At 54.6% G+C, this 69,235-nt stretch overlaps 2 protein-coding genes across 8 annotated transcripts; one reads left to right on the forward strand and one right to left on the reverse strand.

Moving 5' to 3' along the window:
* The first annotated feature begins 7,860 nt into the window (after window positions 1-7,860).
* Window positions 7,861-19,410, forward strand: Engase (endo-beta-N-acetylglucosaminidase). 5 transcript variants are annotated; one of them, XM_027425502.2, is made up of 15 exons: window positions 7,861-8,099; window positions 9,988-10,058; window positions 10,171-10,372; window positions 11,752-11,900; window positions 12,307-12,464; window positions 13,021-13,169; window positions 13,390-13,555; window positions 14,865-14,968; window positions 15,274-15,382; window positions 15,560-15,750; window positions 16,122-16,270; window positions 16,422-16,490; window positions 16,707-16,812; window positions 17,092-17,209; window positions 17,344-19,410. In XM_027425502.2, exons 1-15 carry the CDS (start codon window positions 7,981-7,983, stop codon window positions 17,758-17,760), a joined length of 2,277 nt encoding a protein of 758 aa, XP_027281303.1. In that variant the 5' UTR covers window positions 7,861-7,980; the 3' UTR covers window positions 17,761-19,410. The 5 variants fall into 5 exon arrangements, with proteins under 5 accessions (XP_027281303.1, XP_027281304.1, XP_027281305.1 ...); XM_027425506.2 differs by having other exon boundaries at window positions 8,029-8,099; window positions 10,175-10,372; XM_027425505.2 differs by having other exon boundaries at window positions 8,075-8,187.
* Window positions 19,411-22,848: 3,438 nt separating this feature from the next.
* Rbfox3 (RNA binding fox-1 homolog 3) lies at window positions 22,849-43,284 on the reverse strand. Of its 3 annotated transcripts, none has more exons than XM_035447744.1 (11): window positions 43,039-43,284; window positions 36,086-36,220; window positions 34,179-34,232; window positions 33,349-33,441; window positions 32,039-32,099; window positions 27,550-27,603; window positions 27,308-27,440; window positions 26,691-26,730; window positions 25,570-25,637; window positions 24,410-24,488; window positions 22,849-22,893 (listed from the first exon to the last, which is right to left on the reverse strand). In XM_035447744.1, exons 1-11 carry the CDS (start codon window positions 43,258-43,260, stop codon window positions 22,849-22,851), a joined length of 984 nt encoding a protein of 327 aa, XP_035303635.1. In that variant the 5' UTR covers window positions 43,261-43,284. The 3 variants fall into 3 exon arrangements, with proteins under 3 accessions (XP_035303635.1, XP_035303634.1, XP_035303633.1); XM_035447743.1 differs by having other exon boundaries at window positions 36,086-36,223; XM_035447742.1 differs by having other exon boundaries at window positions 26,691-26,871; window positions 36,086-36,223.
* Between the last annotated feature and the right edge of the window lie 25,951 nt (window positions 43,285-69,235).

Raw genomic sequence — 69,235 nt, forward strand, 5'->3', positions numbered from 1 at the left:
CAAGCAGGGGGGAAACCAGCACCCACACTGTGCAGCAGGTACTTCCCACCAGAGAGAGAGACAGAAGTTCTCGGAATTGCCATAGATGAGCTGCTGTGTCCAGGTGCCTGGGCGATCCTACAGATTATACAATGTGATGTCAAACCAACATCTGTACCTGGCATCCAGCTATTAGGGGAGTAGGAAGCAAGTCTAGCACCAATGTCTAAGAGGCTGTGGGGAAATTGGATGCATAGTGATCCCAAGATGAGGGGGAGTCTGCGGCCGAGCCCTTTGGATGACACTTCGGTAGTGAATAGGCTGGGCATGGTGATGCATATCTTTGATTCCAGCACTTGGTGCAGAAGCAGACAGATCTCTATGAGTTTGAGGAGAGTCTGGTCAACATAGCAAGTTCTGGGACATCGAGAGTTATGTAGTGAGACACTGTCTTGAAAAAAAATCAAACAACAGCAAAGGGAAACTGTGGGGCTAGGGAGAATGCTTAGTAGGGAAAAATGTTTGCTGAGTGTTCTGGTTTCATTTCTGCTGCTGGGCTAAAACACCCTAACGAAAAGCAGCTTGGGGAGAAAGGGCCTACAGGTCCAGGTTACTGCCATGCCTGTGGGGAAGTCGAGGCAGGGTCTTGCCACATGGCATCCACAGTCGAGAGCAGAGAAGAATGAGCTCATACACGCTCACTTCTGTCCTTAACTCTGTGTCTCCACTCTATGCAGTTCAGGAGCCCCTGCCTAGGGAATGGGGCTGCCCACAGTGGACTGGGTCTTCCCATGTCAATTAACTTAGGACAATCCCCTCCAGACAAGCACGCCCACCAACCCAGTGTAGACAACCCCTCAATAAGAATGTCTTCCCAGGTAATTCTAGGTTGTATCAAGTTGGCAATTAGAGAAGAGCATAGTGCCACACAAGCTTGACAGCTTGAGTTTGGATCCCTAGAACTCACTTAAAAGCCAGATGCCATGGCTCACATCTGTAATCCCAGGATTTCTACAGTTAGGATGGGAGGCGGAGACAGAATAGGCTGAAACAACACTGTTTCAACATGGTGGATGGAAAGAACTGTTGCTTAAAAATTGTCCTCTGCATCTCTACAGTGTGCTGCGGCCTCTGTGTGTGTGTGTAGTGTGTGGTGTGTGTGTGTAGTGTAGTGTGTGTGTGTGTGTGTGTGTGTGTGTGTGTGTAGTGTGTGTGGTGTGTGTGGTGTGTGGTGTGTGTGTGGTGTGTATGGTGTGTGTGTGTGCGTGCGTGTGTGCGTGTGTGCATGTGTGTGTGGGTGTGTGTGTGTGATGTGTATGTGCGCGTGTGCGTGTGCGTGTGCATGTGTGTGTGTGTGTGTGGTGTGTGGTGTGTGTGTGGTGTGTGGGTGTGTGTGGTGTGTGTGGTGTGTGGTGTGTGTGTGGTGTGTGGTGTGTGTGTGTGGTGTGTGTGTGTGTGTGGTGTGTGTGTGTGTGTGTGTGGTGTGTGTGTGTGTGTGTGTGTGTGTGTGTGTGGTGTGGTGTGTGTGTGTGTGTGTGGTGTGTGTGTGGGTGTGGTGTGTGGTGTGTGTGTGGGTGTGTGTGTGTGGGGGTGTGTTTTAAATATTTTAAAACATCTGGAGGGATGCATGTTCTATCAGCAACTTTTCTATGTTTTCACCATGAAAAGAAAAAACGATGTGCGTCTAGGAAGCTATTTTATGGAGGTATTCATTTTAACATTTTAAAAGTGACAAAGCTGGGTGGTGGTGGCGCATGCATTTAATCCCAGCACTCGAGAGGCAGAGGCAGGCAGATCTCTGTGAGTTCGAAGCCAGCCTGGTCTACAGAGTGAGTTCCAGGCCAGGCCAGGTCTACATAGAGAGACCTTGTCTCAAAAATTAAAAGACAAAAAATATCAGAGAAAAGGGATAAATTAGAGCTACATAAATCAGTGGGCTCCATTTATCTTATGTGTATGACTGTGTTGCCTGTGTGTCTGTATGTGCACTGTGTGCATGCCTGGTACCCCTGGAGACCATAACTGGAGTTAAAGATGGTTGTGAGCCATTATGTAGGGGCTGGAACAAACACCCAAGACCTCTGCAAGAGCAGAAAATACTCTTAAGTGTTGAGACATCTCTCTAGCCCCCCAAAAGCTCAATTTTAAAAATGTACTGCTGATTAAAAAAAAAAAACCAAAACAGGATAACTTTTAGAGCATGGCACCATTTTTATAAATCACAATATCAAACAAGCGCACACACATGTTTTAAATATGTATGACTGTCTGGAAGTGTATTCTAAGATGTCTGCAGGATACAGGCTAGCCTGGTAACATGGTGGAGTGTCCAGGAGTCTCTAGAGGACAGAGGTGAGGGAGGAGACCCAGCAGGGTCAGGGAGGGGACTTCAATCTTGTTTCCATGCTAAGGGAACTGAGTCCAACAAATGGATCCACCGAGGTGACATGGCTCTTTTGTGAAGCTGCGGATAAGCCCAAGGCCACGCCCCTAGGTGACTTTCCTTCATAATCATGAACAGGGTCTGTAAGATGGGGAAGCAGGTGACAGAAGAGTGAGAGAAAAGGCTGGTGCAAATGCCAGGAGGGTGGCATCTGTGAGGGTCAAGACAGAGGGACTTCCTTATTCCCTTGGCACTGGTGGACTGTCGTCAGATTTGCGGAACTTTGCCCCTTCAAGACATAGCTGTTTCTTTAACGCTGTGGTGTGATGACAAGGCTCCATTCTTCACCGGCCCCAGGCCTCCACGATGCTTGTTTTATAACTGTCCGTGCGACTACAATAGAATAAGGGGCAGGGGATGCAAAGAATTCCATGTGGTGTCCTTTCACTGTGGAAGACGGAGCAGGTGACTTCGATGAGGGCGTGTATGCTGGAGTGTGCCAGGAGCCATCAACCCCTGACTGGGCAAGCTGCTGAGCAGGTGTCTAGACACAGCTTCCAGTGGGCAGGAAGCTGGGCCAGGCAGCAGGAGCCCCAGGTCAGCCCCAGCTTCTCTCATTCTGTAGGAGGTGCTGATTGCCTGAGGAAACTGCAGGCAGATGCAACAGCCGGAAAGGGTTCGCTTGCGCCTCAGCTGTTCTGCAGCAGCCCCCTGAATGGAGGGACAATGGGGTTTATTCCAGAAGGGACAAAATGAGAGAGAAGGAGATAAAACATTTTGAGAAACAAAAACAAAATCACCTCCACAACCCAGCGCAAACCAGGGAGAAGATAGGCAGCCTTGTGAGGCAGGCTGACATTCCAAGATTTCTCCAGTCTCCACACACAGGTCCCCATCTAATCGAATTAGTGGCTTTCTGACCTTAGGAGGGAGCGAAGTGCACACATGGCCGTTCCACTTTTCACTGTTTGCTGTTCCACAGGTTTCAGGAGATCTCGGCTCCTTATCATCAAGTAGGCTTTGTGCTAGAGCAGCTGTGTGGGCTGGGGCTGGGTTGTGGTGCTTGGCTGACCAGTGCAAAGTTAGGGAGGGAGGGAGGGAGGGAGAGAGAGAGAGAGAGAGAGAGAGAGAGAGAGAGAGAGAGAGAGGGGAAAGTGAGAGAAAAGGGAGAATGTGTGTGTGAGACGGAGCGCTTGTGTGTGAGGGGAGAGTGCGTGTGATATGCTTATGTGTGAGTGCTCTGGAGGCTGGAAGTTGACATTAGGTGTCTTCTATTACACGTTATTTTATTTTTTCAACATCCAAAGCTTTTTTTTTTTTTTAAATAACAGTAATAAGAGGGGGCTGGAGAGAGATGGCTTAGAGGTTAAGAGCACTGGCTGCTCTTCCAGAGGTCCTAAGTTCAATTCCCAGCAACCACATGGTGGCTCACAACCATCTGTAATAAGATCTGGTGCCCTCTTCTGGTGTGCAGGCATACATGCAGGCAAAAGGCTATATACATAATAAATAAATCTTTAAAAAGATTAACAGTAATAAGATGCAGGGTTAGTTTTTGGTAGCCAGCCCTGGCCCTTGGTTGAAGGTAAGGATCTTACCTTAGCTTTCAGGCTCAGCTGGTCACCCAGAACACATACTTTCAGCTTGGACACTTCCAGAACCTGCATGTCATCTGTGACCATCCCCACAACCACAGCTGTTTTCTTCTTTCAGTCAGGACGTGTCATGTTTTGGATCATCCAGGACAGGGACAAAGTTAGGGCAACTCACTAACTGGCTGGTTAGTGCAATTCCTAAGTCATGCTTTCAGCACAACCTGATTGAAAATGGAGTTGGTTCATCTAGCTGGCTTGGCCGGCAGCCTCAGAAGACGTCCTGGCTCTTGGGCTCCTGTGCCAAACCTTTCAGGGCCAGGGCCAGAAAGTTTATCTGTGTGTGTGTGTGTGTGTGTGTGTGTGTGTGTGTGTGTGCCACATGTGTGTAGGTACCCTGGAAACCTAAAGAGGGTGTTGAGTCCACTGGAGCTAGAATTATAAGCAATTTTGAGCTGCCCTGATGTGGGTGCTGGGAACCTAACTCGGGTCCTCTAGATGGGGCAGCAAGCACTCTTAAACTGTCGAGCCATCCCTTCAGCCCCCCCCACTTCTGCTTTGAGACCTTGATGGTATAGATTGGCTGGCCAGTGAGCCCCAGGAACTCTCCTGCCTCTGCCTCCTGCACTGTGATTACAACTACTCGCCAACACAATCACCCTTTCATATCGGTGCCTGTGATCCAAACTTGGGTTACCCTACTTTCCCTACAGCAAGCCTTGTACCCACCAAACCCACCTCAGCCCCCTGGACGTAACAATATTTTCAATTGACTGTGTGTTTGTCAAACAGCCCTCACCTCAGTGGGGGAGGGTGGTAGAAGAGAGCTATTTCTGTACCCAAATATCATGGACTGGGAACAAATTCAGGTCACCCCAAATTCCACATCTCGGTGTGGTAACATGGAGATACATGGAGATACATTCCATACAAAAACATGGAATTTTTGTAGTAACAGAACAGAGAAAGTCACAGATCCAGGCACTTTCAAGTATATTGTTGGGAACATCTGGTGGGAGGTTGTAGCCCAGCAGGAACCTCAGCTACAGGCTGCATTCAGGTGCTGTCTGGTGACATTCTTAGCTCTGGGGCTGGTGGAACCTAGGGGCCCTGTTTGTACATCGCAAATGATCTGCCTAATAGTCACAGGACATTAGATGACAGAGAGGCAGACAGTGGCTACTTCAGGGGCCGAGATAGCTCAGATAATTTGTGACTAGACCCTGACTTGCAACATTCTAAACTCCCCACAATCAAGGAAGTTTTAATCAGTCAGTCAGTTTCTTCCCAGGAACCATTGTTCATGCATCATCTTAGATTCAGCTGTTGTCGCAGACACAGAGGATGCTCTGGTTTGCATCACACAGCCTGTCTCCTGGGAGAGCCTGCAAGAAGTGGTCCAGGGTGATACATCTATTCTATCAAAGATCCAGGCTGCTTCCGTCTGACTGCTCTGTACCTGCTCACAGAGTCAGGTGGCTGCCAGTTCCAACCATCAGATCCTCGTACTGGCTGGCGGGTACTCACTTCCTGCAGCCAGCAGGAAGTGGCGGGAGAGCAGGGGACCTCTGGCCTCCCACGCCACACCAGCATCCGCTCTCACTGCTTTTTCTTCTTGCTTCTGATCTCTGCAGCATTACGGGGTGCTGAGAGGGAGGGGACAAGAAAGAGGCCATTGCCATCTAATTCCTACCAGCTGATCCCCCTCACTCAGGTGACCTTCACAGGACTGACCTATTATCATGCCCTTGTAGGAGGAGCAGGGGATGGGTTGGAGTGGGGTGGGGGTGTCACTAGACCCTAACCTGACCACCACTTCTACGCTCCCCTTTGTAACTCTGTCCCAGATGCACAGGTCTCAGGGGGGGCTGGAGTGCAGAGGTGGGGGGCTGGTGGAGGCCAGGGAGGGGTGGGGATAGGGGTGGAGGTGGGGACGGGACCACTCCCATCCATACAGCTTTCAAGCTAGCTTTTCTCTTTTCTGGAGGCTTCATGTTAGATGACTGTGTTTGGGGTCCAAGACTGTGTGGCCCACGCTGGGTGACCTGCTGCCTTCTCACTGTCTCAGCCCCACACAGAGCCCCACTCCCCACCCTGGGTCAGAGAGAAGAGGCGTCCTGCCAACTCTGTCCCATAGATCACTATTTCCTGCTTCCCAGTGCCTCTTCCCTGTGCGACTGGCTAGCAGGCAACAGAGCCAGGGGCCACTTGAGTCACTGTCCCCATCCTTGGCGTTTATGGTCGCTTGGGGCCTCATAAAGCTCAAAGGCTTCAAACAGTAATAAAGAGGCCCAGTCAACTTGGCTTGGGCAAGCTGCAGAGGGGTGCTGGGCTCGGGCGGGAGAAGCCATCTCCTCATCTCTGGCACTTCTCATCTCTCGGAACATGGAGTGTCGAGTTCACTGTGGATCTCCCCTCTGACAGATGCAGCTTCCTGGGTCTTGCATACTTGATGGGGATAGAGATATATATTTCTGCAGAACACAGGCTTGGGAGTGGGAAAATGTGCTCAGGAGGAAACTAACCATGCTCACCGTGATCACTGTCCTGTGGGGTCCATTCCAGCTGTTTCCAAGTTGTACAGTATAGATAGATGCAAACAGTCCCTCCGGGAGAGCGTCACTGTCCTCCATGCCCCACCCCTCCCAGCTGCCTTTTGCTTCTTAGATTTCCCATTGTAGCTGAGACTTTTTCAAGCCCCCCTTAAGCTTGCTATAACCATCTCTTTTCTTCTTTTGTTGATGAATGAGGAAAGACAATAAAAACCACAGTTTTATCTTTTATGTTGCTCTGATTATTACCATCGTGGTTAGCAGAATTGAACTAAAATCTCACCACTGGAGCTCTTAGAGTCTTAGAGTTGGCTCAGTTGGCTTAGCTGTGTGTGTCAGCTCTTCAAGCCTGAGGACCACATTTTTAATCTCCAGAACCTGGGTTAAAAGCCAGAATTGTGCTGCCTTCATGAAGTGTCAATTTTCCATTCTTCTTTATGGTCTGTGACGATGCTAGCCCACATGGCTGGTTAGTTTTTTCCAGCACCAGACATGATTTCCCTTTTACTGAACAGACCAAAAGTGTAGTTGTGTCTCCTAGAAATGGCAGAGAAGCTACATCATGAAGTCCCATCAACATGGTTTCTTAAACAAGGTCTGAACAACGGAGACACCAGTAGGCTAATATGGCCCCAATCTAGACAAGTTACTATAGGTGATTACAGAAAGCTGGGGCGAGGAGGGGGGGAGTCTTCCCCAGGAAGAGCCTCTCCCCAGTTGGTTAGTCAACACCAAATGGCCAGTTCTGAAAACACATACATGCATGTAACATTTATAGGGACTGAACAGGTTGTGTTTATATATTTAGGGATATATACATGCATACGCATATGTAGCAACGATTAAAGAAATAAAAATCATGAATTTGAGAGATCAAGTGAGGGTGGTTCACGGGAAAGATTGGAGGGAGGAAAGGAAGGGAAAATGATGTAATTATATTTTAATTAAAAATAAATAAAAAGCTGAGTATGGTGGCATTTGCCTGTAATCCCAGCATTTGGAGATGGTATGTGGAGATGGCAGACCCAGGGAAGCGCCAGGGTCTGCTACCCTGGTGTGTGGCCAACTAAGTTGCAGGGCTCATCGCTACCGCGTACTGACTTGGTGGTCTCGGTCAGATTGCTTCACCTGTCTGGGCTGCACCTCAGTTTACTGGGAGGAGAACTTTGCTGCCAATGCTAGATCACACAGATAGGAGCTTTTGGGGGATCACTAAGAACCCTGGGCTCTCTGGATCCACGCGGCGCCCCTTCTTCCAGACCACGCCCATTAGGGCCCGCCCCCTCGGGTTATTTAACCGGAGCTCCACGAGTCCGGCTTGCAGAACGCGTTCAGACCCCAGCCGGAAGGAGCCAACCGCGGCCTCTGCGCACTCTCCATTGGCCGAGAGCGGCGGCGGGGCAGGCCCAGGCCTGCGATTGGCTGTTGGAGCGAGGTGTCCGGAGGCCCTAGCGGCCAGCAGGCGCTGGCGGTCATGGAGACCCCTTCCGTGCTGACCCAGGGGGCTGCGCAGCAGAGGGGCCCCATGGCCGGGGAGAAGCCGGCGCAGGACCCATCGGAACCGAAGCCGGGGCGGCAGAGGCCGGGGCGGAGGTGCGCACGGCCGGGCTGAGCTCCGCGTCTGGGCCGGGGTGGCCATGCTGCCTGTTCCTGCACAGTGTGACACTGTCCACTGCTCGCGGTGGGCTCTCTCCGTCCCTGCATCCCCTATCCTTCCATCCCCGGCCGCAGACGGGCCACCCGAGCAAGCTAGCAGTGTCCTTGTCCTTGAGCCATGACAGATCCTATCCCAGCCCACCGGGTCCGGTCCTGGAAGACTGGCTCCATGGCTACCTTTCTCTGAACCTACCCACCAGGCAATCCCAAACATGGGAGGCTTTTTGTTAGGGTGGTGTTTGAACTGAGTCTTTAGGGATGAGAAGGAGGACCGCGGTTGGTGGCTATCCACGTGGCAGGATCAGAGTGGGCAAAGGCACAGTCAGGAGTGGACAGACATGCCCCTCGGCTCCAAAGAGTTGTTCCTTTTAGGGTGGTAACTCCCTGGTCCGTAGGATCCTGGGAAAGGTATCAGTGCAGCCTTGGCTTGTCCTGTTTTGTTTTTAAACCCACAGCAGTGAGACAGATGCGCCATTCATGCTATAGGGTGGTTGCTGGCTGATGGGAAAGGTATTTCTGAGTAGAAGGGATCCCAATATGGTCCCTTCTTACCTGAGGAATTATAAGGTGACAAGGACAGGCAGGATTGTTCTGAGTTCCTTTGGGTGTAGTGGAGGATAAATCAGCCAGGGAGAGGCATATGGAAGAGAAGGGTCTGGGAATGAACTTTGAAAGGGGGTGTTTTGCGTGGCCTAATGACTCAGGCCTGTAATTGCAACTACTTGAGAGGGTGAGGCAGGAGATTCACAAGTTTTGAGTTCAACCTGGTTTAGTGTCTTAAAATAAAAATGTAAGGTCTTGGGTAGATTCATGGTAGAGCACTTGCCTAGGACGTGGGAAGTCCCAGCCCCAGCACCACAGGAAAAAAAGAAGGCATCTCCATTTTAATCTGCTGCTGTCTGGCCATCTCTGTAGTTCCAAGGGTTTCCCAGTTTAATTGCAGAGGCCCTGGGTCAGCGAATGATGGGTGATCCTTTGGAGGGAGCTGAAGTCACAGTGGATGGCCCTGGGAGAGTTAGGGGATTCCAGTTTAGATGCCTGCTGATCCTTAAAAGGCTACTGTAGTGTTTTCTCACTACTCATAAAGTGATACTGTAAAACAGAATATTTTAAATGATACTTTAAAACATAATAACAAATGAATGCTTCCCGATTCTGGTAAACTCAGACTTTGCAACTTTATGAAGCCAAGATACTTTTCCTTGTTATTATGCATTGGTGAACAGTGGGACCCAGTGAGTGTTCCCTGCCCCTGAGTGTGGACAGGAGACAAAGCTTGGTCCTAGCCTCTCAGGGCCTTCAATTTTGCTAGTTCTTGAAGACCCTATGTATCCATTGGCTGCAGAAGGCCTGTGGCCCTAGGAAGTGCCTGTCTTGGAGTTCTCAGTGTGGGATTTGCCTGTTGGATGGGGAAGATGTTTACTCAGATACGGGCTGCCATTTGTGTTAGTCCAAGCAGAGGCAGGTCCTGGCGGCTCCTAACAAGATGAACCCCAGCTCCTCAGTCTCTGGTTCCGTGCATGCCTCTGGTGTATGCTTTATTAGCCATGTCCAGAGATATCTAGCAATTGGCTTCTGTTATTTACTCTTTTGGGGGGCTGAGGATGTAGCTCAGTTGATAGCTCAAAGCCTAATTCAGTCACAACATAAATGGGACATGGTGGAGCACCCCTGTAACCCCAACACTTGGCAGGCGGTAGGAGAAAGATTAGAAGTTCCGTGTCATCCTTGACTATGTAGTCAGTTCCAGACTGGCCTAGGCTATACAAGACTGTGTATTGAAAACAGAACAAATTAATCTTTTAAAAATCCACCCTTTGCCTAGGACCAAAGAGGACCAAGGAGAGGAAACAGCTTTTAGAGATGTGGTCAGTTTCACCCCAGACCCTTTACCAGGTGAGTTGACTGAGGCTTCCAGTGCAGCCCCCACTCTTCTGTCTGTCAGGTCAAAGTGACTGTGTGAATTCCCTGATTCCCATTATTCCTTTCTGTTTCCCTCATGGACCAGTTAGATATTATGACAAGGACACCACCAGACCTGTCAGCTTTTACTTATCATCCCTGGAGGAGCTCCTGGCCTGGACCCCTGTCATGGAGGATGGCTTCAATGTAGCCCTGGAGCCCCGGGAGCGCCGACAGCCCCCACTGAGCAGCCCTAGGCCCCGGACCCTGCTATGCCATGACATGATGGGCGGGTACCTGGAGGACAGGTGAGGTTCCTGACAGCACTGGTCTCGTTGCTGGCCATCCCAGGATGGGAAGAGGGTGGCAGTTGGAGTTGGGAAAGCAGGTTCTAATAGACCTCTGACGCCTCAGGGAGAGGAACTCAGTTCTATAGGTTAAGCTTCACATGGCAGAAGCAACTTGGAATCGGGTGAGCGCGTGCCTATCTTAGCTACATAGACGGCTAGTTCCTCAGGCTGCCCCAGTAGGGAATGCCTCCCATGTCTCCAGATCTCCTGGCGCAGCAGCCATGTTCTCATCTGATACGTCTGTTGTGCTTCCCCTAAGCTCTCTCCTCGTTCCATCTCTTGCCTCTGGCTTCCTGTGTTCTCTCTCTCTCCCAGCTATCTAGCTAGATGGCATTTTAAACTTCCCATCCAGGATGATGGGAAGCTGAGTCAGAGCCAACTGCCCAGTCTGGGGCATGGCCAAGCTGCAGACATGGGGAGACACAGGCACTGCTGACCCCACGCACAGGGCGGAAGCCAGGGACGGGGCCTGTGGCCAGCCTTCCTGCTTCCTTCTCCTTCGCCTGCTCACAGAAGCCAAAATGCTGTCTGTGCAGATCCAGCCGCCTGAGCCAGTTCCCTGGCTGCTGAGTGAGCCCTCCCCAAACACACTGGGATTTGGAGATTAGGTGTTGCTCTGTAGTTTAGTCTGGTAGAGAACTCATTACTTAGTCCAGCTGGCTTCCACGTCCAGTCCCTCTGCCCCAGGTGCCTCCATGCCAGGCACCCTCCTCACTGCTCCTTGTGTGTCTGTGTGCATGTGGAGGCTGTGGGGGGCGGGGTGGGGGGCAACCTGGGCTATTGTTCCTCAGATGCGTCCACCTTGTTTTTGAGGCATGCTTCCTCACTGACCTGGAACTTACCAAGTAGACAAGGCTAGCCCATCTGGGACTCTCCACTATCTCATCCCTGAGTGTACAAGCACCCTCTTACCATACCTGGATTTTTTTTTTCCCCCTTTGGTTTTTCCAGGGTTTACTTTGTAGTTCCAGGCTGACCTCCAACTCACAGAGATCCACCTGCCTCGGCCTCCTGAGTGCTGGGATTAAAGGCGGGCGCCATCACTGCCCTGCTCATACCTGGATTTATTTATTTATTTTTATTTTATTTTTAAGTCAGTTCTGGGGCTGGGACTCATGCAGGGCAAAGCGCTTTGCTGATTGGCTGTCACCCCAGCTCCTGCTTCTTCCTGTTGTTGACAGAAGAGCCTCAGGTGGTTCCTGCTGTCGCTCCTCCCACACAGGGTCTCACACAGACAGAGCCAACCACGAGAACCGAAGTGGGACACCCCACCCAAGGCTGCTCCCCCCACCGGCGGGGGGTCGCTGTGTGGGACCTGACTCTTGCGTGTCTTCCAGGTTCATTCAGGGTTCGCAGGCGCAGGACCCCTACTCCTTCTATCACTGGCAGTACATAGACGTGTTTGTGTACTTCAGCCACCACACGGTCACCATCCCCCCAGTGTGCTGGACCAACGCGGCACACAGGCATGGGGTCTGCGTGCTGGGTAAGAGCCAAGTGGCTGGTGTGCCTGTTGGGCAATCCTGTGATGGCTACGTCCATGGGTTAGGACGGTATCTGCACCTTTCCCCATGGTTCTTATTTTTAGCACGTGGCCCATCAGTCAGTGTGGTGGTGATCAGCGTGAGGGCCTCTGTAGATGATAGGTAAGGCAGAGGGGCCATGTCCAGGACAGCATGACTTACACGAGCAGTGACTGGGTCTGGCCCCAGGCCATAGTTTGCCAACCACTGGTTCAGACTGGTGTCTCTCCAGCTTTGTCCTGCGTCCCCCGTGACCACATCCCAGAGCAGCCCTGATTGAATGTCTGCATTTTCCTGTAGTCCTGATGTCCAAGCCCTGGGTCAGAGGAGAGCCACCCGTTGCAGCTGTTTCTCTCTCTCTCCTCACAGGGACCTTTATCACAGAGTGGCAGGAGGGAGGCAGGCTCTGTGAGTCCTTCCTGGCTGGGGATGCACGCTCCTACCAGGCAGTGGCTGATCGGCTGGTCCAGATGGCTCAGTTTTTTCGTTTTGATGGATGGCTCATCAACATCGAGAACTCTCTGAGTGTAAGCACTGCAGCTGCGTGCTGGCGCCTGCCCCCTGTGTATACTCCTTGCTTTGCAAATCCTTTTTGCTTGCGTCCACTACTCTGACTCCTTGTGTTGCCCTCACACCTTTTCCTGACCTGCTCTTGCTCCAGAACCAGGCCTCAGCCCATGGCAGCAAGACCCACTTCTCGAATCCCAGCTAGGGCCATCGGTGCCATCTCTGACTGCAGGGAGAGGGGAGCCCAGCTATTCCATGAGCTTCTCTGGCTTCGTTCTTCTTGCCTCCTCCCTTGGTGTGGCCACACGCTTTCTCCCCATCCCTGCTTTGGGCCTGTGTGGATTTTCTGTGGCCATGGACCCCATCCGTTGCTTTTTATCTTTTACTGAGTTCTGGTCTATTTTCTTTTCTGTCCAGCAAGGATGGCCAGGTCCTTCCTCCCTTGCAGCTGTGGGACAAGGGACATTTTTGGTGGGGTTGGCTCTTGTGGCTTCCCTTCTCTACTATATTGGGTTATTTCTCCTGACAGACATGCCCAGCCACGCAAAGGGTCTGATCTCCCTTCCTCTCTTGCAGCCGGCTGCTGTGAGGAACACACCTCCGTTTCTCCAGTACCTGACCACACAGCTCCATCAGCAGGTTCCTGGAGGTCTGGTGCTCTGGTATGACAGCGTGGTGCAGAGTGGGCAGCTCAAGTGGCAGGATGAACTCAATGAACAGAACAGGTGAGTGCCAGGGGTGGCCATGCAGGAAGAGGAGAGGGACAGATTACAGGACGGCCTGTGTGGGCAGCTTTGGGTAGGAGAGAGCAGGTGGGATCGGCACCCACCAGGCTGGAAGCTGCAGACTCCAGTCGCTGGCAGCCCCAGCCCATGGGTGATGTGTAGCCCTGAGCATCTAGGAGGCTAGCTGCAATGGTCTTAGCTGGTCCTTGCCACCTCTCAGGATCTTCTTTGACTCCTGCGATGGCTTCTTCACCAACTACAACTGGCAGGAGGACCACCTGCAGAGGATGGTAGCACAGGCTGGTGAGCGCCTGGCTGACGTGTATGTGGGCGTGGATGTGTTTGCAAGGAGCAATGTGGTCGGAGGCCGTTTTGACACTGACAAGGTAGGTGGTGGCCTTGGCACTGCACCAGGGCTGCTGGCCCTCGGTGGCCTTTCCTTGGGGACCTTCCACTCTCATTAGCATCTTAAGGGAAAGAAAGGGCAAGCGTTCCCTGAGAAGGGAAACCAAGGCATCCTGGAACTCACGTGTTCCTTCCAGCCGAGGCTCCAGTCAGACGGGCTGAAGCACTGTTTCCACTTCTGAGTCAGCCCACAGATGCTCACTTCCCTCCTGGGCCACATACGTTGGAGGGCTTGAGAGACCTTTTGTGCCACTCAGTAGATACAGGGAGTGTTCAGGGGGCTGTAGGGGACAGAGGTGAAGCACTTGTGTTTGGGACCAGTGAGATTTTTTTCTGGTCGGTCATCTGAGCAGCGAGGAAAGGTGAGCAGCAGGTCCAGTGCCTGTCTGTCAGTCATGCGGGAAGCTGGGCCCTGGTTTCACTTCTGTTGTTGTAATAAAGTCCTCTGACAAAATGCAACAGGAGACACAGGGGTTTAATCCCAGGCTACACTTCCAGGCTTCAGTCCACCCGTGTAGGGAAGTCTAGGCAGCTGTCACATCCATGTCAGGATCAGGGGGAAGTGAAATGAGTGCCTGCTCACTCTCAGCCAGCTGTCTTCTCCTTCCCCTACCTCTCATTATTTGAGACAGGCTCTTCCTATGTAGCCCTGGCTGTCCTGGAACTTGCTGAATAGATCAGGCTGGCCTTGATCTCCCTGTCTCTGCCTCTTGGGATTAAAGGTCACCACGTCTAGCTTTCTCCTCTTTCATATTGCTTGGGACCTCCTTGCCTAGGGAATGGCACTGCTTACAATGGGCTAGGCCTTCCCTACGTCAATCAGCAAGACAGTAAACACTCAGACACGCCCACAGGCTGACCCAATGTAGAGCATCCCTCACTGAGGCTCTTCCCAGGTGATTCTGGTTGTGTAAGGTGTCAGTTAAAACCAAGCAGCACAGTCACACAGCCCAGTGGCTGCAGATTGCCTACCTGCTGTGACTCTAGCAGGATGAGAGGTGTCTCAGAAGAGAGAGAGGATGGGGGAGTCACAATGAGCCCAGCTGCTCTGTCCACCAAAACGGCACCTTCTTGGTTGAGTCCACCATGTTTTCAGCTGCTTCTCTAACACCCTCCTTTAGCTGGCTGGTGGGAAAACAGGGATGAAGCCCAAGACCTTCTGTTTGGAGTTGTGAGGGAGAGTTTTTCCTAGCTGGCCCGGAGAGATCCGTGGCTGTGAGCCGGCATCCAGGAAGCCTGTCTGGACTCTCGTCCCAATGTTCAGCATCTCCCTGGTTTCTGTTTTCCCAGTCACTGGAGCTGATCCGAAAGTACGGCTTCTCGGCGGCACTATTTGCTCCTGGCTGGGTGTATGAGTGTCTGGAGAAGAGTGACTTCTTTCAGAACCAGGACAAGTGAGTCCCCAAGCGCGGCCTGGCAGGAGAGAGGGCATCTCCGCCTCCATGGCGGTAGCTCAGGTCTGGCTGTTTCATAATCCTCTCCAATGGGGTGGTGACTGGAGGATGAGGAGGATCGAATGAGAACAAAATGGCCACCCTGGCAGCTCCCTGGCAGGAGGGAACAGAGTGAGAGAACTACTTGCTGCCAGTGTCATCTGGCCTGCCCCTATCTCCCCAGTTCCCCACAGGGCTGCAGGGATGGGAGCAGCACCCTCACCCTGACTCCCTTACACGTCCGTGTCTCCCCCCCACCCCGTCAGGTTCTGGAGACTGCTGGAGCGTTTCCTACCCACACACAGCATCTGCTCCCTGCCTTTTGTCACCTCTTTCTGCCTGGGCCTGGGGACTCGGAGAGTCTGCTATGGCAAGGTGCGTGGGTCACAGTGCTGAGGACAGGATGGGGAAGTGAGCTTCTCTGTGTCCAGCTTCTGGCTGGGATGGGCAGGAGGGAGTCAAAAGGTGTGTATGGTCTTCCTGCCTCTACCTACCTCTGCAGAGGAGGTCCCTGCCCCTGTCCCCATTTCTCACCTTCCCCTCTTTCTTCAGGAGCAGGCAGTGGGGCCCTGGTACCACCCTAGTGCCCAGGAGACCCAGCCCCTCTTTGGTGAACACAAACTGGCTGGAGACGGTGCGGGTTGGGTGAAGACACAGTGCTGCCTGGCCGACGCTTGGCATGGGGGTGGCTCTCTGCTGCTCCGGGGCCTGATCCCACCCGAGGTTGACAACGTGGCCGTGAGGTGGGTGAGTGATGGGTGGGGCGTGTGGGCCTCTGCCTTCTGCCCTCTGTCTGCAGCTAAATTAGGCAGAGGGGTCTGCAGGAGCCAAGTGGGGACAGAGGTTTTGTGGTCACACACATTGTACGGTGCCTCTCCGGCCTTCTAAAGTGTTGCACAGCTGTGTCAGCAGGAGTCTGAAACAACCCACTGCGTGGCTGCCTTAGATGGTGCACGGGGGGAAATTAGAACCAGCTGAGTGTGGCCATGGGGAAGGCCAGGCCCTAGCCACAGCAGGGCCAGGTGTCTCCCCACCCGACTCCCGAGCCAGGCAGTGAGGGGCTGATGGAGGATCTACAGTCTGTTCCAGCTCTCATGAGGTTTCTCTCCCCTAGGTTGTTCTCCTTGCATGTCCCAGTGCCACCCAAGCTTTTCCTGTCAATGGTGTACAAGTTTGAAGGCTCGATGGATGTCCAGGTGGCTTTGGAGCTCACAACAGGGGAGGCCGGCAGCTGCCATGTGGGTAGCGTGTCAGTGTTGAACGGTGAGAGGCTGGGTGACTTCATGGAAAGGAGGTGGAGCTGCTGTAGGTGGGGCTTCTGTGGGCGGGGCTTCTGTGGGCGGGGCAGCTCCCACCTTGGGTGGAATCTGTGGCTTGTGGTCATTACCTGCACATAGCATGGTCTTTTGGGCAGGTTGGATTCAGGTCCTCCTCTGGGCAGGACATGGAGATGTTCACACTGGCTGGCTGTGGAGGTGGCAAGGTGACAGGAGCCAGTCCTAGACTCACTTCCCACTTGTCCTCTGAAGTCTTCCCAAGGGTCTGCCCCACGAGGGGCCTCTTAGATCCCTCTCCCCGCCACTGCCCCTCCAGGGGCCTCCTAGACCCTCCTCCCTGCACTGCCCTGCCAAGTGGACATCCTGCCCCTCTTAGGTTTTCCTGTGGGATTCTCCTTTCTGAAGCCCATGTCTTCTAGCAGAAACTGGCTCAAGGCACAGTCCCCGACCCCTCCAGGTGCCTCCCACCAAGCTGGCCAGATGGGTTGGCCGTTGTGGCCAGCAGCTCAGTGGGGGCTGGATTCAACGGTGAGTCCCCTCCTATCAAGTCCCCATAAGGGGATGGGCACACATGGGGGAACTTAAGGAATGAGCCCCCCACTGAAAAACCCCAGGACAAGAGAGAAAGAGAGGCCTTGGTTTGACTTTTGAGGCAACAGTGAGACAGACCAGGACTCTATTCATGAACCAGCTATAGTCCTGGGCAGCCCTGGGGTACCGCCTGGGATCCTTTCCCCTTCATACTGTGGCTAGGGCCCTCCCCATAGCTGGCTTGCGAGCAGCTGGTGTTTTTTTTTGTTTTTTTAGCTGCTATGAGGTGAGCCTGCATGGGTGTCTGCTTCAGGACCTCTTGGTGAGCTTCTCACGGCTACCCGGCAGTAGCCGGGAGGAGAAGAGCTTTGTTTGTCGTCTTGGAGAGATCCAGGTGTGTCTGGGCTCCTGGGGAGGAGGAATGGGTGGATGGAGGCACTGAGGAATAGGTATATGGTAGGTGTCTGTCCTCCCTGGGCATCCTGCCGGCAACCTTCTCTCTCCTCTCTCTTCTCTCCTCTCTACCAGGTGGTTGATGCCAACAGCCTGCTGGCCCCTCTGCCTCGGGTGCAGAATGTCACCATTTCCCAGATCCGCTGGGTTCCCTTGATCTCTGGGTCTGAGGGCCTCCCTGCCCGGCTCCTTCTCAGCTGCACCCTGCACTGGTCCTTCCCTCTGCTCCAAGCCCGTTGCTTCCGGATTCACTGCTGGGAACGAACAGGAAGCAGCTCTGCAACTGAGGAGCCCTCTGGGACTGAGAAGCCCGTGTTCCTGGGCCTGGCTTTTGCCAACCTGTACCGTGTGGTGGACTTGGCCGTGGAGGCTGCTAGATTTGGGCAGGATGGTCGTGTGGAGTTCCTGGTGGAGCCTGTCCCCAGGGAGGGATTCCTGGTGCCTCAGGCCGAGTGGGGCAGGGCAGCCCTGCTCTACTCAGCCCCTCAGTGAGCCCACCACAGAGCACAGTGCCTTCTTACCTCAAGACCTGGGATTTCTTCTTGGCCAGCTGCCCAGGACGGAGGGGATTGCTGAGTGCAGCTGAGGTCCGCAGGAAGCCAGGTCTCTAGGCCCTGGCTATGCTCTCAGGAAACTGCCCTGTAGGTGCTCTGGGTGAGTCACCTAGCATCCACATCCTTCTGTGTAATGCTCTCCATGGAATGCAGGTCTCAAGAAAGAGGGAGAATGTTTGAGGTTTCTTCCAGAAAGTTCCATAAAGGCTGTTGCTCATAGTCTGGAAAGATGCCTCTGTTGAGAATGGTGGCCATCCATCCCTGTGGCTTTGACAATTGGAGACAACCTGACTGGTGGAGTAGGGACCCTGAGGGGCCAGGATTTGTGATGCTCCCTGAAGGCCGAGGCAACACCCCTCAGGGCAGGAGTGGGGTGTCAGGGGTGCTCACAGGGCAGCTCCCTCAGGAGGGCATTGGCACCACACCCCCACCACCAACTCCCTCGCCTCTGCATAGGCTGTCTGCTCGTGGTGAAGGTGCTGAGGCAGCAGGGTGCCACCAGGCTTCTTCCCCTGTGTCTCCCTAGAGGCAGGTGAGCCTCGACTCCCTCCAGGCAGGTACATCCTTAGCGGTACAGCCCTGTTGACCCTGGGCTGTGTGGAAACTCTGTGCTGTGTATCTGGGCCTTGGGAAATGCCACCAGCAGTTTTTCCTACTTCTGCCAGTGTTTCACACTCAGGTCACAATATAGAGCTCTCTCAGCCCTTCTGTGTTCAGACATGTGACCCTCTTTGACAGAGCTCTGGGGTCTGATCTGTGGAACTCATGTTGTAGTATGGGGGAGGCCACCGGATGCTAGGGCAGCCTGTCACCATCCCGCAGAGGTGAAGGGGTTGGATGGGTGGGGCTTCCTCAGAGTCCTGAGCACCAGGCAAGGAAGGCACTCTATCGGTTGACGGTGCCACCACCCATTTTCCCTGATTTTGTGGGTACTCTGTCCCTCTTGAGTGAAGTATAAGGGTGAGGACCTGGAACCCGAGATCGGGAACATTTTGCCCGGCTTCTTGTGTGGTTCTACCAGCTCTCACAGGGACAGGGGCTCTGGTAAAGCCCAGGCTACTACTTTACCCTGGCATAGCTCCACCAGCCTTGCAAGGTGGGAGAGAAGCACCAGGGCTGTGCTGGCCTTACTTCCTGTGGATCGTTTCTGGCACCTGCCCCAGAGTCCTGGCTCTCCCACTCCCTGCCAGGGTACTATGCCTGGAGTGGAGAGACCGCAGGCGTCAGGTAGGGTAGGTGGATGGTTTGGGGGCAGTGCAGCATTCCTGAATGCCCTGCTTCCCTTGTGGTTCTGGAATCCGAGTTTTTAAAAGTGCTGGTTCCTTCACATATTTTATGCAGAGAAGGAGGAAAAATTTATGGTGGCTATTATTTTCTTACAGTCTGGTGAGCAAGCAATTAGAAGGAAGGGGCTTAGCAGAGCAAGGCTCGAGGCAGAGCTGCACAACCCCGCTCCCCAGGAGCACGGTCCCCAGCCCCAGCAACACTGGCTCCTGTGCAAGAAAATTAATCTGCCGGCATTTAAGCCTCGGCCCCTCTGGTGGATGTAATCGCTTGGAAATAAATTATCCAATGTGAAAAACGAGAAGACGAGTCTTGGTGCGATCTGACGCCTGGCCCCAGCCCTGAAGCTTTTTTGTTTGGATTCTGCGCCTCTCCTGGCTCTCCCCTTGTAGCCACCCTCCCCAATGGCTCTGCCGCCTTGCCTCTTTCAGAAGTCGGGGCTGAAGGCTGGAGCAGCACATTCACCTTGGATGGAGGGCCACAGTCCAGGGCATCCACACCATAATGGTCTCACTGTCCATCCTGGGCTCTGTAACCTCTTACATCCAGCTGAACACCAGCATGCTTCTTTAGGTGTAACTTGTCGCACAAGCCTTGGGGGCTGTCCTGCTCTACCAGCCTGTCTTAATGTGGGGTGCAGCAGGACAACCCGAAGAAGGGGTTGGCACTTCCCACTTATTGGCCCAGAGGGTCCCCAGCTTCCCCATTACCACCTGCCTCTCCCAGGGCTGGGCCCCAAACCCCCGTCCTTGAGTGCTTTCCCCCAACCCTGCCCTGCCACCTCTGTGCCGGGAACTGCTAAATCAGAAAAAGCCATCCTGGTTTGAAGAAAGAAATCTTTATTAATCTTAATAATAATACTGCTAATTTGAATGGTCACACCGTGGAAGCATACCGAATGGTAAGAAAGGAAGCCTGGGGCTCGGCTGCAGTCCTGGGGGAGGGGCTGGGACGAGGGGTTCTGAGCTGCTGTGGGAAAAGGGTCCGAAACAGCAGAAGGCGAGGGGCCCTGTACCGAGGACAGAGCCGACAGAGCCGGAGGCAGGCGCGGGGCTATGTACAACAGGAATAGAAAAGGAGGGGCCGTTTCCATAGCTTCGGTGGCTGATGCTGGATAGAAAGTGAGGTGATTTATTTTGAGGTGTCATGAGACAGTGGTGCCACGTCGGGAGCCATGGTTTCTGTTATTATTATTATTATTATTTTTTGCTGTTAATCCTACTCCACCTATCCCTATCCCTGCCTTGCCAGGGGCTTCTTGCTACCTGTCTGACCCCAGTACCATCCACTGAGCCTGCTGCTTCCCTGTGACTCCCACCACACATGCCCAGGGAGCAAAGGGGTCGCAGCTCTGCTGGCCTTTCCTGTGGCCGGGCCAGCCCAGACCTTCCCCATGGGTCCTGCTCCGACTGTGGCCCTCCAGACCCATGGCACCTTGACTCCCAACCTCGAGGTGCAGCCCAGGGCTGGCCCATCCTCTATCCCTGCTCCCTAGCGCAACTGAGCCTACAGAAGGGAGCGGAAAGGAGGGCTAGCAGGCAGCCATCGAGCCCTTCTTCAGGGAGGAGGCCTCTACCAAGGAGTCCTGTGCTCCAGGGCCCACCTGTCGACGATCTCAGCATGAGGACTGGGTCCCCGCTGGCTGGGCGTCCTTTGTTCTCTGTAGGGGAAGCTTTCTCATGTAGGGGAGCGGAGCATGGGGTGCCCCAGAGTTCTGGAGCCATGTCAGCCCTTTGCATTGGGAACTGGACCCCAAGGCGGCTGGCTGGGCAGCTGACGGCACTGGCAGCACATTCTATGACGCCAGCCTGGAGACCTGGGATAAGTGGCAAGCCACTGGCCCCTAACTGCCCCCAGCCCCTCCAGGGCTCAGCAGGCGATAGCCCAAGTCAGCTGGCTGCTCCTTCTCAGGGGCCTGCTCCACCCCAGGAAGCCCCTGCCTGGGGAGCAGGGTGGGAAAGGAAGACCGGAGAGATACCCGAGCCCCCCCCCGCCCCACACCCACGGGCCACATTTCCCCCCCAGGTCTTCACCAGCGCCTGGCGGCATCCCTACTGCTCCGCCAGCCAGGCAAGGCCACTCTCCGGCGCCCCCTGGGGGACGAGCTCCCTCGGTGCGGGCATACGCCAGACGTGGACTTGAACTTGGTTGGATGCCTCTTGGTTTGGTTGGAATTTGTTGTTGTTGTTGTTGTTGTTGTTGTTGTTGCTGCTTGGATCTTAACATCTTTTTTTGTTTTGTTTTTTGTTTTGTGATTTTTTTTGTTTTTTTGTTTTTGCCCTTCATGGTCCGAGAAGGAGACGGTGGAAGGTTTCACTACAACAGAAACAGAAAGGGAAGGCTTGCAGTTTCTGAGGGGTGGCTGCAGCACCTGGGGTCCCTGTGCCTGTGGTCTCGGGTGCAACCTGAAGCCACAGTACCCCGAAAACTGTCCCCCCACAGCATCTGGAACCCCACCACAAGCTAAAGTAACCATCTTGTGAGGACGGGCAGGGCTGTGAGTGGAAGATAATCAGACCAGGTAGAGGGTGGGGTGCGGTGGAGAAGGAGCAGGGCTAACAACTTTGGTCACCTTGTGGTCCTGAACCCCCGCCTCCCCCCAGGGGAGGGGCCAACACCTGCTAGCCTGACCTCAGGTACCAACTGACATCCTTTTAGGGACTCTAGGCAGTAGAACTGGGTGGGTCCCCACAGGCCACAGAGGGACATGCATGCTAACAGAGGCTCGGGTGGCTGCAGGAAGGCTAAGAAGGATGCAGACCCGCGTCCCTGGCCTGACTACTGGAACCCTCCCCTCTTCTGCAGGGGTCCTGACAAAAGTATGTTGAGTCTCAGGTTGGGTGGCTCTGTAGGTCAAAGGTCAAGGACAAATACCCAGAGCTATCGGTCAGCTTCAGATGCCTGAGGAGGTGGGTCAGGCTCAGGGAGGGTCTCCAGGTCCATCAACACGGGGTGGCCCAGGGGCAGGGGCAGGGGCAGGGGCATTTCCATTTCCATAAGGAATCCCAGAGCTGGGGTGACCACAGCAGTATGTGCACAGAACAGTGTGCTTGTGACTACTTTGACAGGAGAATAGTTAGTAAAATTTAATAGAAACATTAACTTCAGCGGAGTGGAAGTCTAGAGGGCCGCAGCTACTCCAGAGGGCCATAGCTACTCCAGAGGGCCACAGCTACTCCAGAGGGCCGCAGCTACTCCAGAGGGCCGCAGCTACTCCTGACATTCCTAGAGAAAGGTGGATGGAGGCCCCCCTCCCACTGAGAAACCCATTGACTAGGCCTAGAGCTAGTCACCAAGCATGGGGGTGGCCAGGCCTGCAGGGGTTAGCTGAGGTGGCTCTGAGGGAGGCTTGGTGGCACTTCTGGAGCTCTGAGGGCCTGTGTTGCCCTGAGTCATAGGCGTGGCCCTGGTAGGACAACTTGCCGTCCCCCCGGCCTGGCTCCCGCTGTAGGCATACTGTACCTGAAGTGGCTTGTATAACATCAACAACGTCAAGATAGGGAACCAGGCTCAGACATACAGGAAAACCAGGGTCAGAGACACACACACCAGCATGGGTGGGGTGGGGAGACCAGCTGGCTGGAGGTAAAAATCTATGGACTTTAGAGTCGCAGAGGGTCAGTGGCGCTTGTCGCTGACCGGGAGGGGTGCACTGTCCTCCTGGTGGCTGTATCTGGTGTTGGGACTGAAGGGTTTGGTTTGGAATAAGCTGTGGTGTGAATGCTGTGAGGGGGGTCTCTTGCTAGTAGGGGGTGAAGCGGCTGTACCCTCCTCGGCAGAGGCTAGCCTGCAACATCAAAGATGAAAAACAGCCAATCAGTACCATCTTTTGGTATTGGGAGGAAAAAAATCAAAAAGAAAAAAATAAGGAAAATCAAAAAAAAAAAAAAAGAAAGAAAGAAAGAAAGAAAAAGAAAGAAATAGCTAATCCCACTTTCTTTCCCCCAATGGCATTTCTTTGGGAAGAATGGGTTTCTGGTTGTCATAACAACCAGGGGCCTGGTTCCTCCGTGGTCTTGGGGCTGGGAGGGATAATCGTCCCTTGCAGACTTCTATACTGTCTCTGGGGTCACTTATGGTGGCTTCAGCTGGGCTCACTATGCCCTCTGGTGGAGCTATCTCCTCCTGCCCACAGGGCTAGTCAGTTTTCTCCATCATGGCTCCTGGTCAGTGAGTGTCTCACAGCTCCTACCCTGTATCTGGGTCTACTAGGGCCTGCTAGGCTCGGCTCTGTGTCCTGCCGGAGAGGCTTCTGTGGAATCTTGTTCCCACCCCCAAGTTTTGCAGGAAATGGAAGGAAGTAGCAAACACAGGAGGAAAAAGTCGGAGAATGCCTCCCAAGCCTCGAAAATAAGCCGTAACCAAGAGGGGCCTGTGAGTCAATCACAGCTTTTAGCTAGCGCCTTGAGGCTGAGCTGTGCAGGCAGCCTGGGCCTTCAGGCTGCAGTCCTGGGTCTAGATCTCTTCCTGTGTGGTTGTGGCACCCTCTTAGCTAGAGTCCCCACAGGCCTGCTCAGGATGTCTGAGGCTTGTTAAAAATCAACAAAGACAAAAATCTCAAGGGAATAGTCAAAACCAAGGGAGGTAGAAAAAAATTCATGTTTTCCCTCAGCTTTCTCTCTTTACTGCCCCCCAAGTGTTTTCATCTTTGATGCTGGATGCAAGCTAGAAACATATGTCAACATCCCTGGGGGGGGGGGGAACGCTAAGGCACAGGAAGTAGGTGTACACCGGACACAGACTGGGTTACAGAGGGTCTGGGCTATGTTGACATCCGGGCACACACACACACACACACACACACACACACACACACACACACACGTACACATGCACACAGACACACCAGTCCGCCCATTCTCCCACCCTGAAACCGTGGATGAGGCTGCTGGAAGCCACATCCCTGGAGCCCTGGGTAGTCTGGGAAGAGTGTTTGGTGAGAAAGAGTTGCTGTCTTCTAGTCCCTCTGAGAACTGGAGGGTGGGGGTTAACCTCGGACACTTCCCAGGAAAGAATGGGTTATATCTGCCCAAACGGCCAGGCCTCTGCAGCCACCGCAGGGAGGAAAGGCCATGGTACTGGGAATGGAGGGATCGAGACAGGATTGTGGTCACTGGGCTCCGGACACTTCCAGTCATTGTGGAGGGTTGAACCTGCCTTGCAGGCAGGTCCGTCCTTCTCAATAGTTTTTCCCAACTCTTAGAGCTAGGCACTGGCTGGAGGCCTCAGCCTCTTCCTGCAGCCCTGTCCCACCCATCCCCTGGCAGGATGGACCTCCTTGTGTTACTGGCAGCTGTTCTTACCATGGTTCCGATGCTGTAGGTTGCTGTGGGGCCAATGGTGTGATGATAGGGATCGGTAGCTGCATAGACTCTGCCATAGCTAGGGAAGAACAGGGAGGGGGAGGGTGTGGGGGGGCAGCTGAAGCAGGGAACAACTGCCCAGACTGCCCAGACCAGCACCCTTCCCATGAGGGCCCCCCACCTGCCCACCAGGCCCCCCTTCCCCATGAGACCCTCTCAGCTGCTTGTCCTTCCTTTCTGTTGGGAAGGAAGTTTCTGGAACTTAGCAGTGTATCCCCTTTGGTACGCGCCCAGTGTGCTCTGCTTGGTGACACAGGGAGGGGGTGGAGTTCTTAGCAAGTTCCTTTGACTCTGCCTCCAGCAAGAACTAAGGAGGGCTAAGAGCTGGGGAAAGGGCTGGACTAAAGAGAGATGGGGTGGGGACCAGGAGCATCACGGCCCAAGAGGTGGCACTCTGTCCCAGATGACCTTCTGCTCACCTAATTTGTGATGTGACAAATTCTGAGGACAAGGCCGGGTCACAGAACCCTGTATGCCTTGCACATAAAGGTGGGGCAACAGATTGTAAGGAGGGCAAGGATTGGAGGGCCCCTGCTGGCTATGGTGGTGTGGGTGCAGGTGGCTTCCAGGCCACAGGGGACATATGGACATGAGTGCTGGCTTTCTGTAGATCTACTATATAGCCTAAACAGGAACTCTGAAGCCACCAGGCCAAGAGTCTGAGGGAAAAGGCATTAGGCTCAGCCTCCAATGAGGACTTGCCGCTGAACAAGCATAGCTTTCTTCCTGGGCAAGCTCACAGCTGGGCGGAGGGAGGGCTGGGTGCTCCAAGCTACAAACAGGACCACAGTTGTTTCCAGGGACCAAATGGAGGCTCCAAGTCACCCTCTTTGTAAGGGGTCTGGAGAGCTGTGAGACCCCTGGGTTGAGACTTGGGTATCCTAACTGCCCCATGAAATATATGGAAGGCAGTAACCAGTCAGGGGTCCCCTGGTTCATGGATCACTGAGCTCAGTCTGGATTTGCTTCCTTCCAGCCCTGCATTCACCAGATACAAGTGCCCACAGGTCCTGAGTGGTGGGTGGGGCTTCCTGTCTGTCTGAACCCACCCTCCAAAGAGCCCACCAGTGCCCTGTATGGCCTGCTGCTCCCAGCCTCACCTGTCACTGTAGGCGGCTGCTGCTGCGGCGGCTGCGGGCTGAGCGTATCTGTAAGCTGCATAGCCTCCCTGCAGGGGAGGTGGGAAGGAGAGATGGCAGGTGGACTCAGTAGGGCTCTCTCAGGTTGAGGCAGAGCCAGAGAAACTGAGGCGGACACAGACCCAGCAGAGCCAGGCCCCCAGGAGGGGCTACAGACCTTCTCTGGCCTCCCGTGCCCAACTTTCCACTCATACCTTAGCCTGGTGTGGTTTAGGTGGTCCAGGACTGGGGACCTGGTCTATGGACTAATGGAGGTCTGAGGACTGTAGTGTTCAGGGTGAAGCAGGGTTGCCTGTTCATTTGTCCTTCCCTCCCTCCCTCCCTCCCTCCCTCCCTCCCTTCCTTCCTTCCTTCCTGTTCTCACAATCATTTGTAATTTCAGTGCACACTAATGTGCACCAGTGGTATCTCTGGCTGCATGCTGGTCCCAGAACACACTACATGCCCGCAGACCCATCAACAGACCAGCCACTGCTTGAATGCTGACAGTCATAGGAAGCCTGTTGGTGACTCTGGGACCCAGTCCTGGATACCAGGAAGGATGGATGGGGCCTTGAAGGGATTGGTTCAGATACACCTTAGACAGTGGGTAGTTAGCTATAGGTAGCTGCCCAGGGGCAAAGCACAGTCAGCGTCAGTGTGTGTGTGTGTGTGTGTGTGTGTGTGTGTGTGTGTGTGTGTGTGATGCTCATTGAGGGTTCTGGGCCACAGAACGTGATGGGCATAGTTTCAAAGGGAGAGGGAGGTGCGGGGCTTTGCCCAGAGAGAATGGGCACCCAGCGATTGCCTTTGGTCTCTCTCAGAACCTCCATCTCGGTCAAGGATGCTGATCCCAGCATGGTTAGGAACGGGAGAGGGCCACCCAGTGCCCCTCATGTAACCCCCTGCCACACGGGGCAAGATGCCTCAGGCTTCTAGGGCTACTGAGATAACCATTAGCAGTGGCCATGGTCTGTGCGCCCTGATGCTGGAGCACTGAGTCCAAAGGGCAGTAGGAGTGAGGCCATGACGGCAGACAGACTTCCCACAGGCACAGACAGAATGTTGGACTTGCACCCCTCCCTCCCCAGGGCTACACTTACATAAATCTCAGCACCATAAAATCCATCCTGATACACGACCCTGGAAGCAAACGGACAAGAGAGTGGTGGGAACGCTGGAGAGGTGGGGTAGGCCGGCTCCGGTGTCTGCTGAGGAGGGAGGGGGCACGGTGCCAGCCCCGCCCACGGGACTGGCATTTTAACAAGCGTTTGCTCCAGTGCCCTGTTTGGTATAACAATAGAGTAACACCCTTGCTGGTCAGCTCCTTTCTCCCAAAACCCAGGGGCCCATCAGCCCCCTCCCCCCTCCCCCAGGCAGCTGTCCCCCTTCAGCAGTGGAGGGCAGAACCCCAGGGAAGGGACCAGCGAGGGCTCTCAGAAGGCCCTTGCTGGACCCAATGGCTAACACAGGCCCTATTTAGCATTCAGATGACATGTTGGTGCTAAATGACCCCTCAGAGGCCAGCGAGCCCTGAAGGCGTCTCCTGTGGTGGGGGCATTGATGATGCAGGCAGAGGCAGTTGCAGTGCTAGGTTCTGGGGTCCCCACCATTCTGTCCTGCCCCACAGTTCTGGAAGGGCTGCTGAGCCCCCTTAACTTGTCAGGGCTGCCTCCCATGTCCCCTGGCTTTCTTTCAGCCTCCCCTTCCAGGTACTCACGCTCCATAAGTCGGAATGGGGGGCGGAGGTGGTGCAGCTCGGAAGGTATTATACACAGCCCGGCCCCGGCCCCGCAGGTGCGCACCCCGGTAGGCGACAGTGGTGCCCGTGGTGGGGTAGGGGAAACTGGTCACTGCAGGAAAGGGGCACGAGAGAGTGGGAGAGGGCAAGTGAAGAGAGGCCAGGGCTTAGCCCCACTTGCCCCTCCTCAGCCCACCCCACCTGCCCGTCCCTGTCTTTACCTGCATAGAATTCAGGCCCATAGACTGCCCCTACTACAGGGTTCAGCTTCCAGCCTAGAAAAGAAAGAACAGAGTCACTGGCTTTCCAAACCTAGTGTCATCTCTCCTTACGCCTGGGACCTCCAAAGGCAGTAAACAGCCAGACCTATGGGGCTGTTTTGCCACTTGGCCTCTGCAAAGGGCAGGACCCTGTTCAGGAATGGGCATCAACCCAGGTCTGTCTCCCCACACGATAACCACCTGCTACAGGAGGAATAGCAGGCATGCCCATCCCACTTTAACTCATGACCTGGGTTCTTGGGTTCCCCCTGCAGGGTGCCCTCCCCCAGCTTGCTCCTGGGCTCTCTTACCCTGGGGCATCAGAAGCTTGGGGTGAAATGGAAAGGGGAGACACAGCTTGAAAATATCTGTATCCACAACTGGGACTAATAAGTCATATCCTGCCTGAAAGTGTCCCTGCTGCTCTGAGGTTCCTGGGGCTCCCTTTCCTGAGTGATGGGTTTCCCACCCTCTGCCCTCTTATCTCAAGTCCTTCTGTAGGGTGCCGGGAAAGAGGCAGGGAAGGCCATTACACTGAAGAGAAGAATAGAGACAGAGTCAGCAAAATGGCTCAGCGGGTAAAGGTGCTTGCCACTAAACCTGGTGACCAGAGTTCAAGCCCTTGGACCTACAGGGTGGAAGGAAAGAACCAACTCTTGCAAGTTGTTCTCTGATTTCCACACATGCTACAACATGCTTGCACACACACACATACACACCCTAAATAAAATGTTAAAATAATAATAATGATGTTTAATAGGTGTGCTTGGAGTGTGCCAAAAATACTGCTCTTAACTACTGAGGTTCTCGTCATACATGGGGCAGGTGTTATAACCTCCCCATTTTACACTCAGACAGAGATTGGTAATATGGGCATGTATGTGTGTATGTATGTGAGCGAGTGTGCGTGTGCATGCACACATAAGAGCAGGTTTCAAACCTGTACTCTCAAGCCAGATGGGCTTCCTGACTTCTCTCCTGGACTCCAGGAACCCCCCACCTCTCCCTTCTTCTAGGTGGGCAGTCCTTTTCCCACTGGGATTCAGGAGCCAACTGTCCAGCGGCTACAGGCCAGACGGTAGGTGGAGAAGGATTAGGCCGCTCCTCAGTTACTCAGGTCTCATCTGTACACTCCTCAATGGCATGTATGATGAGGAGGGGAAGAGAGGACCTGAGCCACTGGTCAGCTGGTGGCAATGGACGGCAGCAGACTGCACATGGAAACTCTCAACCCCAGTTCTAACAGCTCCACGGGAGGGCAGGTGACAAGCGGCACTCGAGTGGAACATTCAGACATTCTATCCACCGACACTAGACTAAGCATTTCCCACCCTCAGGCCTAGTACCCCACCTTGTGTCTAAATGGACCAGGGTTCTGGGATCTTCTATACAGCTAAGGTCAGCAGGGGAGAAATATGGGGAGATATATCCCAAGATCTCATCTTCCAGGTGGAGCATAATGGAGCAGAACCCTGGGGCTGGTCTGGGTTCCACCTTCCCTGGGCTTATTTCTTGGTTCTTCTGGGTCCATCCTGGAAGAGGAGAGTCAGCGGCTGCATCCTGTCCCAGGGGCCCTGGACACTTGGACCTGAGAATGTCTACTTGCCTGCTGGCTCTGCTTGAGTGGAACCCCACAGGCTAACAGAGACAGCCCGAGGACCCACCTGGATGACTATTGTGACCACTGTAAGTAGTGCACCTGGTAACACCTGGAGGGCTTGTTTCCCGTGGTGGGGACCTCAACAGTCCCAATGATGAACTTGAAAGTACTTTGCGGTGTTAAGGCTCTCATGAGCCAATGCCCCTTCTGGCCATGCCACAGTGAACCCAGGGCCGCTGCTCTGAAGCCCGTGTAGCTCTCCCACAGCACCGTAAGCAGAGCTTTCTGCTCCTCTTACTCCCTGACACCAGCCAGCATCAGTACTGGGAGGAGCCAGCAAAGAACTGATCTGGCTGGGGCTGGGTTTATTCTTTGCATCATACTCCTCAACTCTGCCGGTCTTCCCATACAGTGGTGCGACTCAAGGCCCTTAAGTGAAGGGTGAAAGGAGCTCAACTGTGTCACAGCTGCTGTGGACTACCCAGGCCCTGTGGATTCACAGAAGCCAGCAGGTCCCTTCACTTGCCACTTGCAGTGGCTGACTTTGGAGACAGACTTTCAGTGGATGTCATTACTCTGCCCTAGGACCTAGTCCAGGGTCCAGAGAGTTGTTTGAGGTGCCTATGGCTCACACAGTGGCAGGTGTTTACAATGGCTAGATCACTGTGCCCACTTACCCCAAAATGCAGAATCAGGAGCTCACAACTGAGGACCAAGCTCAGTCCTGCATTGGACCAAGCTCAAGTTCCTGAGTCATTAGAATATCCAGATATTAAAGAAGAGGGCTGCCGTGAGGTGGTGGCATGCTCCTTTAATCCCAGCACTCGGGAGGCAGAGGCAGGCAGATCTGAGTTCGAGGCCAGCCTGGTCTACAGAGCGAGTTCCAGGACAGCTAGGGCTGTTACACAGAGAAACCCTGTCTGGAAAGCCAGAAAAACAAAAACAACAACAAAAGGGCTTTATCCGTTTAATAGGGTGAAGATGCTGTTGCTGACTGGGGTTGAGTGTGTCTGAGTTACGGACCTCAGGACAAGCTCCACCCTCAGGAGGGCTGCCCCCATGATGGCCACAGCTACATCATAGCACCCACAAACCCATCTTGTCCCCTTAAAAAAAGCCTACCCTTTTACCACCTGTGCTAAGTGCCAGCTAACACAAGTTGGCCAGGATTCACTAGGGACTTGGGTAAATCCAGGACACTTTCAAGTTCTCAGAATTTTGAGAACCAAACCCTTGCAAAAGCAGGGAGAATTCTTGGATACTCAGTCCTAAGCTGGAACTGGCTAGAGTCCCCATCTGTGCTCGTTAGGGCTTTTGTTTGTTTGTTTGTTTTCCAACTTGGCACAAGCTGGAGTCACTTGGGATGAGGGAGCCTCGTTAGAAAATGACCTTATCACATTGACTGTAGGCAAGCTGGGTGGGGCATTTTCTTGACCAATGATTGATGTGGGAGGGCCCAGCACACTGTGGGTAGTGCCGCCCCATGCAGGTGGGCCTGATGGTCTGAGACAGCAGGTGGAGTAAGTTGGGCTAGCAAGCCAATAAGCAGCGCTCCTCCGTGGTCTCTGCTTCGGTTCCTGCTTTGGCTTCCCTCAGTGAGACTGTTATTTGGGACATGCCAGCCAAATAAACCCTTTCTTCCTCAAGTTGCTTTTGGTTCTGGTGTTTATCCAGCTATAGGAAACCTAACAAGGACACATTCTCCTCTGAACTCCGACACCTGGATGCTGTCTGACCACGTGCCTGCTCTACCTTCAGCTCTGCTGCAGGTTTCTGCACTAGTAGGGTCACCCAACTCTGCGTATGATCCAATGTGGTCCATTCTACCTCATGCAGAGGTGGGTGTTGTGCTATCTGTGAGTGGTACCACACCTCCAACTACAGACATTGCTCACCAGTAGCCCTTGAAGCTAGAAAAGGCTCTGCCACACAGCCAGCTACCCTCAGGGAAGACCTCTCCCTCTCACTGGCAATCTTCTAAAAGTCTTGGTGGAGCCAGCCACCAGCACCTCAGACTGGAGGAAAAGGGCACATGCAGACTAACAGGTGTGCACACACACAACCATACAGTTCACTCACAGAGCAGCCAGCTGGGAGCTGTAGCTGACACCTTCAGAGTCCCATGGACACACTCCTTTTGTTGCCAGCATCTCACTTACTCGACACTGACACCTGTGTCCCCAGCCCTGGGTGGCCCTTGGAGACGCCATTTGTCTTTCCCCCAGCTCTAGGCAGTGGATGTAGGGTCTCATGTGACCCGAGCTGGCCTTGAACTTCTGACCCTTCTGCCCTTACTTTGCAAGTGCTGGGATTACAGCTGTGTACCATCAACTCTGGTTCGTGGGATGTGGAGGGATGGGGTTCAGGGCTGGCTCTGTCTGTGCACACCAGGCAAACACTCTACTAACTGAGCCGTGTCCCCAACCTTCCATATTGCTGTTTTTCAGATGAAAAGATTGGGATTCAGGGATGTCTAGAAACCCCCTCTTCTTTGTCCTGTGAATGAGGACAGTGCACTAGACCACAGAGCCCCCTAGACTCAACTCTAGTCTTCCAGGAAGTCACCACTGTTTGTCTGTACCTGCTGCCTTTCTATACAGCCTCTGGGAGCTGTGCACACTTGGAAAAGCTCAGGGGTGCTGACTGGAGACACCAGCTCTGTGGGTGGGGTGGGTGACCCAGCTGTCTGCCTCAGCTGACCACTCCTCTCTGACAGGACGAAAGTGGGAAAGCTCGGACACCAGATGAGGGCGATGGTTAAGAACCAGGAAGGCTGGCCTTTTGGCTGCCTCAGTTTCCCCAGGCTTCTGCTCCAGAGCCTGAAGCATGCTGGGAGTCTTGGGTTCTCACCATTGGCATATGGGTTCCCAGGCTTCTTATTGGTCATGACCCGGGCTGTGGCATTATTAACCTGTCCAGAGACAGAGAGAGAGTAAGTGAGTGAGTCAGCTTCATTGTGGGCCCTCAGCTGCCCTGGTTTTACCCTTGGGGTGTGGCCTCTGTGGAGGAAGGCCACTGAGGCTCCTAAGCTGATATCTAGCTGGGTTCCAGGACCTGGGCCCACACTGGTGCTTTTCATGAAGCAGTTCCAGAAAACGGAGTCCAACACTGCTGGTAAGCAGGGGCTCCTGGAGATAGTCCCAGGCCTGCTGGCAGCCAGGCTCCTTGCTATTCTCTTCCAGGGAGTTGCCAAGAACCTTCTAGGGTATGTGTGAACAGGATGGCTACTCCTACCACCACGGGCAAGCAACTCTTCTCCTGGGGCAGAGTCTTTGACCTCTCTCTGCAGCATGGAACTGTCTGATGGGGCCATTGGGGGGCAAGGTAGGTAAGGGAAACATTAGAAAGACAGAACCCAGGGGCTAGAGCCTGTTTTCCAGATATGTGAGGCCTAGCCAGATTGCCTGGGGGAGAGGCAATGACACAGAGGACAGAGGTGGCCCAAATGGGAGTGAGGGAGGCAGGAATGAATTAGGCAATGCCCAAGGGAGAAGTCTGGGCCACACACATCCTCTGCACTTCTATGTGTGAGCCTAGCAGCCCGGGCAGAGGTCTCAGAGCCACTGGGCACTTCGACTGGGTCGGGTGTCAGAGTCCTGCTTCTACAGTTCTGGGCCCCTCTTTTCTCGTAGTCCCTTCTGCTCCAGGCCTGCTGAGGGGACAGCTCTGGACCCTGAAGCCACACTGAGGAACCAACAAGGAAGAAAGGGGCAGAAATGGGGTGCCTGGGTGGCCCCACCCAACTCTGCTCACTGCTAGCCTTTGGCCAGAACCCCAGCCACTTCTGCTTCTACTCAACAAGGGTGGCAGCTGAGGCTGCCTGATGGGCCGACCCTCTGTCAGGGACAGGCTGGGCTGTCCATAGCTCTTGAGTCCACCTGGCCTCCCATGTTTTCTGGAGCCTCCATGAGTGGATGGGGGGCGGGCCTCTTCCAGGAAGAGGTCTGGAGGCGGAGCCTCAGAGTGAGCCTCAAGCCTCCACCGGCCTGAGCGACAGGTGGGAGGTGGAGTCAGGGCGGCTCCTCTTGCAGTCAGAGGCCCCAGTTGGGCTTTTGTGGGGTGGGCGGCAGCCGCCAGGCTGGTGGGGGCCCAGGGGTGGGGCATGCTGTCCGGGACCTCCCTGCCCTGCTGAGCCGCCCGCCGCACACTTATCTCAGCACCTCAATTTTCCGTCCCTCTACGATCGTCCCATTCAGCTTCTCCCGAGCTCGGTCAGCGTCTGAGCTAGTTTCAAAAGTTACAAACCCAAAGCCCTGTGAGCAGAGGAGCACAGACAGGGGAAGACGGGGTGAGAAAAGGGAAGGGGAGGGGGGAGGGGAGGGAGAGAGGGGCAAGTCAGGCGAGTGAAGGAAAGTCCCCAGTGTCGGAAGTCTGTCTTGGTGCCAGCACTAGGAGATTGCCCCAGGCAAGGGCAGGGCCTGAGCCCACCACGTCTGACATCTCCCAGGAGGACAGGCCAAAGAGACGCTAACCTGGCCCGGGGCCATGCCTGCCGCTGTAACCCCTTGGGATGAGGGGCTGAGACCAGGCTTCATGGGGAGCAGCACCCCACCTTTGCTCTGGGAGCCCAGGGTGTGTGTGTGTGTGTGGGTCTTTCTGGGGAGGGGAGCAGAGCTTTTCTTTGCTGGGTGCCCTCCCGATCTACAGACTCCATAGCCCCTCCCACAAGCCTCCAGGGTTGTGAGTGGTTGGATGGGCTTGGGGACCCAGGCCCAGGGCTGGGGGCAGTGGGGCTCTGGGGTGAAAGCAGGAAGTCCTGGCAGCCCGAAAGAAGAGAAGCAGCCTGGCAACAACAGACAGCTGGGGGCAGGGGGCAGAAGAGCAGGGAGTGCAAGCACCCGTGTGGCTCAGGGGTCCTCGGGCGGGCGGGCAGGCGAGCGGGCGAGCGGGCGCGAAGCTCTCCAGGAACGAAACGCACATTTCACACGTTAGCCTGGCGGGACCTACAGCCGGCGCGCTGTAATGGTGGCGGCCTCTGTGCGGCACCCACCTTGGAGCCCCGCTCGTTAAAAATGATCTCCACGTCTAAAATTTTCCCGAATTGCTGCAGAGACAGAGAGAGGAGGGGTGGAAGACAGGAGAAGGGGGTTACGACAGCAGCAGCCTTATCCCTTCCACTCCCAAGATGCCACCAGGATCAGGGAAAGAAGACCCCAGGGATGCCCTCCCCTTCTTCCTGTGGAGAAGGCCTTTGTCTTCCTTAAGTAGCCTGTGTCACACAGCACCAGGGTCCCCTTGGGCTGTGGCCACAGCAGAGGTGGAATGCCCAAGGTATTAGTGCCATCCTTAATCAGCCGAGAGGCCTTTGCTTGAATGGGCTTGTGGAGAAGGGGAGGGTCCAGTGCTGGGGCCAGGAAATGGCAGTTGAGATGACCAATCAGGACCCTTGATTGGGCCAAGGGAGGGACCTTCAGGCCCTTCTGGAGGTGGCAGTTGGCAAGTAGAAGATGTTAAGAGTGAAGGACTAGGGACCAGGGAGAGGACTGGGTGTGGGGAGCACAAATCTTTATACTGGTGACTCCTGTTTGCCCCTGTGCTGTGTGTTGGAACCCAGGCCTCCTCCTGGTACAGGATACCCTGCCAGCTGGGATATATTGCTCTGGCTCTCTCTGATGCCTTACAGTCTTATAGCTAGCCTGGAGTCTCCATGGTCAGCCTTGTATGTGAGACCATAAACACATGACCCACAGCTCCACACAACACCAAGGTCCTTAGGCCATAGCCTCCTGGGCCAGCAACTGATGGGGGCTCCCCTCACCTTGTACATTCCTGACACAGGGTAAGAGGGCCAGGAGGGCCAAGGGGGGCAGGTAGGTATAGGGCCCTGTCTTCAGGTTTGAGAAAAGGGGAACCCTTTACCTCATTCTTTATGGACCCAAAAAGTGACTTGTCTGTTAGGGCCCTGTGATGAGGTTCAGGGCGAGGGCCCCAGTCCATTACTGTCTACAATAGCAGCTGGTTAATGCAAGGGGCCCAGGCTCAGAGAAGCTCACAGTCCCCAGAAACCCCAGATTCATCTGACGGTTTTCACTGATCCAGCGAGACCCACCCCAAAGATTGGGAGTGCAATTCTAGGGTCACACTAGGGCTGCTCCGAGGCAGAGTGCCTATGCATCCTAGCTGAGTGAGGGTGGAGGCTCAGGCCTGAGTTGCTAGTTGTATGGTAAAAAGAGAACAGGTGCTGGACAGAGAGAGGGGAGTTGAGGCAAAGGCAGAGACAGAGAGAAGGAACACAGGCTAGTCACACGGTCCTTTGCAGCCAAGACAGGCTGAGGAGCTCAGGGAGCTGTCCCATATTCCCGAGTCTTCTCCATGGCAGCCCCACTACCCACAGACACCAGCACTTGCCTTGGAGCCCAGATCAAAGGCAAGCCTCCGGGGTAGCCTGGCATGGGGTTGTAAAGGTACTGCCCTCTCTGGAGCCCAGCAGTGCAAAATCTAGGGCCACACTTGACCTGGGAAGGGCACTGCTGCCTGCTTGGTTCCAATCAATTGTATTTGCAAGTTGCCCCTGCCCCGGGGAGCCAGGACACAGCCTGGAAGAGGGGAACCTTGTCATCCCTAGACACACAGGAGAGGCTGAAGCTGTGTAAGGCCGGGAGGCCAGGCTGTCCCTCGAAATCTGCCTCGAGGTAGGCTGTTGGGGCCCTGGGGACTCTATGGCCCCTGGAAACTGGTGGCATGCAAGTAAGAACCAGGTGACCATGAGATGCTTAAGAGGCAGCCCTCACCGAACCCTACCCTAACCCTGGCTACCCCCTCTTGTGCTCTGTGAACAGATTGAGGGGAGAGCTGACTGGACTCAGGTGAGAAGAACCCCAGGACCCCACCTCCTCCTCCTGGCACAGACTCTGCAAAGATGGGGTGGGTCAGAGAAGCAGGGCTGTGCACACTCACCCCGAACATTTGCCGCAGGTCGGGGTCCCTGAACCGGAAGGGGATGTTGGAGACATGCAGTCGTTTGGGCTGCTGCTTCTCCGTGGGGTCGGAAGGGTGGAGCTGCTGGCTGTCCGTCTGGGCTGCCTCGTCTGCCTGCTGCGGAGGAAAAGAAGACTCGGTTGTGAGGTGGGCCTGTAGGCTGTGTGGGCCCACCCTCTCTCTCCATCCCAACCTTTCCCTCCCCTGGGCCAGCTGTCCCCAAGAGAACTCTGGCAGGGCAATTCTCAAAGGTTCAAATGGCTACCCGATGGATGCCCCACCTTTTCTGTTATAGTTAGCCTGTGAGACCACCTCTCCTGTCAGAACAGGCTCAGGCCTCCTTGGCCAGGTCTGCTACGAGCTCTCTCAACATGACCCTCTCTAATGAGTGCCATCCTCAGTGCCTCTCAGCCCAGTACTACTGCTGCTCTCCAAGAAGTTTGGAGAGTGGGGGCCCTTCTGGTGTCAGAATCGGATTGGTTTTATGACTGGTTTCCTGGGTACGGTTATCTGCAAGGTGCTGCTATGTCATGCCATGTGCTCCCAAGGGTCCTTCTGACCCTGGTCATTGCTGCTTCACTCACCCCCCAGGGGCCACTCCAGTTGTTAGGGCCAGTCTTACACAGTCTGCCCTCATTCAGACTAAACACCGGCTTGGTGGGAATTTGAAAGGACTCGGGTTTCAAGCCCACCACCCTGTAGTTCACGTAGGAGGACTGGGAACATGCCTGAGGCCCAGCCTGCCTGTGGCTCAGCCTGTGTAGACATCTTCAGTGAGGTGGGCCTTCAGTCCAACTCATTCTCAGATTCAGCAGCAGCAGCAAAGACAGACTGGCCAGTGCTTCCTCAGTGCCGGCTGAGTGGGCATCTGGACCAAGATGGTGGACTTCATCTCCTGGATGCTCAGGCCTGAGGTCTTCATGTCACAGCCAGGTAGGTCACACACTTGTCAGTCTACCTAGTTTTCCACTCATCCCCAAAGCCTTAGTGTCCAGGATAGGAGCTCTGAGGTGGCACACACAGGGGGTAGGTGCCCCAGTCCCCATCCTGGGGTTCCTATATGCTATTGTCCCTGTTCTCCAAGTGGGGCTGAGCTCAGCTACATGGCAACACCAGGCTAAGAACACATCTTCTGATGGCTTTCTTCCAATCCCAATGTCCTCTTGCCCCTATGGTTTTGAGGGATCACCTCCAAAATACATCCAGTGAATTCTGAGTCTTTCTGGGGCATAGATGGAGGTACGGCATGGTACAGAGGTTAGTGTTAGTCACTCTTGTTCCCACTGTGGCCCAAGGAGCAGAGACAGCTGCTGGGCGATTGATGGGAGAGACTCAGTGTTCCTTTCCTGTGGGCTTCCAGGAAGTGCTGGGTGTTCTCAGGCTATTTCAGGGTAGACTGTATTCCAGGAATGCTGATAGTATGGGTCTCATGGAGGCAGGATAGTCAGGAAAGCTGTGCCCAAGGTTACACTGCCTGGGCCTGTGCTGTAGCTGAAGAAGATGGAGCCCAAATGGACAGTCTCCCCAAGACCTGTCATGCCTAAGTGGCCAGGGATGGGCCTCTGGGCTCCAGCTCTAGCCTTCCTGTCTCCTTTGGAGAGGCAGACTATTCCCTTATGTTCCTGTGTTCAGCCAAGAGGCTCTGACTAGGCTTCAGGCAGCAAGTGCTCTAGATGGCCAGAGGAGAAGGCCCAGGTGACAGCTTCCAGAGGCCAGGTACCAGCTGGGGTGGCTTGGGAGGCCTGTGGGGCTGGAGAGTTTACATGCAAATTTCCTGTAGATGCAACTCTGCCTTGCTGGGACACTGGGGATACATGGCACAGCTATGGGCATGCGAGCCCCCTTCCCTCTCCCCTACTCATGTGGACAGCCCTACGTCTATCTCAGCAAACCAGCCACCTGTGTCTGGACAATTTTGGTTAGTGCTTGTCTTCTGAGCCCCATGTTGGAACTGTAGGTACAGCAGCCCGACCCCAGTGCCTCTGGGTGGTCAGAAGTCTCAGGCTTGGCAAGCCGGGAAGTTGGGACTTGCTAACACTACCCAGAAGCCCAGTGAAGGGAACTGGGCTTGGGCAGAAGAAGACACAGGTAGTAGGAACAGCCACAGCGGGCAGAAGAGTGCATGTTTGGTTTGTTAGACACCAGATCCATCTCTGTGGGGCAACGCAGGGCAGCAGGCTGACTCTGGAGGAGCTGACTGACTCTCCAGGGGTGCTCTGGGGCTTCTGGAGGAAGCTGTGCTCCTTGCTGTCAGTGGGCTAGACTCCCAAGGGACAGCTGTACCCCTGGACAAAGGCAAAACTGCCCAGGCAGCCTGTGATTTTCTTGGGGGGGGTATGAGCTCCATACTCTGTTCGTGGCAGGTGTGGTTTCCTCCTTTCCCCGTGGAAGCCACACAGCAGGCAGCTGCAGGTGTTCCTACTAATTAAGTCATCTTCATCTTGGATTGGAGGAATCCAGCCTTGTTAGCGGCCTGCAATGCTGGCTTCTGACCAGCAGAGGGCAGAAATGAGCACTACCAGGTGGCTACTATAGCTCAGGAATCCCTGTCAAAGCAAGCTGGGGAAACCACAACACTGCACTGCTGAAGTTGGGGTGTCGGGGCTCCTTTGTTTCCCCCATCCTACTCAGCAGTGTACAGAGGCAAGTAAATGGGCTCAGTGCCTATAAAATTGTAAGGTGCGTTGAGAAACCCCTTAGTGGGATTGCATACTGCTGGTCCTGAGCAGGGGCGAGGCCTTCCTGCCAATTATCACAGTGGTGTAGGTGGGCTGGCTCTCCCTCCTCCTCCTCCCCCTCCCAGTCCTTGCTTGCAGTCCTCAGATGCAGAGCTTTCCCACTGCTACTCATTTGAGGCCGGGTGCCAGCTCTTGGGGCTAAGGCAAAGTGGAGAAGGCTAATTCCCCTTGCTTGGGTCTGTCAAGCTCTACACAGAGGAGTGAGAAGTCACCTGGGAAGGGTGAGCAGAGGGAGGGGTTCTGGGAGGGCCTTGGGCAGCCGAAGGGCCTGGTGACCCTGTTACTGGTCCGGAGCCAAGCTTGGCTGATGTGGCATAAACCAAGCTGGCTGTTGGAATTCCACTCTGCAGCCTCGCTCTATTTCTCCCGCACCCTCGGGGTATCTGAGTGACGATCCAGCCACTCCGGTGGACAGCCAGTGGGCTTGGGAGGAGGGGCTGTCTGCATGTGGCCCTGAGGTGTCTTTCTTCTTTGAGTGTCTTTTCAGAACCCCAGAGTCTGTGCTTCGGTTTGGATGCTGAATGACAGACACACTGTGCCTCTGCTGACTGGCCAAACATCTGCAGCATTCGCAGCTGACTAGCCACACTGACTTGTCCCCCATTAGGCTAGTGAGCTGTCCCACCATCGGTGGCCTGGTTCAGGGGCTCATGCCTTCTTTCTTTCCTCCTCATCCCATTTGCCCACTTTGTTCTGTCGTTCGTTGGGCAACCAAGGAGCCAGGGACCCCAGGCTTCACCTCCTGATGGGAGAAGCCCCATTATGTTCCTGCACCCAGCAACACCTTCTGTCGGCTCTGCCCTGGTGTTTTCCAGGTGTACACCAGTCTTTCCAAGATTTCTGTCTAGTGTAAGGACAGGGTGTGAGCCCTCTGGGCTTCCATCCCTGGCACTCATTTGACCCCAAGTGAATAAATGAGTGCAGAAGGACGGGTTTCCTCTACCCTCGGGCTGGACCCTCTGTATGCGGTAGAGCTCCCTGTAGCCCTACTGATGACACACAACACTTTGTGTTGCCTTCAGTAGGTGGCCCTGCATGGTAAGAGACATGGGGCTCTGAATCCATGCATAGGAGCTCTGGGATCTCTGGCCTTCCTGCTGGGATCACAGGTGGGGATGGCCCTTTCAGAAGGGACTTCCAGATGACGGGACAGAATAGAGGTCTCCTATGTGGCAATGAGCAGCTGTCTCAGGAATGACCAGGGGTAAGAGTCACTCGGGTTAAGGACAAAATTGTTGAAATGGGCCTAAGGATTTCTGAGGTCCCTTGTAGCCAAGGCTGTTGAGAGTAACAAATGGTTGATGGGCTGGGTCCCTTGGGGTCAGCCATCCCTCTGTTATTCAGGGTCTTTGGGCATCTTGTCTGGGAAGTGGCTTGTCAGGGAGAGTCCTGAGCTGATAGGGACAAGGCTCCCCGATTCTGAGCTGGGGATGCTCCAAGGTGGGGAAACCTGCTGTTTACCACAGGTTCAGGCCACATAGAGGCCCTGTCCCAAAACCAAGACAGCTTTTCTGAGCCCAGGCCCAGGATACATGTCTCTGAGGGAATGGGGGACAAGACAGGTATACCAGTTGTTGGGTACCTGCTCCCTCATGTACCACCCTTGGCTTGGGGGCAGGATGGGCCTTTTAGAGCTGACTTAGTGGGGTATGAACGCGGAGCAATGCTGCTCACAGCAGAAGGGATCTCTCTGGGGGAGAAGGGCACCATGGTGTGTGTGTCCATGCGATAAGCTGGATGATGGTGCACACACACATGTCCTGGGAACGGGGCAGGGTGCCTGGCGGGGGGGTGGGGGAGAAGGTACCAGGCTATTTGGTGGCCTTGGTGGCCATGTCCTGGAAACTCAAGGAAGTCCTGAGCCAGGTAGGAGAAGCCAGGTGTAGACTGGATCCCTGAATGCAATTTGCCTGCCGTCCTGGTGACACCTCCATACCAGCTTCAGGCCAGAGACAGCCACAGTGAGTGGAAAGAGTCCTCCCAATGTGCACGTGATAGATTGGTGACATCGGACCTGGTCATCACATGCTGGCTTTGCCTCCAGTCAGGCAGCTCCTCTGAAGGAGGGGCCAACAGCTCCTGGATTCTCAGAACAGAGCACGCCTATTCTCCACTGAGCTCCCCCAAGGTGGGTAGCTCTGCTTGCTTAAGTGCCCCAAGGTCAGAGAGCAAGGCCTCCAGGCACCTGCAGCTTTTTGGAGGGGGGTGTCCCTTAGTGTCCTCAATGTCCTCCTGCTAGTCTAGTAGCTTCTACCTTCCCAGGTCAGAGTGGCAGATTTGCCCTCATGGTGAAATAGACATATTAGAAGATCTGATACTGTGACCCTGACACCCTGACAGAACCTGAACACTCCAGCCAGAGAGCAGGACGGTTCAGGGTGTGTGTTCCTCAGGGTTCTGACATTCTCTGGTACAGGCTTTTCCCATGGGAAACATTTGGGTACCAAACCTCAAAACTAAGCTTGCTCCAAGGCAGCCAGCCCTCACCCCAGCCCCCAGCTCCCTGACATCTCTGCCTTTGACTAGTGGAACCCAAAGGACAGGGCTGGTCACACCCTCTCTGCACCGCAGAAGTGCCTCGGAGCCTGGCACTCAGCCTGTGTTATGCAGGGCAGAGAGGTTGACTCAGATTCTGTAGTTGCGTCTGACTGTAGCTGCAAGTTGTCCAGAGGCCTCTGTGCTGGTTTCTGCTGTTGAATTTCAAAGCTATCTGTCCCCTCGTTGTGCCCTCTGCGACGCTGACCTGCTTTCGACCAGGTGAAGAAGCCCCATGTCTTACGAGAGGCTCCCCCACCCCCCGCTCACTGCCATTTGTTCATAAGCAGTTTGGTAGAGGGGTCTGTCTGCTAAAGTCTATCAGAGAAGACCTGGGCCACACGGCTGTGACTTAGCTCTGGCAAACCTCTTTAATTCTGGGGTCACCTGTCTATCCTGAGCATGCAGAGGCTATGTGTGAACTTGGTAACTTGGGGCCAGAACTCCAATTCTGTAACCCAGGGGTTTGGCTTTTCCAGTCTGTGACCCACAGCTGGAGGAATCCCAGGGGCTGGGAAGTGGGGGAGGGTCAGGTGTCCCACACTGGAGTGGGACTTCTGCTGGCTTCACAGCAAACTCGGGCAGGTAATGCTGGCACAGGAAGGAAGAACATTGTCTGGGCATGGGGTAAGGTCAGGTGCAGTCCAGGTACAGTGGGCAGACTCTCCTCCGAGGGTTTGGGGGGGGTAGAGGAAGCCCCTGCCCATGCACAGAGGGCAGCATTTGGGTCCATACAGCGTCTGTGGAGCCGGCTGGGTAAGACTAACGGAGCACAGCTGGAGGCCCCCTGGGGAGACGCCAGGGTGGTGCCATTCTGCCTGGGGAGAGCAGAGCGAGCTGGCCTCCTGCCCAGGCCCTGCCAGCCGGCAGCCGGCTGCTGGGATGGAGCCAGCAGGGATGGGTGGATGAACCCAAAGCCCCCGAGCAAGGAGGGGAAGGCCCACAGGGAGTGTAATGGCAAGAGCCAGAGAAGCCTGAGTGGCGGCAGCATCAGCCAAGGCCTGGGAGGGGGCTTCAGGACAGAGCCTGGGAGAGGGCCGTGGGACACAGCCCACCCAGGCGGCTCTGTTTTCCCACTCCTTTCTCCATGAGGAAATCTGAGAAGTGCAGTGCTCAGCACTTTCGCCTCCGAGCTGCATTACAACCGCGTAATTGAAGCTATCTGATTGGAGGGCAGCCAAGCAGGTAGATTACAAGTGATTAGAAATGATAGGGGGGCCTGCAACCCGAGACAGCTCCACAACCGCCCACCATTCACCGCCCACCCGGGCTTTCTTCTGAGACCCTAGGCAGATCAAGCCTCTGTCCCTTACTTCCCCTTAACAGGACATCTGCAGCCACCACCACACTTCCCACCTCCCAGATGAGGTGAGGGTCATTGGCCTGAAGCCCGAGACAGCTTGGGGTGAGTGAGGTCACAACCTCACTCGGTGGTCCCTTGGTGGCAAGTGCTCACTGCAGGGAACCTTGCTGTACCTGAAATCTGGGGCTGGAAGTAGGCTCACTGGGGTGAGGATTTCTGGGGAAGATGCCCAACAATGAAATCTGGCCCTCCTTACATATCTAGAGGCCCTTTCTAGAAAGTTCTACCCAGACAGCATGTACCAGGGGACACTGTGCCACAGTCCTGGGCTGGCCCGTGTGGGAAGGGTCTCTTACCGGCACTGTCTGAGTCCCAGTGATGGGCTGTGTGCTGGCCTCGGTGCCTGGCTGCTCGGGGTGCGTCTGTGCTGGTGTGTAGAGGGTCATGCCGTGCTCTGGGGGGACTGGGGTCTGGCCGGAGTAGTCCTGTGTGGGGTGTGGCGGAGGCGGGGCATATTCGGCTGGGATTCCATTCTGAGGCGGAGGTGGGTACTGGGCAGGGGGGTAGGGCTGGGCCATTGCTTCAGGTGGAGCCGTGGCGTCCTGATTGCCCTGTAGGTGGAGAGCAAAGCCCCGGTTAGAACCTTTTGAATCCTACCAGAGATGTTGCTTTTGTGTCAGGCTCTGTGATTTCCATACACTACTTGCATGGCATCTCCCGGGTCCTTGGGATGGGGCTCCCCTAGCAGAGCCGAGGGAGGTGCCAGGCTAGGCTGTGACCACTTACCCTTGTGACCACACAACATCAGAGTTCTGTTTTCCCACCTAGATTTTAAAACCAACCGGCTATTGCAACCATTGCAGACTCATGTGTTGCTACAGGAACCAACATGGATTTAAATTTACTCCCTCACCCTAACAATAATGACCATGGGAAACATTCCCTGGATCCGGACACCCATGTATTCAAGAAGCACCCCGTTCCTTTGCCACCAAGCCTCTTCCCCCACGGGACTCCAAGCCTTGGTTTCCCATAAAAGGGGTGGCTTCATAGTTCACCTTGATTGACAGGAGAGAATGCATCGTGACAAGATGATCGCATAGCCAGGTCTCTGAGCTCTCACTAAGATTCCTTCCTGCCTCCTTGAAAGCCTGCAGCCCAGAGACGTGATGAGCACCCCCTTGATGCTGACCCCCAACCCCAGCATGGGGCCTCCACAGTGACTCTCAAAGCTGGTGCCTGGGCCCTCAGTGCCAGCATCACCAGGGAGCCTGGAAGCTGAGGATGCTGGTCTGGGCCCCACCCCATGCTTCTTGGGCACTTGTGAGGAAAACTCATTACAGGCAGACAAGCAGCTCAACTCAAGTCCTTCCTTCAACCCAAGGCTTCTGTCCTGCAGAGCCAGGTGCAGGGGAGGCTGAAGGGGGAGGAGACTGCTTTACTCTAGTCCCTGCATCGTCCCTTCTGGGAAGGTAATGCCTTCACTCTTGTTTGTGTGGCCAGAGAGGTCTGTCACCTGAGAGGACAGGGTGTCTCGCACTGGAGCAGACCCCCCCCCCCAAGGGGACATCAGGAAGAACTCATGTCCTTGCTGAGTGGGTCTGTTGAGGTGAGGAAGTGGGAAGGACAGGGGCAGTCTCCTCCCACCCATGCCCATCCAACGACGACTCTCCTGTGGCCCATAGTATGAGACATTTCATTTAGTGAGAACCTACTTAAGCACGGGTACGAGGTAGCGGGGAGGTGGGGGTAGGCTCGCACGACTCTCCCGTTTCCTTCTGTGTCTGCCCGATTGATCCCTTTGCCATTTGCATGTTTCACCTCTCAGCCTGGCTGTGACTACCTCAGCCTTGGGGTGGCCAGCAAAGTGTCAGCCTGTAGGTCCCTCTCCAGATCCTCTGTTCCCCACAGCCGACCCCATGCCCCTTAACGTCCCATTCTCACTGACGAGAGAGCTCTCCCACAGCACACACTCGGCCTCGCTCTTGTCCATATACATCACCGGGTTCCCATTCACCCTCACAGGAGCTGCTTTCTTTGCATCTGGAGTGCACCAGGCCCAGGCTGGGGCTGGCTTACTTGGGAAGCACGAACAGGCCTGCTCCACCAGGCTTGGCGAAGGCCACAACTGTCCAGATGCTGGATCCACCGTGATGGTGCTCAAGGGGCCTGGCCACCATGTGGACACAGCAAAGGTGAAGAGTCTACTGGCCTGGCACCAACTCTGTCTGGTGGCTAGCCATGAGTGTTAGCCTTGCCCTGCTCCCTTCCAGCCACCCTGGAACAGATTTACCAAGCAGACAGTCTCCGGCACCCAAGTCCTCTTTCTTCTCTGTCCTCACCCCCCCCCCACCGCTCTCCTCCCCCCACAAAAGCTGCTTGGTCCCTTGCCTGTCTATGCAAAAGCTCAACACTGGGACAAGAGTGTAAGCTCTGAATCACCTCTGTATGCCTCGAATCACCCCCTCTTCTCTTCTCCCCACCCTCCTCTCGTTCTCACACCTGGACACAGCAAATCCCCGAGCTGGAGATACCCAACCCATTGCTGCCTAGTATCTAGGTCTGGAAGTGACGTTACACGGTTACCAGACATGCTGGCATTTAAAACAGGCAAGTGGCTCCTGGCTGGGGGGATTGGAGGGCTGGGGAGAGATGGAACTCCATGCAGGGGTGGAGAACATCTAGCACCCGGGATGGCCAAGGGTGAATGGCAGGATGGAACAGGAGGCCTAAGGGTGTAGAAGGTGAGGGGGAGGGAGGGAGGGGCCGCCAGCGGCCTGGCGGACGCCAGGGAGCTCAATTCCGCTGTAAATATTTGATGAGAACCTTCACTAACTGATACGGCTTCACAGATCCTCTCCCCACTCCTCCTGGCTGGCTTTGGCTTGAGTCACTTCAGCTGCCTGGGGTGGGGCCCTGACTCGGACATCTTTTTAAAGCCCTCGAGTGATGAGTTTGTAGCTGGGTCTGAGGGCCACTTGGGACCACAGCTGTCCTCAGCACAGGAAGGTGGAGATGTACGACAGGGAGGTATCTTCCAGTTACACCCATTTATTCTGCATTCCCTGGTCCAGGGCACCACAGTGACCAGCTGCAGATGGTGAGACCTTATGCTCAGAGGTGACCAGAGCCACCTGGCGGCTTAGGGGTTCAAGCAGTCACCACTGCACCTCCCAGGATCTGAACTCTGTCATTGCTCTCTCCTCAAGCGTCCTCCTGGGACAGGGTGCAGTTTTCCATGGAGGGCAGTGGCCTGTCGTATCTCCCTCCATCTGCTCGGCTGTGAAGAGCAAACAACCATCTACCACATGTGTGGATTAGGTGAGGCCACGCGTATACGTCCACATTCTTACCAGAATTCCAATCGCCTCACACGGCTGTACAATTTGGTTTCCTTGCAATGCCCCACTGGATCTGCTGCTCCAAAAGGCTTTCCCCTCTGGGACACACATCCCTCTCCCTTCACGTGAGAATTCAGCATTCAGCCTGAACCCTAGAGTTCAGGTCACAGTGACAGCTCTACTGGTCTACACTCCACAGTCCCCCGGCTGCTCCAACTCTGCCTTCATGAACCCAGAATCCAACTACTTAGGCCAAGTCAGGGCTTCCACTCTACCTCATCCCTCCAGACTTTCTGCTTCTGTTCCAGCCACTATGGTCTGTTCCCTGTGGAGTGAAACCCCATGTCCTCATAGCACCCCCATTCTTTGCCTCCCGTATCTCTCCTCTGTTTTGTTTTGCTTCACACCCTTCTAGCTCGTGGCTTGGGTCACTCGCTCCAGCTTTTCCTTCTGTGGGGGCATTCTTCTCTTAGACCCCTGGGGTGCTCTCATGTTCTCAGTACTGCATTCTCAGGGGGCCCTTTGTAAACTGGGGTCCCCAGCTCGACACTCACCATTCCTTGATCTGGAGGCTGCACCCAGATAAAGATCATGCAGGGGCACTGTCTCTTACCCTGGAGGATATGACATGGTCTCAGGGGAACAGACGCACAGAGGGCCGGAGCTGGCTGCGGTGTGGGAAGAAGGCAGAGGGTTGGCCTACAAGTTGCTCCTTGTATCTGCCTCACCAGACCCTGCCCAATCTTTTCTGCCTTGAGCTCTAGAGGCAGGTACAGCTGGGACACCTTGTCCTCTGGCTTCCAGGTGGCTGGGGTGGTGGGGCAGTCAGTCTGGGTGGGACCCTTTCTCCCCTGGCTTCTTCTCATAGAAGCCCCACCCTGAGTCTCCCCCTGTGTTGCTTCTTTCTCTTGTCATCCCTGGTGGTCTCTACTTGTCCCCCAAGACTCACCAGGAGTGGGTGGGCTGCCTGCACCACTTGGGTCCTGGTGACACAGTGCTCTGGGATGGGGAGACCTTGTAGCTAACTGCCAATCCCAGCAGCTTGGCCTGGGTGCTTGCATTTGGATGGCTGTGTCTTTGAATCTGGACCCTAAGTACTGGCCCATCACATCCATAGCCGGATGGGCCTGGATGTGGCCTTAACATATTTTGGTCCCTAGCTGTGGAATAGGGCAATGACTTGTCCCCCATAAGTCTGCATCTGCAGGGTTTGTGGCTAAGGAGGCCTGAGGTCTCCGTTTGCTGGCCCAGCTTCCCCAACCTGTGTCTTGAAGTGTGCTCGTAGGGTGCCAGGCAAGAGAAGGTGCTCAGGGTGTGTGCTGATGGAGCGGACAGAAAGTTGGAGGCCTGACAGCAGCTGGAGCCGCTCCCCGGACAGCTGGCCACTTGCCCTCTGCAGTCTTGCTGGCTCTCTCTGCTCTTAGGCCCTCCAGGACAATTAAGATAATTGCTCTCAGACTCCTCACCCCTGGAGAGAGGGTGCCGCCTGCCCAAGGTCCACTGGCCATGCTGTGGGGGGGGAGTGGGCACTGGGCCATTTATCCCCACTCCTGGGCAAAGCCTGCTCTAGGCAATAGTAAGGAAGGCAGCACCGAGGAGCCACAGCCTCATCACCACAACGAGGGTCACTGTCCTGTGCTACCTATGTCCCCTGAGATAGATTCCCACTGCATGTCTGTGCCTATATAAGCAGGGACCCTCATGGCCACCCACTACTCATTTAATCCTCGAGGTGGCTTGAAGGAATGGATTCTGGGGCCAGAGGCCATGTGGTCAGGGAGCAAGAGAGCCCCCTCCCATTCCCATATCTCCCGCCCCCTGCCACATTGGCCGTGGGAATGGGGTCCTGCAGATGTAGAGGGCTGATAAGAAGAGAGGCTTGGAGCTGGGTCCTGGGCTCCCCACAAGAGAAACCAGCCTGGGATGGTGAGGTGTCAACTTTCGAAACCCCTGGAAGAGGCTGGGGTAGAGCAGCCCCACTCAGGGAGGAGCTGCCCCTGTGTGATGTCAGTAGTCAAGGGCAGAGCTGGAGGTGCCCGCTCCGAACTTCCCCAACCTACCCAAACCTTTGAGGAATTCAGGGTCTGCGAGACAGGCTGGCTGCCCTGGGGACTAACCTCCAGCGAGTGGGTGGCCTGGAATCTAGTCCCCAGTTCCTGGGACTCATTCTGGTGTTACGTTGGTTAACTCTCGCCATCAGTGTGGCTGGTTTGGAATGATCTAGGAGACACCCTGGGCATGTCTGTGAGGTGTTTCCAGGGATATTTAACTAAGGAAGACCCACGCTGAATGTGGGCAACACCATCCTTAGGCTGGTGTCCTGAACTGAATAAAAAAGGAGAAAGCAGGCTGGGCACCAACATCCATCCTTGTCCACTTCCTGAAGGTGGAGGCAATGTGACCAAACTGTCTCACACTCCTGCTGCCGCCATGCCTTCCCCTGATGAACTATGCCTTCAAACTGTGCCCCAAACGAGCCTTTCCATCCAAAGGTGGATTGTTTTGGTCAGACATTTTGACACAGTAACAGGAAAATCAGCTAATACCAGTGACCTCAGTTTTCTGATCTCCCCAGCATGGAAATAGGGATGATTCTGTCCCCAGCCCCACCCAAAGGGACACTCGTGTGGGGCTGGGCCCCACCAGGCATTTCTGCACCATTGTCTCTGGCTATCACTGAGCAAATTACATACTCCTTCAGTTTCCAAACCTTCAGACAGAAGAGATCCAGCCCAGCCTGTCACCACCAGGGACACACCACTCATACAGATGAAATCTTTTCCCTAGGACCTTCGGCCAGACATCTGGGCCTGCCCATAGGTCACAGATTTGTTCTCTGCAGGCAGAAGAATCTAGCACAGCATTGCTGGGCTTAGCTGTTCCTTGCACAGACCCAGGCGTTGAAAATCGCCTCCTAGCGCCCAGGTGAAGAATTGCAGGTGAATGGAACCAGACAGGTCCAGAACTCTGTGGTGGTAGTGCCTACACTGGGCACACTGTTTCTTGCTCTGTGATGAGAGTCTCTTCTTGATGCCCACTTGTAGAAGGGGACACTCACAGGTGCAGTCCATGTGTGCTCAGAGGTCCTGGTTAAGAGCAGATGTAGGCTTTTGGAGACAATGTGACAAAGAACGAGAAGACAACAGATGCCTAGAAAAGCCAGGGAGCAGAGGGAGGTGGTAAAGCAGGAGCGGGAAAGTCTTAGGGGTGTCATTCCTACTTTCTTCTCTCCTTCGAGTGTGCACACTGTGGGACATTTCCATTTTAGGGACAAAGGAAGGGTTATCTAGGAGGAATGGCTATGCCACTGTCCAGGGAAGACACCTGGCAGCCACTGGGCGTCATCCCCCGTGAGCCCGCGTCTGAGACCTGCTTGTGTTCCTGCTACCTCACTGCCAGGCTGCCATGGCTCTGGAGAAGGCGTCGTATCGTGATCACAGGGCTCTAGGCAGGATCAGCAAGATGGATCTGAATACACACATGGACGGTAGAGTCAGCCTGCTGCCAGGGAACCTGCGTCCCCAGATCCAGGGTCTTTGAGCAGAAAAGGGGCTGAGCTCATCTGACTACGTTTCCTCATGAGTGCTGCAGCGCTGCAGGTGGTGACAGGAGTCTTGGTTGGTACCAACCAGATGGTGAGTGGTGGTGCAACACTGCTCACCAAATACGTTCCATGACTGATGCCAGGTCCCTGGTACCTGAATGACAGCTGTAAGCTGAGGTTTGTCCTCAGGCAGCAGTCACCTGGGCATATGCCCAACGAACATGAAGTAACTGGAGCTGCACCACCCCACTGGGGCGGAGGGTGGTGGCGGCGGCTTCCTTTAACACTGGGGCTTCCTGTGCTCCATGGGCCTAGGTGTACTGCATGCTGTGTGGACTGCATGTGGCTATGAGTCCCACGGGCTGTGTGTGCACTGTGTGTTCCGCAGGGTCAGTATGCACTGGATTTCATGTGTACCTCATTTTCTCTAGGACGGATGTGCATTGCGCATAACATGGGCTCTGTGTACACTGCGTGCATCATGGGCTTCATGTGTCCTGTATGCATTGCCTATCCCATGGGCTGCATGTACACCGCGTGTTCCAGGGGCACTCTTGGGTGCAGAACTCAGGAGGTCTGCACTCTGGGAAATGCCCTGTTTCCATTGTTAGCAGCTGCATCTCCATGCATGTGTATGACCACAAGCACCGGGGTGGGGTGGGGGGGCGTATTACCCAAGACTCGTCTTCAGCAGAGATCTCGGGGCCTCCCCAGCACCCACAGTCACCCCAGCACCTACTGGTCTTCACAGTCACTGCACTGTAAACCCAGAGTGACCCTTGACCAGCCTGGCATCTCCCAGGCTCACCCCAGTGTCCCACAGACCTGCTTTCTCTCTTCTAACTGTATTTCACTCTGTTTCTCTTCCTAAACTCAACAGATTTTACTCTGTGACTTAAGGCCATTTTCAGAGAGGCCTGATGTGCCTTATCAGGTGCTCAGGGAGTTCCGGGAACAAGACACAGTAGGAACCACTGGCCCTGTTGGAGCCTTTTGTCCAGCTACTGACAGATGCCCAGGATGGAGGCTAGCCCCAGAAGAATCCTACCCTGATACCGGCAGCCTCTCGGCCCAGCCCCTTTCTGTTCGGGGCTGGCATAGATCTCAGCTGAAAAGCCCTAGGCCAAGGGAAGGATTTTTGCACGATTAGGCGGTAATCCCTCCCAAGCTCATGCACGCCAATCACATGGAGCGAAGCGCTGCCATAAATCCCCTCTCCCTCAGCCTAACTGTCTTGCCTAGGGAAATGAGCCAGGAGACAGAGCCATCTGATGGCAGTGGCTAGGGCACATGAAGACAGGCTTTACTCTTGACTGCCAACCAAGCCGATGGGGATGAACTGCACCCCCCTCTGGGGTTGGGTTGAGTATTGAGCCCGGGTGGGATCTCAGTGGGGCAGATGGTAGGTGAACAAGTGATGTGTTTGGTGTCAGCAAGGGAACCTGGTGAACTGGGCTAGTGCCTACTCTGATGAGTAGACATCCATAATCCTTTCCTGCAGGTCTCTCAGCAGTGCTGTCGTCTGACCTACAGCTCTCTCTGTGGGCATTCCTACCACGGCAAGGAATGGGTGCCAGACACCGGGCAGCTTCTCCCTGGGGACGGGCAAGGCCATGGTCAGCAGATAATGGTATCTGTGGCTGGATTGATAGACAAAACTACTAGCGATGCCAGAACGAGTGGACACAGAATCAGGAGTGGGGGTTAGGGTTAGGGCCTCGATTCCTGTCCCCCAGGAGAACACTGGGAATAGGTGGCTGCCCACTCATCTCCAGGAGTTACCAGATTTAATCACAGCCCCATTGGCTTTCCATCTTGTAGTTAAAAGACTCTCAAGGGGGTGACAAAGGAGGAGGAGGAAGAGGAGGTGTGAGGCACACAAGGAAGGCCACAGAGCTGGTCACAGAGCACTTCTGACTCCAAAGGCAAGAGAGGTCCTGGAGACACACCCTCTCCCCAGCCACCGCCCCCCCACTATGTATACCACAGTGCTGGTGCCACTAACTTCCCCAACACTGCTCAAGATGGGGCATGGGGCTTGGCCCAAGTCACAAGGAGGTTCAGTGATGCTGGGAGGGGGGTGCGTGTTCCACACCTGGTCTGAGTCACATGGCCACATAGTAAAATGGCCAAGGATAGTGCCTGGGACCCAAAGGCTGTGCCATGAATCTGGATGACCTACAAATGGGTTACGGCGTGACAGAAGCCAAGGGAAGCTGAGTCCCTGCCCACGCCCAGAGTGGACGAGGGCCAAGGTTCTGAGATGCCCGTGGACTGCCAAGACCTGGGGCTGGTGACGGGAGCCACAGGAATGTGCAGATATGTTGGAAGTGGAAAGATGTAGAACCAGAGGGGAGGCACCCCCAAGGAGGCCCCAGCCTGGCCCAGCAGTTCCCTGTCCACACATGGCGGGCGGCTCCCACAGCTCATTCTGTCACACAACTGCACTTCAGCTCACTCAACCAAGAATGGTTTGCTGAAGCCACCCTGTGACTACACTGAAGAGAGCCATTCAGTGTCGTGTCCACCCCGTCACAGTGAAGAGAGCCATCCAGTGTCGTGTCCGCCCCGTCACAGTGAAGAGAGCCACCCAGTGTCGTGTCCGCCCCGTCACAGTGAAGAGAGCCACCCAGTGTCGTGTCCGCCCCGTCACAGTGAAGAGAGCCACCCAGTGTCATGTCCTCCCCGTCACAGTGAAGAGAGCCACCCAGTGTCGTGTCCACCCAGTCACAGTGAAGAGAACCACCCAGTGTCATGTCCTCCCCGTCACAGTGAAGAGAGCCACCCAGTGTCGTGTCCACCCAGTCACAGTGAAGAGAGCCACCCAGTGTCATGTCCTCCCCGTCACAGTGAAGAGAGCCACCCAGTGTCATGTCCTCCCCGTCACAGTGAAGAGAGCCACCCAGTGTCGTGTCCACCCAGTCACAGTGAAGAGAGCCACCCAGTGTCATGTCCTCCCCGTCACAGTGAAGAGAGCCACCCAGTGTCGTGTCCGCCCCGTCACAGTGAAGAGAGCCACCCAGTGTCGTGTCCACCCAGTCACAGTGAAGAGAGCCACCCAGTGTCGTGTCCACCCCGTCACAGTGAAGAGAGCCACCCAGTGTCATGTCCTCCCCGTCACAGTGAAGAGAGCCACCCAGTGTCGTGTCCGCCCCGTCACAGTGAAGAGAGCCATCCAGCGTTGTGTCCTAGGCAGCCTGCACAGAGACTCTCTGCTGAAGCCCCAGGCCTCCTCTAATCCCCCCTTCATTCTGGAGGCCATCCAGCACCTCCTCTAGGAAGCCCTCCAAGTGCTTCCTCCCCACTGCTGTCTCCACTTTGCTTATTTTCCTCCTTGCTCCAGGTTTGCCAGGAAGGTGCAAACCAATGAGAATGCTGGCAGACTGACCAGGGAATGCTAAGCCTAACTCAGGTTGGGGGTGACAAGAGCCAGAGCTCCCTTCCTGGAAAGACAAATTAGAGGACAAAGTGGAGAGGGTCAGGTGAGAGGGCACAGAGAGGACCAGTCCCTGGGTTATGTGCTCCCAGGGGCCCTGCCAGCTTGCTCTACACCCTGCCAGCTTGCTCTACACCCTGGGATGAGTACTCTTCAAGCACAGAGGAACTTACAGTTGCTCCCAGCACATCCATTAGGGAATATTAGCATTATTAATTACCCATGGTCTTCATTTAGCAAATGGAACAGGATATTAAGCACGGTGCCCAGAACATGATGTTGGCCAGTGGGACGGAGGTGGTGGGGGTACTGGCAGGAGGCTGGGCAAGCAGGACTTACCTAGGAAGCAGTCTACAGTCTGTACAGAAGCCCCAGGTCCCTCCCACAATGTCCTCGGGCTCCCAGCATCCCCCTTCTAGCTACAGTGAGCCCTAGAAGGACACCGAAAAAACAATTTGCAAAATGTAATTAGGAAGGGAAATTTCCTAGCAACGAGATTATGTAACACATCCCACAGCCAAACACCCACCCACTGGATTTGGTTCGAGTAGTTAGGGTCTATTTGATAACTGCCCTGAATGTGCAAGAGTTGGGGATTGGGGTAGCGTCTCTGGGACAGGGACGGGGACAGGGACAGGGACAGGGACAGGGACAGGGCACTTATATACTTGGACATGTCTATGCCTATTAGCCACACAGCTGGTACACTGCTGGGACAGAGGAAGTTCTCTCTTATGTGACAAATTCAGATTCTGCTCTCCAAAATGTAACCTGAAGATCAGTGGCACCCCCTTGACAAGAGCCCCCAGAATCAGATGCGCTGAGCCTGACCTACCCACTTGGACAGACCTGTGACTGCAGATCCACTTCTGCCGGAGGTAAGGCCAGGGCTCTGGGTCCCTGAGCCAGCTGAGGCCACCCTGGTGCTGAGATGACAGCTATGTGCCAGGGAGGAACTTCCATGAGGTGCTGAAGTGGAGAAAGAAACATCCCAGCCTTGGCCTGAGGGAGCGTCTCTGAACAGATGCTAGTGGCCTTTCCAGAGTAGAGGGCAGCCTCCACCAAGGCTCAGAGAAAGGCAGGGCCTGCTTTTGAGCCCATTGGGAAGACCCAGGCACCCCCACTATCAGGCAAGGCTGTGGGTGCCTGACAGGAAGTTGATCCTGACTAATCCTGTGGACAATGAAGGTCTGGATGGGAAAATGAGTCACAGGCGAGTCACAGCAATGCTGAGCTTGGGACAGATCTGGATAAGGGTAGTGGTGGGACCTGTGGGTAAGGTGCCAGTGCCCATCCTAGACGCTCCCCAGCCATAGCTGCCTGTCATAAGCTGGGACACCCTGCTTTGAGCTGGCTCCCAAAGCCCAGGGCTCACTTTCAGAGTGACCTAGTGGGCTTGAACCCCTCCTACCAACAGGGTGGAGCTTCCAGGAAGTGTCTGGGGAAAAGGCTTTCTCTAGGTATTTGCCAAGCCGGCAAGGACATGGAGTGGGTAATGCCAGGGTCATCACGGCCCCTTCCCAACTCCATTCCAGTGCTCTGTAGGGTTGCTCCCTGCCGGTTTCCTTAGCTGTTGGGAAATTATCCGCATACACTTGCCTCTGCCTTTCCTCTCTCAGACTCCATGCTCTTGTTCTCCTCCCATGGGCATGGCAGAAGCCAAGGATATATAGCTGGAGATGCTGGGGCTGGAAGCCCTCCCGCCTCAAGGCAGGATGCTGTCACAACCTGCTCAGAGCTGGTAGCTTCAGTACAGGGACAGACTTCTGTTTCTGGTATCAAACCCAGTCCCTGTGCAATTTGGGCCCCTCTGCCCCTGCTCTGAATGGCTGCCAGCTGCGGTGGAGGCTGCATCTGCCCCCTGCAAACCCAGATGGGTTATGTACAATACGCAGCCTGCTCCCGGGGGTCTGCCTGCTGCGGATTTCTGCTGCCCCACAGCCAAGATTGAGTCTTAGCTCATCTTGCTCTCCTCAGCATGGGCCTGGAAGGCTCTGCAGCATATGGACAGTTGGCACTGCCACCCTCCTCTCGCTCCCTGTGGACTTCTGCAGCTGAGAGCAGTCTAGGCACTGTAGGAGTGTCACAGGGGTCACCCCATCCCAGGCTGAAAGCTGACTGGAACCGAACTATGAGATGAGACTAGAAACTAGTCCTGACAACTTGGGCTGGCATGGTCAGTGGGCTGGCACATGAGAGGACAGAGGATAGGGTCTGGTCAAGACAGGAAGAGGCTGAGAAGACACAATCCCCACTAGGTCAGGGTGGGACCACCTGTGTTGAGGACACAGGTGCTATTTTACGAGTTGAACTTCCCAGGCACTCAAGACCCAACCCATCTTGCTAAGCTCTGCTTGCAGGGGGCATCCTCGCTATGTAAAGGTGGATGAGATGGTACCAGAAAAGCATCGGGACTCCATCACGCCTCCCAGCGGGGAGTGTCTTAATCCAGGGACCCCACAGATGCTGCGAGGGTAGCACCCCATGCCTGCAACCTCAAAGAGTCCCCAAGCAGGCAGGTGGGGCAGACACCCTGGGGAGCTGGGATCCAGCTATGCCTGCTCTCATCTGGACCAGACTGTCCCTGTGAATTGGGCCAGTGATTCCCAAGGCAGCTGCCATAGGGAAGGCCTGTGCCATCACAGTCTGGAGCCAAGTGGATGGTCGTCCACATGGGCACAGTCTGCAATGCCCCCTCTGCATCTGCATGTTGAGGGCTTGGGTGCCAGCTCATGGGGCTGAGGTGGTGGAAGGTGAGGCCTAATGAAAGGAAGTTAGGACACTGGGGTCAAGGCATGGGGGTCACAGGGGGCAGCGGGGGCTTCTGCACCCTCTCTTTGTTCCCCAGATGCCACAAGGCGAGCAGCTCTACTCCGACACCCGCTCCCTACTGTGATGACCTGTCTTTTTCTAGGCTTCCAACACTGCCTCAGAAGGCACGAGCCGGAACAAACATTTACTCATTAAAGTTGTTTGTCTCAGGTTGTCACAGTGACAGAGAGCTGGCCTACACATGCACTATAAGCAAGGTCCTTCCCTGGAAGCCATGCACTTCCAAGCTCTGCAGTGTCAGATGTGCCTGTTGTAACAGGGACCTAGGGCCTCATCTGGTCACCAGTGATGCCTGTGTTCTGAATGAGGATCCCATGAGGGCCCACACAAGGCTCCGTGTTAGACACATACTTGGGCTCACACTGCACACTCCCTGAGGTTCCTAGGCAGGGGTGGGCCAACTACCTCAGAACCGCTGGCCCTGGTAGACCTCACATGACCCTTCATACATGCACACATACATGCGTGGACACATACGTGCACAATTGCATTATGCACACACACACATGCCTCCTTTTTTGAACAGTTCAGTGCCCCTGAACACAGGCCTTGTGCCACACCCCACCTTCCCATCAGGCATACCCCCTTTGCTAGCTACTACCCCGGGGACCTCTAGGTCACAGGGGGCCCAGGCGCCTGCCCTCTTCATAGTAGAGCCGAGCCGCAGGCACCTGGGCCCCCAGCACAAGAGGCCTGGAGGAAGGCGACGGGTCTTTCCCCGCAGGCGCCTGGCTCATGAAGAGGAGAGTGTGGATCTAATCTTCAGCCGATTAAATGTCCCTCATTAATGAGTTTCTTTAATTAATGAAGTTTTGGGGCCTGCTCCACTTGCTTTATCCCAGGCACACTGCCTCCTCAGCACAAAGCAGGGCCATTTCCTCCCGGGTAATTGAGGGAGCGGCGGCCGTTCCTGCCGACGCTGCACTTTGCTGACTGCGCCTGTCAAGCCGGGGCTGACAACTCCATTTTTAAACATTTTCTCTCCAGAAGTCATGTGCACATGCGTGCTGGCACACACCGATGGGGGCCCATCCCAGACACCCTCCCACATGCCCCGCCTCAGTCACACGCCAGGCACGCGCGCTCATGCCCAAGGGAAGGTCTGTTTGGGTGTGGCATGCGAGGCCCCTGCTGAGAGCCTCTAAGATGTTTACACACCTGTGGTATTGGGTCACTCTCACAGGGTAAGAGTGCATCTCCACAGGCGTAGTCTATGCACACGGACTCCTGAGCACACATGTACACGCAATGTGTGTTCTCTTCCTAGTCGGCCTCATTCTTTAACTCATGCACATTCCCGCCACCACACTCCAACTTGTATACCCCACGGCAGCCACACAGGTGTCCACCACGTGTGCTCACCCCTGATGCCCCACAGACATGCATAGACCAGCTCACACCCACTGCCCCCCACACAACACACATTGACAGTCTCACCTAGGCACACTCCAACCAGCATCAACACTCAGGCCCATATTCAATTCCCAGGGCAGTTCAGGTGCTCACACTCTGCGATGTCTGACACAGATACACAGCATTGCTTCAAGCCAGGGAACCACAGGTTACCAACACTAGCAGACAGCATCATCCCAACAGGAACAAAGCTTGCCGTAGAACCCCAACGTTCAGGTGATTGGGACCCCAAATGGCCCTGCTTGGTGGCTCTTCAGCCCCAGTGGGTGCTGCCCTGCTGTGACTGGGCACCCACTCTGAACTCCAGGGCCTGGAAGGATGATGTAGTCCCTTTGACTCGTCACAAGGGGCTCTGAATTGGAACCATGCATCTGATGACAAGATGGGCATCAGGAGTCAGAGCTGTCGGGCCAGGGAGGAGGGCAAGCTCCTGCCCAGCTCTCCTGCAGGTGGGCACATGGCAACACTGGGCTTGGAACCAGATGGGCTAACTCTTAAGGGTGGGAATGGGCTCGTTAGAAACAACAGGAAACGGTGGTGTCCTCAAATGGGGTGAAACCGGGACCCAACACCAGAAGTCAACCATGAGAAGATGAAGCAGCCAGACCTCCCTGTAGTACTGACATGAGGGGGGCAGCTAGCCTGTGGCTGTGCGGATCTCACCAACTTTAGCCAGGCAAGGTGGGCCTCAGTGCCCCCACAGTTCACTGGGGAAGCTAAGATGAAGAGCAGATAACCAGGTCTTAAAGCTGTGTCTCCCCTCTATCCTGTGTCCTGTCCCCATGTCCCCCTCCCTCATCATCAACCAAGTGGTGGGGTGGCTTTGAGCTCAGCTTGGCCTGCTTCCCAGGCCCCACCCTGTAGCCAGCCCGTAGAATGAGACTTTCAGGGGACTGCATTTTCACTTTCGGTTTCACTTTGGTACTTGTGGTATAGACCGCTGCCACGCCGGCTGGCTAGGTCGCTCTGTAAGTAAGGCTTTTCCCTATTAAATATCCTTATATTTCTACCTGACTCCGTATTGGTAATTTCCCACTATACCACCCTTCAGTCCATACTGCTCCTAGTAGGAGTCCTGTCTGAGGGTGGTCTGAGGGCCACCAGCTCTGTCAATACACCCCTTTATCAGAGTCTGCCTGCCTAGCACATCCCAGACCGCTCCCCCACTCCTGAGTGCCACATGCGGCTGCTGTCCTCACTCTACAGGTGAGGAAACCCAGCCTGCGAGAGTCATGGGACTCACCCACAGCCATGCAGCTCACACAGGGCAGATAGGTGACCATCTCTGTGTCTGTGGTGATTCCCTTCTACTCTGAACCTAAGGGGCCCGTGGTCAGCAGAAGATAAGACCGGGCCTTGGTGAACTCAGGGAAGACACATGGTATCTCCTCAGGGAAGATGCAAAATTCATCATCTAAAGGGAACAGCCACCCATCTGTGTCTCCAGATGCTGCCTGGGGACCAGACACAGTGAGTGCTTATACCCACTGCACACGGTGAGCACCTACGGCATGCAGGCACTTTCATCAACATTAGTTGCAAAGTACACAGTGGATCAGGCAACATTGTAGTCTTTGCTTTTGCAGTCAGAGAAACCCAGGCTCAAAGATATGGACAGTACTAAGATTCCACAGCCCACAGGGTGCATGGTAGACTTCATTCCACCGGCCTTTCCCTCTGGACCAGCACTCCTTAAAAGCTTGTACAATGGAACTTGAGGTTTCTGGAAAATTCTAGAAAAGTATCTATGGTCTGGCTGGGAAGACGGCCCAGATGGTAGCAAGGCCAAGAACCTGGGGTTTGATCCCCAAAACCCACATAGAAGCTGCACATAGCAGCACGTGCCTGTAACTCCAGTATGGGGGCTGGCAGTGGCCACGGGAGGATCCTGGGGGTCTTGCTCCTCAGACCTTCTAGACAAAGAGTGAACTTCAGATTCAGTAAGGGACTGGTGGAGAGTGACAGAATGGTGACAGCTGGCATGCACACATGCCTGCAGGAGTAAGCAATCTGCAGATGTATGCACACATGCCTGCAATGTAGTCCATACACACCTGTGCACACACACAGTCCACACACACCTGTGCACACACACACCTGTGCACACACACAGTCCACACTCACACTTGTGCACACACATACACACAGTCCACACACTTGTGCACACACACAGTTCACACACTTGCACACACACACACACCTGTGCACACACATACACACTGTGTACACACATACACACACCTGTGCACATACACATACAGTCCACACACCTGTACACACACACAGTCCACACACACACCTGTGCGCACACACATACACACACACCTGTGCGCACACACACACACACACACACACCTGTACACACACACACACACACACACACACACACACACACACACACACACACACCTGTGCACGCACATACACACATTCACAGTCAAACTTCCTGTGGGGTTGCACTGGGCTGTCCTAAGACATCTTGCTGTAAAGAAGTGTTTGACAGTGCAGATCCTATGTCATTGTCACCACGACACTATCATTACATTACCCAGCATTACATTTTTTTTGCCAAAGGCACAGCAGACATCACCTTGGGGCAAGGGAGCTGGATGCCATGCTTGTCCCTTAAAGGGAGCTGGATGCCATGCTTGCCCCTTAAAGGGTGCTGGATGCCATGCTTGCCCCTTAAAGGGTGCTGGATGCCATGCTTGCCCCTTAAAGGGAGCTGGATGCCATGCTTGTCCCTTAAAGGGAGCTGGATGCCATGCTTGCCCCTTAAAGGGAGCTGGATGCCATGCTTGCCCCTTAAAGGGAGCTGGATGCCATGCTTGCCCCTTAAAGGGAGCTGGATGCCATGCTTGCCCCTTAAAGGGCACTTGGCTGTGGCTGACACATGGTCCCTATCAGATTATGCAGAAGGCCCTAGCTGGGTGACAAAAAGGCTCAGGCCCTGCCTGGCAGTGACTCCTGCCAAGGGCTAAGGGCCACAGGACACAGCTAGGGACAGAGGCACCAAGGAACTTTGGATGTTGTGGCCAACTTCTGAGGAGATTCTGGGCATCAATGCTGTTTCCTGAGAACCAAAGTGGACGGAGCTTCCTATTAGAGAGGGGCCCAGGGGCCCAGCAGAGGGGCTGCAGGCAATGAGGGGTACACTGTGGCCCTCATCAGCCATGGATGCAGGCAGGTGCAGGGACAGATACATTGTGACTCTCAGCACAGATGTGGGCAGAAGTGAGGTCATGAGTCCAGGTTGTTGTTGTTGTTGGTACACCTGAGCATCCCAAATGGGGCAGCATTGGGAACAATGGGACAAGACTCGGTCTTTCTAGACTATGGCAGGAAAAGAGGTCACTTTATTCCCTTAGTAACTAGAGTCAGCGGAAACCAAATAAAGCAGGAAGTTGGGCCTGGAAGCTGCAGTGAAGGGAACTCAGCTGGCAACCAGACGGGAGCGTCATTGACTCTGGGAGTTCCCTGGAGAAGAAAGAGGGCCACAGAAGGGTAAGAGGCAGAGAACTTGCCAAGGGGTCTTCACTGGTCTCTCCTAGGCAACTAATTCAGAGACTAACTACAACACAAGAACCCAGGGCCTGATTTCTCTTACCATTGGTTCAGTGAGGATGAGCAGGGTGCTTGAGATCAAGGAGCAAATTGGCCGGTGAGAGGCAGGTGTTTGGGGCAGGGATGGGCATTCAAGTGTCCAGAAGTCACAGCTAGAGTCGGGCGGGTCTGAGTCTGAGTTCTTAGAGCTGGAGATTCCCTGGACAGATGCTCTCCTCTGAGGCAGTTTCTGAACAGGCAAAGCAGGCATTATAACCACCACCACCACCACCACCACCACACACACTCTCTCTCTCTCTCTCTCTCTCTCTCTCTCTCTCTCTCTCTCTCTCTCTCTCTCTCACACACACACACACACACACACACACACACACACACACACACACACACAGAGCAGTATGCAGCATGGATGTGTTGCTGTAGGTGACCAGAGGGCAGGTTGCTAAAAGAGCGTTTTGATAACCATTCTGTATCTGGACTCTGCAGGGAGCTTCCAGACCTCAGGGGAGAAGGAGGAGAGTGGGAGCCTGAGTGAGGGCTGAGGCTGTGGACCACCGAGGGGCTTTCCAAAGCCTTTGAGTTTGTGGCTTAAGGAAAGAAATCTGAGTTGATCTCACCCTATGATGCCTTTTGAAATGTAGTCTAGATCAAGGGAAATTAAACACTGACCCTTCTAACTGGGGCCATGCTAAAAACACACCCTTGCTCTAAATAAAAATACGATTTGCCACCTTGCCACCTTCCTTTAACAGCCCCCTCATTTGTAATTACTCCCCTCCTTGCCTGGTCACTATATCATCTACCCCCAGGTGGGCAGCTGGCCCAAGGGGCCAGCTGTATGGGGAGGACATCCCTGTCCAGAGAGGCAGATGGGGCTTGAATGTGGCTCATTATGACTGAGATGGAACTGAAAAAAATCAATTTTTAATTGAATGTATTCTTTGAACAGGCCCCGCTGCCCATCGCTGCACACTAATGGAAGTTTCCTCTCTGAGCTGCCTGTCTTGCGTGACCAACTCCTACCCTGCTGACCCCAGCAGGACTGGCTCACTCAGTAGAGCATCACCTCCTGGGCTATAATGAAACAGCAGGCATTAGTGCCCAGCCTTGGCAAGTGGGAGGGAAGGGCTGGCCAGTGGATGGCTTGACTTAGAGGGGGCTGGAGGGACCCCTCCACTCTGCAAGCCGAGTTCTCACACTTCTGAACGTGCTCCTTTCTGTGTCTCACACTGTCCAGACCTTGGGCTGAACATCAATGAGGAAAAGTCAGAGGTGGTGTGTTATGATAAATCTTTCTGCCAAAAGCAGCCTGAGCCCCACCGCCACGTGTGAGCTTTACGCCAGCCGCCCGTCCGAGTGAGGCCCAAATGAATACACAGAAACTTGTATTAGGTTCAAAGCTGCTTGGCCAATGACTAGGATTCTTCTTCTGCTAGCTCAGTCTTAACTATCATAAATCTATATATTTTATAAGACTTATCTTATCGGACGCCTTATTGGCGTCCCTCCTTGCCGGTGGATCACATTGTGCCGCTGGAGGAGGCGAACAGGAAAAGGGCCACTTCCTGTTTCCTTGCTTAGATAGGAGTCTCCTTGCTATGTCACTTCCTGCCTGGATCACCACTTATCTACTACATTTCCCAGAATTCTCTTTGACTCCTAGTCCCGTCTAACTTGCTGTCTCATTGGCCAAACAGTGTTTTATTTAACAATCAATAAGATAAACATGCACAGTACATTCCCCATCAGTGGTGTGGGGACACTGGAGGAAAAAGAGCTGACCTGACCTTTCTGCTCCACCCACGTGAAGTAAATCACACCCACCTCCTAGGGCTGTATCCATAGCTGAAGAACAAGACCCTTGACCCCAGACTCTTATTTTTGTGGTGTGGTGGACTTGAATCCAGGTCTGCATGTGTGCAAACACTCTACCACCAAGACCAACCCCTCGTCTTCTAATGGGGCACAGTTGTCAAGAGAGGGCGGTATCCTGTCAGAATGTGGGCACGCCTGCACTGTAGACAGGCTTATCATTTGGGGATGGGCAGCCCCACCATGGTCCTTGCCACTGGGGCCTGATGCCTGCATAGGTAGGCCCATCCTGAGTAAGTCATGAACCAGACTGGCATGTCACATCAGTCTGCTGGCGAGAGGGAGCTTGCACAGGTCGGACTTTGGTCTTTAGTCTCAGGAGGATCTTTTGTTTCCCTCAGATCTGCAGGGAGATACCCTGATTAAGAGGTACTGCTGACCACACCGACTTGGGCCTGGTCACAGGTATCCTGACCACACCTGCCTGGGTGTGGTCAGAGTGATGTAACAAGGGTTTAAGTAGGAGGGAGGCGCATACATGGCTCCCTTTTCTCTCTTTTGCCTGGCTGAGCTCACTAGGAAGCATCTTGTGGGTTCCTCCTGCCCCAGTGCAAATCTGGTCACTGGCTCCCTTGTGTGAGTACTATCTGTTATCACTCTATTTATGACTCCATTTTGTAAACCTTATTACAGATCTGTACCTTAGATTCTTGAATCTATCCACATCACTTGCAGCGCCTGGGTAGGCCCATCCGTAACACAAGGTCCCTACAGACATAATGTCACCTTCTGTGCCTGATGCCAGCTGGACTTCAGACACCAGAGGCAGGTCTCCCTCCTGGCAGGGGTACCTTTGCTGTCACCACAGACTGTTGATGGAGGTTTTCTTGTCCTGCCTAGGTTCTGTCACTTCTTCAGTACCAAATGAACACATAGACGCTATATTAATTACAAAACCTTTGGCTGAAGACTGGGGCTTCTTACTGGCTAGCTCTGTCTTAATTATGAACCCATTTCTATTAATCTATGTATTTCCACGTGGTCTGATCTTACTGGAGAAGGGTCCTGACCTGTTACTCCTTTGGTGGCCTACATGGCGACTGTCTTTGGCGGGCTCCCTCTGCCTACCTTTCCCAGAATTCTCCTTGTCTCCTAGTCCGCCTATCTTCCTGCCTCATTGGCCAAAGAGTGTTTTATTCATCAACCATTAAGAGAAACATATACACAGAAGGACGTCCCCCATCAACAGATGACCCACTTAATTCCAAGCTGATGAGACACCATGAACAGAGGCTCCTTGGCGGTGTGGATTTACGGAATGTTGTTGCCCCACCCAAACCTCCTTGCCAGGACACTGCTCTGCACCTGAGGGCCAGGCAGACTTCCGTGGCAGAGCTGTCTAGCAAGAGGAGCTGGCTCATCAAATGCCACTTCTCATTTTCAACCTTTGAGGACCCCAGTATAGTTGCCTTGCTTGTGCTGGGACACCCTAGCAGCGGGTGAGTTCCTCCCTAGTGCCTGTTCCCACTACCTGCCTGACATGTCGGTAGACTCTTGTCCATGGGAAGGTGCCTGGGCCAGCTCTGCCCATGGCATCCCCACAGGGGTGAGCGATTGAAGATCAGGTTAGGTGCTGGCTACAGAGGGCCCCGGGCTCTCCCTGTGGGCAGCTTTTATGTATGAGTGAGGGATGGGCTGCGGCTCTCAGTAGCCTGTCCTCTTCCATCTTCAGTCTGGCTCTCTCGTCACTCAGATCAATCAGCAGATGGTCCTGCTGTCAGTGCAGAGCACAGAGACACCTGAAGACCAGACTGACCTGTCCCAATCCTTCTCCATTTCATTAAAAATGGTAGATATTGCAAGGAGGCTGTGGAGGGTGAGAGTGAGCGGGGTACCCATTGCAGGGTCCATCAAGCTTCCTAATATCTTTTCCCTTGGGAAGCAGAAGGCAAAGCTCTGTCCACAAGGGCTGACTCAGGAGTCAAGTCACTGCACTCTGTCACCAGGCCCCTACTTTAAAGGAGACACGCCTACCTGAGCTTGCAGACATACAGTTGGCTCCAGTCTGAGCTAGGTGATAAGAATCCCCAATGATGTTCTGGAGAGGGGGTGTTCTTTGTAGGGACCATCACTGAGTGACAGCTAGGCTTCCGTGTCACCTCTCCTGAGTCACAGAACCAACTGATGCCAAGAGCAGGGCTCAAGGAGGCTCAAGGCTGAATGTTTTGGGCAAATCCTGTCCTGGAGTCATTGAGCTCCCAGGAAGCCAGGGTACAGGGCCTATGTGACTCACATCCACCTGTTCACACCTCCCTTGAGGGCTCATGGGAGTTCTGATTCAGTGGTGTGGGACCAGCTAACTGCCCTTCACACAGGCTTCCAGGGACATCATACTCATCTCTCTGCAGAGGGTCTCATGTGGCCATATATTGAAATCACCTGTGAAGATTTAAAAAATGGCGGATTCTTACCTCCAGAGGGGGTTGTGTGTGGAAGTTCAGAACACCCCTCCACAACATACACATTTGTTTTTCTTTTTAAACAGGGTTTCACTATATGGCTACAGCTGTCCTAGAAGTTAACATTTAGACCAGGCTGGCATCAAACTCACAGAGATCCGCCAGCCTCTGCCTCCTGAGTGCAGCGATTAAAGGCGTGCGCCACCACGCCAGCAGAACAGGGACTTTTAGAAGCTGCTGTGGTGACTTTTAGCTAAGCCGAGGCAGGGGGCTCTTGGTGAGGAAGGCCTGCTGCTGTTAGCCCCGCTCTTCTTTCTGCTTCGTATTGGTCCTTGATGCCATAGGATGGGGAGGATCTCCTAGGCTTGGGGCAGTCTGTTGGTGCCCTCACCAGTTGCTTGGGCTAGTTCCAGCCACCAGATGCCTGTTTAAGTCCCTATAGCTAAGGTCAGCCATTCTAGGTCAGCTGTCAACTTTGCTGAGTGAACAGATGACAGGTGAGGAGGATTGGTGCCAGCCTGGGCTCCTGCAGGAAGCTGGGTAGCATGCCAGCCTCCCTGAGCTAGACACCAGGGGCACCCTATGTCTAAATCTCCCAATGTCCCCTGGGGCAACTGCCAGTGCTAGGTTGGGAATTCATTTCCTCAGTCTCTGGCCAGAGGGTTTATGCTGGGTTGGTCCCCTGCCAACCACAGGCAAGGTGAGCTCAGTGAATGCCAAACCCTTTTTCAGAGAGGGTAAGTGCTTGGAAGGTCGGGATCCAGGCTGAGATAGAGTTTGAATCCTCTTGTTAGGGCTAGTGGCATGGGCCTCGACCTCGTATGGTGTCCTGCTTCTAAGAAAAGCCGTTTGGTTCCTAGGGCATCTGACATCCCTTGTGCCCAGCTGCAGGGCAGCCGAGGGGCTGATTTGTGTGAGATGTGGGCAACACCATGCTGGGTGCCTTGGCACCAGAACAAGGCCACATGTTGCAGTGACCCTCAAGTCTTAGCCCCACTTGAGGAGGTCTGTAGCCTCCTGCCTCCCGAGCAGATCCAGAAACCCACCCACAGCAGGCCTGTCCCTGTGGCTTGCATCCAGTTTGGCTACAGGCTGGGATCATGCCATCCACAGAGGAGTTGTCGGGAAGACAGTGGCTCTTGGCTTCAGGCTGGACTCACGGGAAGGGAATGGGTGGGAAAATGCCACAGCCCAGTGGGGAACCTGCTGCCTGGCATAGGGCATGGTATCCCCTCTGGCTTGAGTAAAACAATCAGCCCAGGCCTCCTGCTGGGTCCTGGGCACTGTGAAGCTGCATCTTTCAGTACTGACAGGCCTCTGGCTGTCCTAGGATCAAGTCTAGTCTAGGTTCCGGGCCCACTGAGTGCCACTGGGACACCGTGATACTGATGTTGGCACTGTGCAACCCAAGGCTGCTCATTTCACTCACTGTCTTCATTGATCTCAGAAGCAAGATGGCTTAAGCCAGGGGCCACAGATGGCCTGCCTTGCGTCCATGGGTTGGGTAGGAGGTATTGGGTCTGGGCTGCAGGGTGGTATATGGCTTTCCAGGAAGGAAGTAAACAACTTCTGTCTCCCTCTGCAGGGACCTTGGGTGAGTCTATGATTCACACCAGACTGGAACATTCCATCTTGTAGTAGTAGAAACTGAGGCACACAGAGGACCGACAACTGTCACCCTCAAATCCTGCGAGTGGCTGGTTATTCCTTCATCTGGCACTCTGATCTTTCGGGGACTCCTCTAGATTGTGGACCAAGGGTGCCTGGGTAGGTCCCTGTCATCCTGGGGGAAGATGGAAGAGTGTCCCCAAGGAGGTGGAGCCCTACCTTTCATGTGAAAACTTCATGGGGCCCCTCAGCACAGTCCAGGACAGAGCAAGCCCAGGAGGGCAGCCGCTGTCCACACCTGGCCTTTGGGCCTGCTTCCCTCACACATGTGTGTCCGTGTTCCACACCCCAACCCCACTGGCTGCAACAAGACTGCGGCTCGTCCCCGACTCTGACAAGGGCCTTCGATCCAGCCTCTCTCTCAATGCTAATGGCTGTCAACATGAAACAGAGGCTCTGAAGGGGAAGAAAATTACTCCCTGAAAAGGAATTGACTGATCCCCATCATTTCTCAAGGAATCACTGACCTGTGAATATTTCATTACCCAAAATGCTGCACCATCCATACAAAGCAGCCGCCGCTGCGGTTCAGTCCCGCAAGCACTGTCTGAGGTCGGCGTGGAGGGGGGACATGGTGGGAGGGCAGGTGTTGTCTGTATGACTCAGACTCTGGGGTAACCCAGGACGTGATGTGACCAGTGAGCCCAACCAGAGTGCAGGGAGCCAGCCTGGTCTGTGTTCCACTGGCTCTCGCTTTTCCAAGCTGTACCCAGACTCACTTCCCGATCCATGGGAGCCCCAGAGAACCAAGAGACAGGTGCCAAGCAGGTGCCAACACGCATTAGGTGAGCCTCAGGGTCTTGGGATGGTGCAGGCTAACACTTCCTGCCGTGTCATGCTTAGAAGCGCTGTGTCTCCTGAGCTGCCAGCGATCCTTGCCAAGCCCCGGCTGCCTGCACCCCAGGCTCTCAAATACTCAGCTCTTCTTTCTCACAGCCGGGTCCACATCTAGATGACTCTAAGAGCTCATGCTGCTTCCTGCTGCTATGGCAGAGGTGACAGCCAAAAGGAGGGCCAGTGTGAATTCCACAAGGCTCAGATCCTGTGTCTTCTCTGGCATCCCTACTGTCCCCAAGAGCCCACAGGCCAATGGATCTCGCTGTCTTCAACCTTCTGATCCCAAACCAAGGCTCTAAACCACCTCTTCCTAAACCACCTCTTCATAGGTGGCTGAGTATGACATAAAATGAGACCCAACTTCAGGGCCATCTTGGGGAGGGGTTCACTACACAGGTGACCCAGTCAGAAGCTCTGTCCCCAGCTATGACATCAGGGACTGCAAAGGCAGGAGACAACCTCCCTCACCAGGCTTCCTCAGCCTTCCGGGGCCCAGAAGGCCTGAGTCCTGAGGATGGAAAGGCTAAGACCAGCCTTCTAGGCTCAGTGGGCTCCTGAAAACAACAGGGGGAAGTCTGGGGCTTTCTGTAGTGACTTCAAAGGGCTGGAAAGAAATCCATTCAGAAATCCCTAACAATAAAACCTAAATAAAATTTTGGGGCTTCAATTGGGTGGACTCCAAACCCAGGCTCTGGGGTTGTCACCAAACAATGACAGGGCTCCCTGGAGCTCAAGATGTCGAGACCTCCCAGGAAGCCACACCAGACAACGACTGGGGAAATGTGTGGGCTGCCTTATTGCCGGTTATATTGGAGATGGTGTTTCCAAATGAGCCAGCTCCCTGGAAGGTGCTGGGCATTCATCTGGGGATTAGCAGAGCATGGGAGGCAATGGCTGATGACCCTTCTCTGGCTCGGTGCAGCTGCAGGGATCTGCGATGCATGCTCCTGCAGGCTGCAAGGAGAGGAAGCCCCCTTCCTGCCCCAGCCCCTGACAACTCCTCGTCCAGAGGGAAGAAGGGGTGCTGGGGCCAGGGCAGGGACCTCATTTACAGAAGGAGAGACTTGGGCTAGCTACATGGAAGTACTTTGGGCAGTGAGGCATGACACTGGGAAGCATGGCTTGGGGGCATCTGTGGAAAGTTCCTCCCTTAGGCCATCTTCAGAGCTGACAGCTGGAGGAGCGGAGCTAGGTGCCCTGGAAGACTAGGGGTGACCTGTGCAATCATCCAGTCTTATTCAAGCCATCTCCCCGTACTGGGCCCTGATCTCTGACTTCAACTGAAGTTGGACAGAGAGTATCTACAGGCCCTGGAGATTGGGGCAGGATGGTAGCCACATCCCAGGTGTGGTGCACTAACAGGGCACAAGTTCAGAGGTGGGCATAGCCTCCTCTCTGTGTACTAGGGGAGGGGAACGCAGACCCTCTGTGCCCATCCAGGGCTCAGGTAAGCGCTAGGGGAGGCAGGGTAGGTTTAGTTGAAGAATCCAGAAGGGGGTCTTGGACCAGGAGTCCTTGGGAGAGGGATGGCCAGGTTGGTACCTCTGGTCACAACAGAGGCAGGTGTCTGATTGTGATGGCTGGTCACTGGTCAGTGGAATGCAGTTGCTACAACTTGCTTGCCCCCGGGCATGGGGTTCTGGCAGG

This window comes from Cricetulus griseus, chromosome 7 (assembly GCF_003668045.3).
Source record: "Cricetulus griseus strain 17A/GY chromosome 7, alternate assembly CriGri-PICRH-1.0, whole genome shotgun sequence".
NCBI classification, from domain to species: domain Eukaryota; kingdom Metazoa; phylum Chordata; class Mammalia; order Rodentia; family Cricetidae; genus Cricetulus; species Cricetulus griseus.

What these genes read in the sequence shown, in the direction of transcription:
- Engase (XM_027425502.2), top strand. Translation starts at nt 7,981, where the DNA reads ATGGAGACCCCTTCCGTGCTGACCCAGGGGGCTGCGCAGCAGAGGGGC. An exon ending in CTGGCTGTGGAGGTGGCAAG is followed by an intron (nt 16,491 to 16,706) that starts GTGACAGGAGCC and finishes GTCTTCTAGCAG; the next exon opens with AAACTGGCTCAAGGCACAGT. An exon ending in AGTGGGGGCTGGATTCAACG is followed by an intron (nt 16,813 to 17,091) that starts GTGAGTCCCCTC and finishes TTGTTTTTTTAG; the next exon opens with CTGCTATGAGGTGAGCCTGC.
- Rbfox3 (XM_035447742.1), bottom strand. Translation starts at nt 43,260, where the DNA reads ATGGCCCAGCCCTACCCCCCTGCCCAGTACCCACCTCCGCCTCAGAAT. An exon ending in TGGGAACCCATATGCCAATG is followed by an intron (nt 27,604 to 32,038) that starts GTGAGAACCCAA and finishes TTTCTTTTCTAG; the next exon opens with GCTGGAAGCTGAACCCTGTA. An exon ending in GCAGCCGCCTACAGTGACAG is followed by an intron (nt 24,489 to 25,569) that starts GTGAGGCTGGGA and finishes GTTCTTCCCTAG; the next exon opens with CTATGGCAGAGTCTATGCAG.